Source organism: Henckelia pumila, chromosome 4 (genome assembly GCF_033568475.1).
Source record: "Henckelia pumila isolate YLH828 chromosome 4, ASM3356847v2, whole genome shotgun sequence".
Classification (NCBI taxonomy): domain Eukaryota; kingdom Viridiplantae; phylum Streptophyta; class Magnoliopsida; order Lamiales; family Gesneriaceae; genus Henckelia; species Henckelia pumila.
In genome coordinates this window covers 198,691,913-198,764,001 of record NC_133123.1, presented here as the reverse complement: position 1 = coordinate 198,764,001, position 72,089 = coordinate 198,691,913, and the positions used below count along the sequence as shown (strand labels likewise).

General features: G+C 35.5%; 4 protein-coding genes across 4 annotated transcripts; 3 read left to right on the top strand and 1 right to left on the bottom strand.

Moving 5' to 3' along the window:
* The first annotated feature begins 13,339 nt into the window (after window positions 1–13,339).
* Window positions 13,340–14,764, top strand: LOC140866741 (cyanidin 3-O-galactoside 2''-O-xylosyltransferase FGGT1-like). Its single transcript, XM_073271776.1, has one exon. It carries the CDS (start codon window positions 13,387–13,389, stop codon window positions 14,740–14,742), a length of 1,356 nt encoding a protein of 451 aa, XP_073127877.1. The 5' UTR covers window positions 13,340–13,386; the 3' UTR covers window positions 14,743–14,764.
* A 13,515-nt stretch (window positions 14,765–28,279) lies between these two features.
* Window positions 28,280–29,767, top strand: LOC140866624 (cyanidin 3-O-galactoside 2''-O-xylosyltransferase FGGT1-like). The gene has a single exon (XM_073271654.1). It carries the CDS (start codon window positions 28,290–28,292, stop codon window positions 29,649–29,651), a length of 1,362 nt encoding a protein of 453 aa, XP_073127755.1. The 5' UTR covers window positions 28,280–28,289; the 3' UTR covers window positions 29,652–29,767.
* A 3,228-nt stretch (window positions 29,768–32,995) lies between these two features.
* On the top strand, window positions 32,996–34,584 carry LOC140867312 (cyanidin 3-O-galactoside 2''-O-xylosyltransferase FGGT1-like). Its single transcript, XM_073272388.1, has one exon. It carries the CDS (start codon window positions 33,006–33,008, stop codon window positions 34,368–34,370), a length of 1,365 nt encoding a protein of 454 aa, XP_073128489.1. The 5' UTR covers window positions 32,996–33,005; the 3' UTR covers window positions 34,371–34,584.
* A 35,998-nt stretch (window positions 34,585–70,582) lies between these two features.
* LOC140862576 (uncharacterized) lies at window positions 70,583–71,269 on the bottom strand. Its single transcript, XM_073265603.1, has one exon. The coding sequence runs from the start codon at window positions 71,267–71,269 to the stop codon at window positions 70,583–70,585; it is 687 nt and encodes a 228-aa protein (XP_073121704.1).
* Between the last annotated feature and the right edge of the window lie 820 nt (window positions 71,270–72,089).

Genomic DNA, 72,089 nt, shown 5'->3' with positions numbered 1-72,089 from the left:
ATGGGTTGCCTTCTGGAGTTTGAGGGTAATGTGTTATCGGCTAATTTGATGATATTAGCGATGATGGATTTTGACTGTATCTTGGGAATAGATATGCTGACTTTGTATCACGCTACTGTGGATTGTTATCAGCGTCTGGTACAGTTTCATCCCGTTGAGGGTGATAGTTGGTACTTTTATGGTGAGGGTGCGCGACCTCCGATGCCACTTGTTTCGGCTCTGAAGGCATGTCATGTCTTGGAGTCAGGTGGGGAGGGCTACCTCATCTATGCAGTTGATATGTCCATGAGTAGTACGGGTATTGATCAGCTACCGGTTGTCAGCGAGTTTCCTGACGTATTCCCTAATGAGATTCCTGGTTTTCCTCCGGTTCGAGAGGTTGAATTTGGTATTGATCTAGTACCAGGAACTACGCCTATATCCCGAGCACCTTATCGTCTGGCACCTTTAGAGATGAGGGAATTGAAACAGCAGTTACAGGATCTGCTTGATAAGGGATATATTCGTCCGAGTGTTTCTCCATGGGGAGCACCTGTTTTGTTTGTCAAGAAAAAAGATGGATCGATGCGATTATGTATTGATTACAGGCAGTTGAATCGTGTCACCATCAAGAATAAGTATCCTTTGCCGCGGATTGATGATCTGTTCGATCAACTACAGGGTACTTCTGTTTATTCGAAGATAGATCTAAGATCTGGATACCATCAGATGCGGGTACGAGACTCAGATATATCTACGACTGCTTTCAGGACCAGATACGGGCATTATGAGTTTCTGGTAATGCCATTCGGTTTGACGAATGCACCGGCAGTCTTTATGAATCTGATGAATCAGGTATTTCGAGATTATCTGGATAGATTTGTCATCGTCTTCATAGATGATATTCTTGTCTATTCTCATGACAAGGATGAGCATGCACAGCATTTGAGGATTGTTCTACAGACGTTACGAGATAAGCAGCTATATGCAAAATTGAGCAAGTGTGAATTCTGGCTTGATCGGGTAGTATTTCTCGGTCATGTGATTTCTAATGAAGGGATATCTGTTGATCCTAGTAAGATAGAGGCAGTGCTGAACTGGTCTCGTCCGATGACGGTTGCTGAGATTCGTAGTTTCTTGGGTCTAGCTGGATATTACCGTCGGTTCATCGAGAATTTTGCATAGTTGGCAAGGCCTTTGACTCAGCTTACACGGAAAGATGTTGCCTTCATTTGGTCCTCGGATTGTGAGGAGTCATTTCACGAGCTGCGTAGACGTCTTACTACTGCACCTGTGTTAGCTCTACCTTCTGGATCAGGAGGTTATGTTGTCTATACTGATGCCTCTGGTCAGGGGTTGGGATGTGTGTTGACACAGCATGGACATGTTATTGCCTATGCTTCTCGACAGTTGAAGACGCATGAGAATAACTATCCAGTGCATGATCTCGAGTTAGCCGCCATTGTATTTGCGCTCAAGATTTGGAGACATTATCTTTATGGCGAGAAATTTGAGATATTTACGGATCACAAGAGTTTGAAGTATTTATTCACTCAGGCAGAGTTGAATATGCGACAAAGACGCTGGATGGATCTCCTGAAGGATTATGATTGTGAAATCAAATATCATCCAGGTTCTGCTAATCTTACTGCTGATGCCTTGAGTCGGCAGGTGAGACTGTCTGCACTTCAGACTAATGAAATATGTCATATGATTCAAGAGTGCTGTTCATTGAGTTTTACGCTCAAGCACAAGAAAGGGAGGAATGGGGTTCGTTTGTATACTATTCTATCTGAGCCAGCATTGTATTCTCGAATCAGAGATGCTCAGATATCTGATGTTAAGGCTCAGCGATTGGCACGTCTAGCCAATGGAGTTAATACACCTGGATTCCATTTTCAGGCAGATGGTTTATTGTGCCTATCCAATAGAGTGGTTGTACCTAATGTTGCGGAGCTCAGGAATGATATTCTATCTCAAGCTCACAGGAGTCGATTATCAGTTCATCCTGGAAGTATGAAAATGTATAAGGACTTGCGAACTAGATTCTGGTGGAAGGGAATGAAGCGAAGTGTGTATCAATTTGTTTCGAGATGTTTGGTTTGTCAACAGGTCAAGGCTGAACATCGACGACCAGGTGGATTACTGCAGAATCTTGAGATTCCCGAATGGAAGTGGGAGCACGTGACTATGGATTTTGTTACCCACTTGCCTATGACTTCACGTCAGTGTGATGCTATCTGGGTTGTCGTTGACCATTTGACAAAATCAGCACATTTCATTCCTTATAACCGGGAGTATTCTTATGATCGCATGGCACGCTTATATATCCAGGAGATTGTGCGATTACATGGGATTCCAGTGAGTATCGTCAGTGATAGAGATCCGCGATTTACTTCACGTTTTTGGGGTAGTTTTCAGCAGGCGTTGGGTACCACTCTGAGTTTGAGCACTGCGTATCATCCAGAGACTGACGGGCAGTCAGAGCGCACTATTCGTACGCTGGAGGATATGCTACGTTCTTCTGTCATGGATTTTGGCTTATCTTGGCAGGATCAGTTACCTTTGATTGAATTTGCCTACAATAACAGTTATCATCGTAGTATTGATATGGCACCTTTCGAGGCATTGTATGGTCGACGGTGTCGTACTCCGTTATTCTAGGATGAAGTTGGGGAATGGCAAGTCGAGGGTCCTGAATTGGTGCAGCAGATTGTAGACAAGGTAGATTTGATCAAGCATAGGATCAAAGTTGCTCAAGATAGACAAGCCAGTTATGCGAATATTCGCCGCAGGCCACTTCAGTTTGAGCCTGGTGAATATGTTTTTCTGCGAGTATCACCTTTCAGGAAAGTGATGAGATTTGGTGTGAAAGGCAAGTTGTCTCCTCGTTACATTGGGCCTTTCCATATACTGGAGAAGATCGGAGATGTTGCTTATCGTTTGGCTTTACCGCCATCTCTTTCCAGTATACACAATGTTTTTCATGTGTCGTTTCTTCGACAGTACATAGCTGATGAATCTCATGTGATTCAGTCTACTGATATTCAGCTAGAGCCAGATCTGTCTTTTGTTGAACGACCAATCTGTATCCTAGACAAGAAGAAGAAAGTTCTTCGGAACAAGACTATACCACTTGTGATGGTACAGTGGCAGCGCCGAGGCGTTGAAGAAGCAACTTGGGAAACTGAGAGTCGTATGCGAGCAGAATATCCTGAGTTGTTTGCTTTGTATTTTTGATATAAGATGTAATTACCGTTGTTGTAATAAGACATGGTTTGATGTTTCATATTGTTATCTTGATTTATCTTTAGATGTTATTTCGCGGATGAAATATCTAAAGGTGGGGAGAATGTAGTAACCCAGATACCATTTTAAGATAATAATATGTTAAACATGATTAAGGGTTGGTATTTAACCAATTTCGGAGTGTTATTGGACTTCAGAAGTAAAATTTGGGCTTTTTCATTTTGGGCCGGATAGTAAGTTCCGATCCCGGATAGTAAGCTCCGATCCCGGATAGTAAGCTCCGATCCCGGATAGTAAGCTCCGATCGGAACGGAAGCTCCGATCCTGGAACGGAAGTTCCGATCCCCAGCTGTCAAAAATGATCGATGACTCAGTCGCGAGTTTTGACAAGTGTCGGTCATAAAGCAGATCGGAAGCTCCGATCGTAGATCGGAAGTTCCGATCCTGGCGTGGCAGACATGCACGCAATGAGCTGGATCGGAAGCTCCGATCCCGAAATCGGAAGTTCCGATCCTAGCCGAGAAATTTGGCTATAAATAGGGCCGTTCAGAGTTCATTTCTGAATTACGAATTTCCGAGTTTCCTTCTTCAGTTATATAGTGTGAGTTATACACTTGAGGGCCCTATCGGTTATAATAGAGGTTCTGGAATAACCAAGGTGTGGTTATAGTCATCCGGGACTAGTGACTTCAAAGGGCTATCGACGGACGAAGGTATGGTCCGGGAATCTATTTAAGTTTTGGGAGTACTTATTAGCTTAGTTAAGGCTTATAGAATTTATGTAGTGATACAGTGAACTTTTGAATATAGGCTTGGAACCTAGGATCTACTTTACTTGAACTAGCCTAGAGGTACGTACACATTGACTGAGATTGCCAGCGAGTATACATGTTTATATGTTGCATTTATTTGGCATTATTATATGGCATGATGTATGATTTACCGTTTTCTATACTCATATGTCATGTGCATATACACGTTGAGCCTATTCCCTGTTATACCTGATTATAGAGCCGCTCAGCTCTATACTCGATAGTCTGTCACTGAGAGTACCGCGACGGCGGGGGCATTTATGTCTGTCTACTCTGGTGTACTAGACGAGTGTGGTTGCACCCAGAGGTTGATCCGTGCGGTGGCAGCACTCATATGGCGCCGGTTCTGAGCATGATTTTTCAGATGATCTTTTACCAGTCATCATGCAGCATGCATTATATACATATGTTTACTCATGTCTATGTACTGGGCGTAGCGCTCACGTCCTAGTTGTTATCTTGGACACCCTATTCCATGGGGCAGGTCGCAGGATGGACGGAGCTGGTAGTTCAAGGCAGGACTAGGGAGCAGGAGCCTTGAGGATTTTATTATACAGCAGGATTCGATATAGCTGTATAATGTTTACTGTTTAAGATTTCGATTTGGTTGTATCACTACAGATTTAAGTCTGGATTATATTACTAAGCTGATATGTAAATTATGGATTATGTTTCCGCACGTTTTTACTCTGTTAAGTATTTTGCTGTATTAAGTTTAATGCATGCTATTAGTTGTCAGTTAGTAGGTGATTCCATGCAGGGTCACTACAAACTCCTTGTCTTCTATTTCTGTAGATGTGTTACGTGCTTCAGTTCAGGGGCGGCTCCACATAGGGACACTTCCCCCTTGAATTTTTTTTATAAATTCATTGTTGGCATTGTTTATCCTTCCCTGTGAATAAAGACCCATTTCAATTTTTTGTGTGATCCAAACAATTTTAACTCTCATTTTAGCGATGAAACATAAGGTGGGTTAACAGTCGTACAAAGTAGGATCACATATAAATATGAGTTTCATTCATCTCAGCCCATTATAATTCCTTTATCAACCACTACAACAAAATATGGATTTAAGTTTCAACCACACTCAAAAGACACCGGTTTTTCAAAAAACAGTTGACTTTTTCCTTTTATCTATGGTTTTAGTGAAAACCGTTGTCTTTTATTGGTCTAAGACAATAATTTTTCAAAAATATTGTCTATGAGCAGGTTTTTAGGACTACTACAACGGTTTTAGTAAACCGTTGTAAATGTGAATTTTTTTTAAGGGTGGAAAGATAACAATTTTTGTAAAAACCGCCGTCTTTCCAATTTTTTTTAAAAAAAATTAAAATTGATTTGACATGATAATAATTTGGTCTCTCTCCCCATCCTTATTCACGTTACAGAAACCCTGTTCCACCACCAAAAAAAAAAGTTGTGTATTAAATTTTCTTTTTTTCTGCATTGTCTTTGAACGAAACTTTTAACAATAGGGTCTTCAACAATTTTTAAACCCCCTATGAAAACGGTTAAAAAAAATTTGTTTTTAGCCTTTTTTTCTTGTAGTGAACTCATGTTATTCTAAACTCGCCTAAGCTTGCGAAACTTGAAGTTTTTTTGTAATGCTTCGCCATGCTCCACGGTTTTTGAACATTGCTAATAATCCCTTGTATGTCTTGATTTGTATAGCCCACCGCACCCTATCTCATGATTTCGTCAAATAAAAAATAAAATCACAAAATTGTCAATGACGTGTGACAACTCGACTGACTAAACTCATTTTGACACCTCTAAGTAGACTGAAGCGCTCAATGCATGAAAAAACTTGAATTTAAGTAAAGCTCGTGCACATGGTTTTAATTAGTAAAATGTACATATAGGCTTTAAAAGGATATTAAAAAATAGACACATAAAACCACACACAAGTTGATAAACGGTTTTTTTGAAAAATGATATCTTATTATAATAAACTACCAGCATATAAAAGTATTGTCCTGCTGATTTTAAAAAAGTCTTGATTGAATGTTATCATCTAATCGCAATTTAGAATAATATAATTTTGGGCAATAAGTTAATAATATTTCTCTGAATACTCAATACACCTATTTTAATATCTCATATTAGCTCATAAGCATAATTAGAATAAATTAATTAATTAGTACTGTCATATTGGATATCTGTGGATAATAATATTTTATTCCACCTCTTAGAAAGAAAAGAACTTAAATAAAAATACTTAATAGCAGTAGCATGTCGATACATTTGTACAAAACTTTTACTCCGAGCACACGCAATGAAATAGTAGACAATCAAGTGAAATCCAATCCACGAAATAATTTGATCTATGGATATCATCATTGTGGTAAATGTCGTAATGCCAGAGGAATCATTACCGTAATACATAGAGAGGGAGGTCATAAATTTCTATATCGTAAAATCGATTTTCGACAGAAAAAAAATACATATATGGTAGAACGTAACCACGGAATAAGATCCTAATCAAAATGCATACATTTGTATCATACACTATGAGGATGGTGAGACGAGATATATTTTACATCTCAGAGGGGCTGTAATTGGATATATCATTGTTTCTAGTACATAAGTTTCTATTAAAATGGGAAATGCCCTACCTTGAGTGCAGTAGATCTGACCTATTGATTTACATAATTGGAAATAATCAATTAGATTTACGAAAAAATTAGAAATCGATCACTGATTCAATTTGAGTGCTTCTACAGGATAGATCTCAATAGAAAACTGAAAAGTAACGACAACAAGTAATCAGTTCAGTAGTTCCTCATATCAAATTATTGACTTTAGTGATATAGTAATATGGAGAAAACAAAATTGTTTCAAGAATCGACAGAACCGGAAGCGCCTCTTATTTCAAACAAAGAGACGAGGACGGGTTATTCAAATTTCTTTTGATGGTCATACATTTGATGGTCAGAGGCGAATTGAAAGCAAAACAGAGGACGAGTTGATCACTTATACGAAGTGGGATACTTCTATATATGAATTGTATTTAGCTTAGGCCATTATAATATTTTTATTAACTTATTTTGTCATTTTTTTATTCACTCTATTAATTTTTCAATGGGGCAGTTAACATATGTGGCTATTTAAAATATTAAATTTTGATAATTTTCACCAAATGCGATGAATATATTAAGAAACAAATGTTGTTTGTTCAAAAGAGTACACATTATTATTGTAAAAGAATTTATCTAATTAAATAGAAAATTTTTAACAAATATTGTTAATTAATTAGGAAATTTTCAATGTATCATATTAATTGATATCATTTTTTCCCGCATGAGTTAATGATTGAATCTAGGTGTGGTTCGATACGGTATACCGATTTTTTCAACGAATACCGGCATACCGCATACCGCATACCGCATACCGCATACCGTATCGAAAATTTCGGTACCGAAAAAATTGATACCGATACCGTACCGAAATTTTGGTATGACATAAATCCATACCGTTCTTACCGAAAAATTTCGGTATACTGAAATTCGTTACGATGTCGATATGATACCGTCTATACCGACAATTTTTAAAAAAAATCTATAATTAAAATATATTTTATTATAAATTTTTCTTATATATAATTAAAATATATTTTATTATAATTATTTTTCGGTATTTCGATATATACTAAAATACCAAAATTTTGTAAATCGTATGCCAAGATCGATACCGAGAATGATACCTTACAGGTATTTTTCGCCACCCCATTTGAATCCTCATGCGATATTTGTTGGAAATTTTATATGTTTTTAGTTCCAATAACAGTATTCAATTAATATTTAAAATATCAAACAAAACAAATTATTAAAACAAAACCACTCTAGAAATTTTAAAATATGTGGTAACTGATTTTTTGACCGAGATGTCATTTAGCTTACTGATTTAGTAGATGATGGATCCATAATCGTTGAGTTTGACAAGAATTTATATAGAATATTAAAAATAATTTTAAATAAAATTACTCTGTTGTATTTGTGCTTAAATTTTGTGTATTTTATATATGTATGAAATATTTCACTTATAAGGTCGAATTGTATATGAGGTGTGTAAATTTTTGGAGAAATTTCATATATATCACTCTTATGAAATATCGGGTTTACTGATAACACTTTGTGAAAGTTTGAATAGTCAATTAAAAGTGTTGTCCATTTGCATTTTCTATAAACCTTCGACATGGCATCCTAGCTAGCACCATTGTAAATATTTCGGTAACCGAATACTAATTTAATTAAAAACGATCACTTTTCATTTTGTGTGTGACCTAATATAGTACGAGCATTCATTTTATGCAACGATAAAACATAAGACGTGTTCACAACTTATGCGAAGCGAGATACTCATATTTATGAGTTTCATTCAGCTCAGCTCATTATAATATTTTTAATAACTCATGTTGTTTTAAAGTTGCCTAAGTTTGTGAAGATCCACGGTTTTTTTTTATGCTTCGTCTCGCTTTGCCTTTTTTAGAACATTCCTAAAAACCCTCCATGTTTCTAAATTTGTATAGCAGTCAAATAAAAATAAAATCACGAAATTGTCCCTAGTTAAATAAATAATTAAATTAATTTCATTTTATAATTCTATATTAAATTTTTTAAAAATATATAATATATTGTTAATTAAATACATATGAAAATTATATATGACTATTTTATCTTGATATTAGTCATTATATGTGAAATATAATTTAAAAGCAAATTATATTATTAAAGTCAGTAATAAGTTTAATAATTTATTTTTAAAAATAATATCAAAATTAATTAAAGTAATTATTGTATAAATAGACTTAATTGTAAATATTAGTTAATGCACTGATGTTTAATAAAAAATGTTAAATATTAAAAAAGGTGATAGAAGAGTTCATAGTAGTATTTGAGGTAGTTTAGACAATTTGTATCCAATATCCTGGATATCGATAAGTTAGAGTGCATGCAGAAAAGATCACAATCGAAAGGTTGTATCGCCCGGCCGCATCGTCTTGGACGTCTCGCACCTAACTGTGTGAGTTTGTTTGTTCTCTCCTTTTGCCATAACTCATAACATCAAACATGAAAGTGAATATTAATTCAAAGAGATGATAATTCTTATACGTTGTAACAAACATTTGAATTCTCACATCATTAATAAAGAAGTACTTAAATATAATATCGTGACGACCATATTTTTTTGGAAGGCAAAAACACAATTCAAATTTCAACTTTTTAGGACAATCCGTCTTAAAAATAGGTAGATGTTACGTCTCATAAAAAGTGTATATATTTTGAAAAAATAATATATCGTGAAGTTTATTTAAAAAATTTAGCAACACAACTTATGTGTTAATTATATATATAAAGATATATTTAAAATATTAACTCAAGTAAATTAATAATCTTGACTCTGCTATTTGCGAATAGCAAATCTCAATATATTATTTTTATATTTTTACGATACGATGTATAAACATTATTTGTCTTGTTAATTGTATTTGCATGTGTTTTATAACCACAAGGCAGAATTAAAAATAAAAAAGTAAAACAAAACTTGTCAACTATATAACTAAAGTGACATGCTCACCATTCAAACAGTCTCCAAAAAATGGATATCATCAATTGAATCCACTTAGATATCCCACTATCCCAGAAATCAATCTGCATTCAGGCACCGAAAAGATGCATGTTCTTGGATTTGGAAAAACCTCTGATCCTCCCGTGGATTCGGAAACCACGAAGAGAGTTGTTTTAGAAACCATCCAACTTAGTTATAGGCATTTTTCCACTGCTTCACGTATAATTCAGAGAAACCAGTAGGAGAAGCTGTAGTTGAAGCCGTGAACAGCGGTCTGATCAGGGCGCGGGAAGAGTTATTCATCACTTCGAAGGCATCCAACTCGGTGTAGTGAAATTTGTAGAAATTTGGACACGGGTTACGTTAATTTATATCTGATACATTGGATTTTGCCACAGTTTGGGCAGCCATGAAAAGTGCTGAGCCTAGAAAAGTTCGGTATCCCATTAAATAAGATGACTTCTGATTATTGGTATATGTGTAAGTTTCCAACAATATAGGAATATAGATGGAGGCTTAAATGACATAACAACTTGACCCAATAAAAACCAAAAAATAAGATACAGAAAGACAAAAAAGTATGATAAAATATAAGCCAAATTCAACAATGAGTAAAAACAGTATATGACAACTGTGGCTAGATTAGAACAGTATCAAACAGATATTTGTAAACAACGTTTTTCGTTCGGGCCACCATTGGAAAGATCTGGTTTGATCAGCACTCGAGTATTCTTCATTGAGATCCTCTGGAAAGAGCAACATATATATAGTTGGTCATATGAGAAAACAGGCTTTGGCAAGTAAATCCCAACTACTGGAATCGTCTGACCTTAAGATTTAAAATTTCTGATTCTGTTTGAATTGGAATGGGTACCCTTCGTTTTCAGCTGGAGAGAGAGCTAGATACATAGATGGATGCACAAAAAAACCGGCGTGATAACACACAGTAGCCATGCCCAAGCCCATTGGTCGTGGGACGAATAGAAGTTCGAATCAAACCGTTGAAGGGGAATTGCTGCAGAAAATAGCACAAACGATAGGCGTCCTTAAATATGCAAACGATGAAGATGCGCATGTAACAAATCGGGGAGCAGGAACAATTGTGATGGAAGGAAAAACAATCCATGATGATGATCAGTGACAACGAGAGATAAATGGAGAAATTTATATAGAGGAGCATAGAAGTAGCATTCAAAACGCTTCATTAAAGCAGACATATAGAAGGTCAAGAGACTAACACATGTTATAAGACAAACGGACGGTTAAGGGCAAGCAAGATAGAAAACAATCAAGGAGAATGCAAATAGTGATGACACATCAATAAATTCAATAGGGACAAATAAGACTTTTCACAAATCAAAGCTTCATATTATATATATATATTTAATCGAGTATTCGGTCGGATATGGGTAGGACGTTACCAGATCCACCTCCACCTCCATCTCCAAACCCGAAAATCTCCATATCCAGTTATTCATTTATTTAATCAGGTCCAAAAAAATCCCTTCATTCCCTTCTCTTTTCCGGTTGGATATCGGATTCTCCATCGAGTTCGCTTGTATTTCCCAAACTTTGAGATCGATTTTTTTTTAATGCATCAATCTATTTCCCATCACAAAATATTTTCTTTATTTACACACACACACCCACAAATGATCTTCCAAATTTTTTGCATTATCTATGATTATATATGTTTAAATTATTAATACTTGCTGCAAATTGTATATTGAAGGTAGGCGATGGTTCACGTATATTCGTGTGTGGCAAGACCTGTGGCTATTGGATGACACCAATACACGAGTTACCACACCGATCCTAGAGGGGCTGGAGAACATCAAAGTAAATAATCTCATGGAAACTGGATCCAGATAATGAGAGGGGGATCTTATTGCTGATATATTCAATGCTAAAGATAGACAGCTAATTCTTAACATTGCACTCAGCAATAACAGTGGCGAAGACACATGGGGGTGGGGTGGTGACCGGAGTGGTTTCTATTCGATCAAAAGCTGCTATAATAGCTAGTGCACCATTTGAGGATCAGAATTCGGCTGCGAACTTTGACTGGAAAGGATTCAGGTGCATCAAATCGAAATAGATCGATGCATCCGAGACTTTTTCACAAAGCGAAAAATACGATGTGGAGAGCAGTACATAATTATTTGCCAACGAAGGATGGCGTTGTTTCTAAATGTGTCAACTTGGTCAATATGTGTCCAGTGTGCAATAATGAATCCGAGACAATGGTCCACTGTTTCTTCTCATTCCCTTTTGCGAGAAGATGCTGGTCACCTACATCCATCAACTTCCAAATGGATGAAACACAAGCTTTAATTTGCAGATGTTATCTATAAGTGGTGGCAGAAGTTTAGTTAAGAGGAAAAGAAATTGCTCATTTGGGATATCTGGAAACATCAAAATGATCAGGTGGTTTGGAGGGAAGAAATAAGACAGAAATTCAATGGACAATGAAGCTATCTCCTTTATTCTCCAGTGGAATACGGCCCAAGTTTCGGAAATTCGGGACTGCATGGAGATTGCTAGTACAAGACGGTGCGATTAAATGGACGAAGCCAAGAACTGGAGGGATTAAGTGTAATATCGATGCAGCGATTTTCCAAAACTCAAAGAGGACGGGCTATGGTTGTGTACTCCGTAATTATAATGGCTTCTTTGTGAAGGGCATCTGCGGATAGCTTGTCTAACACTCCCAAACGGTAATGGACGAGGCTATGAGTTTTAGAGAAGCGCTCAGCTAGATCAAAAAATATTTCAAGAATGTTCGTGTTATCCTTGAGTCGGATGCGTTGGTGGTAATTCAAGCAATCACAAGTCGCTTAATGGATAATACATATCTCAAAGATGTGATCAGTGATTGTATCTCTAGCCTTAAAAAATTGTAGAATGTGTCTTGTCTATCTATTAGGAGGTCAACGAATTGTGTTGCCCACGAGCTTGCTCGAACTTCCGGTTCCAAATCTGACGTCGAGGTGTGGGATAATAATCCACCTGATTTTATTTGCTTCTTGTTGCTAGGGGTATTTACGCTTTGGATAATCGCCTGAATCAAATCGAACCGAAAGTTCGATTTGATTTGGTTTTCAGTTCGATTTTCGGATCGGTTTTTGTTCGGTTCGATTTGATTTGGTTTTCAGTTCGGTTTTCGGATCGGTTTTTGTTTTTCGGGTTTTCGGTTCGCTTTTTTCCCACGATTAGCTAACTAAACCGAAAATCCTTTTTTTTTTTTATTTCAATTTCTTTATTAATTAAGCAATATTTGGAATTGATCATTGTTGCATTATACACGTATTTACATTATATATTATATTATTTTTTATAAATTTATAAATTATTATTATTAAAATAAAAAACGTTACCAATTTATTTGTTCCCAGTATATAAATTTTCAAATACATGTTTTGAAACAATAAATCACAAATATTAGATTGAATCCGTTGTTATTAAAAAAAATTATTCATTCATAGAATAAATAAAAAAAATTATTTTTTTTTAAAAAAAAGTTTTTTAAAAATTTTAAAAAGAATTTTTTAATACCTGTTAATTAAATATATGATCAAATAAAGGTAAAATTTGCATTAAATATAATTTTTGACAAGTCTACCCCATACCGACAAATGACAATAAAGCTCTGTTTCTTCTTATATGCATTTATGCAAATCCATAATTTCTTGCACATTCCCCTCCCTCCCTCCCCTATACTACATCTCCCTTCAAAAGAACATTTTCTTGATTTCCACCAAAAAAAAAAAAAAAAGCGATGAGCGAAGAGAAGCTGAAGATAGTGATGTATCCATGGCTGGCGATGGGTCATCTCACAACATTTCTTCACCTCTCCAACAAACTCGCAGAAAGAGGCCACTCCATCTTCTTCATCCTCCCCACAAAAACACAGTCCAAACTCAACCAATTCAATCTCCACCCGCATCTCATCACCTTCATACCCATCAAAATCCCTCACGTCCAAGGCCTCCCCGAAGGTGCCGAAACCACCGCAGACATTCCCTTTCCGATGGGTCCTCTTCTCAGGCACGCCATGGATCTCACACAACCCTTGGTTGATTCTTTGCTCCAAGAAATCAAACCCCATCTCGTCTTCTTCGACTTCACGCATTGGTTGCCGGCTTTGGCGCGGCGATTGGGGATTAAATCCGTTTGTTATGAGAGCGTGAGCCCTGCCTCTCTCGGGTACGTGCTTCACCATGATCCTAACGTTGATGCTTTGTCGGAACCTCCCGCTGATTTCCCTCCGTCGGCAGTCAAGCTTCACCCGCACGAAGTGCGTTCGGGGAGGCAATGGGCGACTATGAAGGAGTATGGATCTGACATGACTATTCTGCAACGCTTCGCTATGTCGGTGGATGAATGTGATGCACTGGCATTCAAATCATGCAGAGAAATGGAAGGGAAATACTGTGTGTTTCTTGAAGAAAAGCACAAGAAACCCGTGATTCTTGCAGGACCCGTGTTACCAGAGCCACCGACCGTAAGTCTAGACGAGACATGGGCGAATTGGCTGAATCAATTCAAAGCCAAATCAGTGATCTTCTGCGCATTCGGCAGTGAAGCCATTATGAAACCGGATCAATTTCAAGAACTGGTTCTGGGTTTAGAAATCACAGGTCTTCCGTTTCTAGCTGCACTGAAACCACCCCAAGGATGTAAAACCGTAGAAGAAGCATTGCCCGAAAGCTTCAAGAACAGAACAGAGAAAAGAGGCGTCATCCATGGAGGTTGGGTACAGCAACAGCTGATCTTATCGCACCCTTCCGTCGGATGCTTCGTCACGCATTGCGGGTCGGGCTCGTTATCGGAGGCGATGGTGAGCGAATGCCAATTGGTGCTGATACCACACGTAGGTGACCAATTCGTCAACGCAAGATTGATGGCGGGAGAGTTAAAGGTGGGGATTGAAGTCAAGAAAGGAGAAGAAGATGGATTGTTTACAAAAGAAGGTGTGATAGAGACGATCAAAATGGTGATGGAAGAAGAGAGTGAGATTGGGAAAGAAATCAGGGCAAATCATGGAAAATGGAGAGATTTCTTGCTCACGGAAGGGCTCGAGGATTCCTACATTGATGAGTTTGTTCAGAAGCTGACAAGTCTTGTGACTTGAAACGAAGTTTAATATTTTCGAAATCGAACGAAGCTCATAAAGTATGTTCCGTGTCACACCCCCCACAAAGCCACAAACATCCACGTTGCTTATACGTGTACTCATTTCAATCATTCAAAGTGATTTTGTCCTCTTTTGAACTTTCGAATTTAGTATTTTCCTTTTCTTTTTTTTTTTTTAAACAAAAATAAAATTCCTAAATTGAGTGATATGGTACAAAAAAACATTAAGATCAGAGTCGAATTTTATCAATTAATTTTTAATTTAAAGAGAATTTTTTTTTTCCAATTCATAAATTTAATTTCATAAAAATTATTATCTATTATATTAATTAAACATGATATATATATATATATATATATATGAGTTTTGATATACTCTCTATCCAAAATATCCATTTTCGTGTCTATTATTGAGGTGACTTCGATATAAATTAATATGACTGCTAGCTAAATTGGTTCATTAATATGACTTCGATATAAATTTATATTTATATTCTTCTAACTTTAACTAAATTAATATAAATATTAACAAAAAAAAGTAATTATCCTACATAAGAGAAAACTTTCCATTAATTTAGTTGGAAATTCAAATTATACAAGTCCGAAAAATCGTTTTTTCCTAAATCCCAAAAAAAAAAATTACATAATACGTGCATCACGTGTCAACTAATGTGTCATACTTTTTGAATTAACTAATATAAATATGAAAAATAAAATAATATATATATATATATATATATATATATACTAGGAACGTGCATGTGTAGAGCACGCGGATAACTAACCGTTGAAAACATGATTACGAAATTTAGATAATGTTTAAATTCGTTTAATAATACTTTTTTAAGGAGTGTTTAGCCACGTATATTATGTAGCATAAACAACTTTATTAATCACAAATAAATAAGAGGGTAAAATTTCTCACAAATCAAACTTATATATTTATATTTATATTATAGATTAGAGCATTAGATTAGATATTAGAGATATATAATAAAAAAATTAAATCAAATAAGAAAAAAACCAAATAATAAATAGTAGATGCACAAAATTTTAATTTTTTTTAATCTAAAAGAGTGCATGTCAAATAAGAACAAAACTAAATAATAAATAGTAGATGCACAAAATTTTATTTTTTTATTTGAAAGAGTACATGATATACTTTTTAAATAAACTACTTAATTGAAGAGTTACATAAATAAATAATTAAAAAAACACATTAATTATATAGTATTAATGAAGAAGGGTAGCCGTATATATATATTATCTTGTAAGATACCAAATTTTTTTATTATTATTATTATTCCTCGTGTTTCTTCATGTGTGAATTATATAATCGAATACGATAAATTAGAAATCAAAGTAAAAAAATGTTTTAAAATTTTATTCGAAAGAGTTCATAGTATAATTTTTAAACAAATAATTTGATTGAAAATTCACATGAATAAATAATTTAATCAAATTGTAGTGCAAATAAACGTTAGAAAAATTTACAAAAGTGCATTTATAATCTACCTTCTCTCAATACCCAGTTTCATTGGAAAAACACTCTAAAAAATAACATTTACTGACATATTTTTAAGGACACTTAAGGATTTTTTATTATATTTTTTAAAGTTTCTAATTTTTTTAATCTCTTTATTCTACTTGTGGCTATTAGCCAAAAATTATATGTAAAATTATTTTTTAAAAAAAGTAAAATATGGAAGCCAAACCAAAAAATGTAGACGTCTTTATACCCTTTATATTGAAATAAAATCATAGCACCGAATTGGAACCTAAATTTTTACCATTATTCGGCTCGATTCGGTTCGTTTGCACCCCTACACTGGACTGATTAAAAACTGGTCTAATTTGTTAAAAATTGTTTTGTTATAAATATATTGTTATTATAGTGATTATCTTTATCTATATAGATTTGGAAGATTTGGAAGCAAGATAAATATGTCAATATAATAAGATATGCAAAGATTTGTATTCTATTATTTTTTCCTATAAATAGAGGTGATTGAGTTCAATAAAAATTTCACCTGAGTATTGACTCATATAATTCTCTCTTCTCTCATCAATTCTATCTACTTATCTCTCTATTTCTATTATAATTTATAACACGTTATCAGCACGATGTTGTAACCAACTGAGAATGAAAATAATTATCGTTTTATTGATGCTATTGAATAGCACAACGTGTTGTCAATACTCAATTTTATGAGAAATATTCATTGGTGCTCTAGAAGTGCACAATGAAAATAATTGATATATTTGTGTATGTGAAATATCATGAATATGTTGTGTCTCTACAATAGCACAACATGATTTTATATTGAGAATTTGAAGAAATTCATGATCATGATATAATTAATATATTGAGAATTTTGAGAGATTCATGACTACGACTATGATATATCGAAAGATATTCATGATTATGATGTAATATATTGAGAATCTGAATAAATTTATGATAAATATATGATTTATGATTTCGTATATCAAGAAATTAAAAAAATCATAATGGATATCTGATATGATATCAAAGATCTATAAATATTGTTGAAAGATATAGATCTATGTCAAACTATATCAATATTTATAAAGAAATATTGATCAAAGATTTAAAATTTGTTGATATTCATGAAGAAAATTTTCCTGCTGCTACCACTTCCTTTCTCAAATCTAGGTGGTGGTGGAATCTGTGGCTAATCCTGGGACGGTTTAATTGGAAGTGGCACAAACTGTGCTCCTCTCTGTCGTAGTATACCAGCTTCCGCTCCCTTTGCACGATTAAGAGCATCGGCAAAGTTGTTTGGTCGTCCAGCATTCACTAACGTGAAGACATCCGGATTCAAGCCATTTATGAACTGATCTGCTTGAGCTTCATCACTGTCTGCTATGTGGGGAGAAAATTTCAGAAGACTCGTGAACTTGGCAACATATTCTTCGATGTTCAACTGCCCTTGTTGCAGACTAGTAAACTCTGCTCCTTTTTTCTTCCTATATGAGATTGGGAGGAATCGTTGATAAAAAGTAGTCTTAAAAATAGACCAAATAATGATCGTACCTCGATTTTCCATTGATCACCTTGCCGCTATCCACCAACCTTTGGCAACGTCATGAATTTGATGAACAACAAGTCTAACTCGGCAATCATCCGCATAATCTAGGGATTCAAATAACTGCTTTATATCTTCTAACCAACTCTCACACTAGATAGAATTCTCAGTTCCTGTAGTGACCCGCACCGTGATCACCTACTAATCAGAAGCTTAAACATGTAATTAATCAATAATAAATCTAAATCAGAGTAACTGCGGAATCTTAAAATAAAATAATACCAGGTAGGAAAAACCTAGTGGTCAACCCTACTATCCAGCCTTGGTCACCACCTAACTTCCCTGTCCCCGGGAGAACTACCTGCAACTGCCCCATGGAATAGGGCATCCAGCCAACATAAAATAACCGAAAGTGAGCCTAACATGCTCAGTACAAGAGTATGATTATACATTATTATATGCGCATGAATGCAAATGAACTGGGTATCAAGACACTCAGGTCAAGAAACAAGCTCATAGACGGGGCCTAAGGTATATAGCACGCTGCGCCGTCGCATTAGGAGGTGGCTCATATACCCAGTGGATAATGGTGACCTGATACTAGTACATGTTTCCAACCATAAAGGTGACCTGACACAATACTTACGTATCCAACCATCCACAAACTCGTAGGGTGAGCACCCTACTACAGGATACCTCTAAGGTAAAGGCTCAATATGCTCATGTATGCAACATACAGTCATGACATGTTGTATATAAAGGCATATAAAAACATGCAATCACATAATCCATGCAAACACATAATACATGCATACTCAATCTGGATATCTCGAATAATACTTCTGTACCTTACTAAGGAAGATCCTAGAAGCTTCCCTCCTAGGTCCAAGCCTACCATGCATCACTACAACATAAATAACTCATGCATTACCTAGCATGCCAAACATCACCTACTAGGCTCTAAAAACCTTAATTAAACTATAGCCTACTCCCTATTTACTATAGGGAACCAAATCCATACCTTCGTCCGTCGTCAGCACGCTGATGTCGCATGCCCCAGAGCCTGGGCATAGCCTAGCTACGACCCCTAGACGCCTCGCCAGAGCTCCGCCGCCTGGCTGCTACTGCGGACACTGTCTGCTACTATGTCAGATACTGTCTGACTATACTAAAATACAAACTTCCTACTCCAACTCTAAAATAAGAGTACCCAAAAGGCCCTAAAATAGAGCCATATGGTCTTGTTGCGTAAGACCTTATCCTTATAACTTATGATACACAAAGGTCTCTCCACGTATGTCAAATCCGAGTCCAACTGTACCTCAGATGGCTGTAAGATATGAGACTCATCTACCACATATCGTCGTAACAGTGAAACATGGAACACGTCATGGATACTTGACAAATACGGCGGTAACGCTAACATGTAAGCTAGATCTCCAACACTTTCCAGTAATATTACAAATGGACCAATGAACCCAGGAGATAGTTTACCTTTGAGACCGAATCTCAAAATCCTGCGAAATGGTGAGACCTTTAGGAATACTTTCTCACTCACCTCAAACTGCAAAGGTCTGCGCTTGACATTCGCATAGCTAGCCTGTCGATCTTGCGCAATCTTAATTCTCTTCTTGATCTGTCCAACAATATCAACAGCCTGCTGGACTAACTCTGGTCCCTTAAACTGTCGCTCCCCCACTTCCTACCAGAATAGTGGAGTACGACACCGTCGCCAGTACAACACCTAAAACGGAGCCATCCCAATATTGCAATGGTAACTGTTGTTGTACGCAAACTCAATCAATGGCAACTGATCTTGCCAAGCTGGATCAAAATCCATAGAACATGCTAGCAACATGTCTTCAAAAGTACGAGTCGTGTGCTTTGACTGTCCGTCAGTCTCTGGGTGATAAGCTGTACTCAAGCTAAGAGTAGTACCCATAGCGCGCTGAAGACTCCCTCAGAACCTGGAAGTAAACCTTGGGTCTCGATCACGGACAATGATCACAGGCACTCCGTGCAATCGAACAATCTCTTGGATGTACAAACATGTCATCCTGTCAAAACCATAGTCCTGGTTATAAGGAATGAAATGTGCTGACTTGGTGAGTCGATCCACCACAACCCAGATAGCATCACAATTCCTCGAGCTCACCGGTAAATGGGTCACGAAATTCATCATGATCAACTCCCATTTCCACTCAGGAATGGATAAACTGTGAAGCAATCCTCCAGGTTGTCGGTGTTCTGTCTTGACCTACTGATACACCAAATATCTAGAAACATACTGATACACATTTTTCTTCATTCCTTTCCACTAGAAAGAACCTCGTACGCAAATCTTTGTACACCGAAAGGATTCTCATACCTTATGACTAACACTTGTCATAACATCTGAGAAAACGTTGTTGTACACAATTCTTGATTTCCTGAACCCATCAGGTTCTTCTCTTGGAAATATCAATACAAATATTCTTATTGACCCAAAATTCGATTAGTACAATATCTAGTACTAATATAATGACATCTATCTCATAACTTGAGATAACATCTGAAAATGAGAATGCTGATTATCCTGCCACGGATAACAATTCTTTGCTGAATTCTGACTTACGTTATTAGATGAACAAAACTGTTTCATCCTTATTTGGAAAAGACCTTAAATCAAAACAATATAGCTAACCCCTGATTCGATCTCATAGAATCAGACTTATCAATGGTCTAACGCATCCATTAGACATCCCAAAAAAAAATCAGTGGCAACAATCCTGCTAGATTTGGTAACTTTAGTTCTCAGCTGCTGTCCATGTCTAAAAACTTGATGTTATCCTGTTAGTATCCATTAACATTCAAACGCTTGCTAGATCAATTCCTAACACTGAAGTCCCAGAATTACTGCAAATCATTCCTGAGAACTGAATATCTGAGTACTGTACTCATCTTATCAGTCTACCAAAAAGTGAACAATTAATCCAATCGTTCCTTATGCAAAAGAATATTTAGCTCCCCCATCACGGGGTTATAACATTTGTACCTACCTCAGACAAATAGTTGCAAATAGTCATTGGGCAATAAACTTGCACCAATTTAACTGACCATTTCAAAACATACATGAACACCTAAGTGCTCAACTTTCACTATCCAAGTGAATTCTCATACTGACGAATCCATGTTGTAACTTAGCAGGCTCATGAAATCTGTCAATAAAATTGAGTATCTTTTCAAGGTTATCAAACTGACACCAAATTATATTTTAACGTAAGTGTTGCAATGATCTCTAGAATGAGTAGATTTTCCATCCCCTTCTGAAGTACAAAAGACTTCCAGAATATCAATGGAAATATACTCTCCCATGTCTATCGTTGATCACAGTTCACGTCTCCCAGTATAAGTCATCACAGTGCCCTGATAAAATTCTTCTTTGCTTGATAACCCATCAATAAAATTCCAATTCTTACAGGGAAAACTTACCTAAGTAAACTCGTCACTTGAATTTTTTGTTCATCTCGTAATCAAGATCCTGATCACTAATATACCTCTGATAGAATCAGACAATACTGGTAAAACCTCCTGGTTCTCCCCCAGTATCACGTGCGAGAACTACCCGTCCAGAATATTTACTTGTCAAGGAATCCTTTCCAAGACTATTCTATCCACGAAAACCAAAGTCTGTATCTCTGATGAAGTCAGACGATAACTCAAATCCCTTGGAACTAATCCAATACCAAGTATAATTCCAGAAGACTCAAATAAATTCTGAATATTCTTGTGATAGTTATACCCATTGCTATGATTGTACATACAACGAGACTGGGGTAAGTTTTCCTATAATGCCAAACTGGAACAAAAGAATCCTTTCAGAGTACACCGGCATAATGTCGCACTTACTATACCATCTCGAAACCCTACAGTCAAGAGCATCTTGGCATAACTCTTCTCTGAGTCTCTGATATTATGAAATATTCGTATCTGGACCAAAATCATTGGTCAAGGAAAATTCTCTGCAGAGGCACAACTCAAATCTTGAGTTTGCAAGAATCTGATAATTAAATCCTGTTGAATATCAATTCAACTAATCTCTTGGATTAAATCCTGAAATCACAAATCAAGATCAAAACTTATCTACTTAGAACAATTACTTGTCAGGAAAATCTATTCCAAGACTGTTTTGACAACAGGACATCTGTATCCTTAATAGACTATAACAAAATCCTGATACCACAGCTGGTATCTATCCAATTTTTAAAACTATACCTTGTTGTGACTGTTGCCAAAATCCCCAGACTGATTAGCCTTCCCTAAATAGTTCCTGGAGCACAAAGGCCTCCAAAACAACCTCTGAAGTATGAAAACTTCCAGAGTAATATCGACTAAGGGTCGCGCCTCCTCATGTCTAGTACTGGTCACAATCCACAACTCTTGGTATTACTTAGTCTGTCATCTTGATGAAAATCCATCATCACTGGCAAACATTTGGATTACTAGAATATTCTAGGTAAAACATCTAGAATTATTTATTGAAAACATGAAAAATCCCAAGTACTCATTAAAACAATGATCAATTTTTTTTATTCAAAATAACCAAGTTAATCTCAAGATTACAACACTTGAATCACCAATCCAGGTTCTAATACAATCTTTATTACAATCCCATGTAATACATAACTTAATCAAAAGATTACACTGAAAGATGTACAATACAATAATAACTGAGTACATCAAATACTAAAATCTTTAATGCATCTGATTACAACTGAAATACTGTTTACAATCAAGATATAGTATTTAAATTCCTGCCCAAGTCTTTCATTCTATCTACTGATCTTGAACATGAAATTTTCTGTCTGCCACTCATGTCAGCAGAACTTCTACCTCGCAAGATCTAAAAGAATAAAATCTTGCTAATCTACTGGATCCTTCCAATATTGTTGGGTTCCTTATCTGTTAGATGAGACAAGATTTTCCCATCAATCTCTCCAACTACTAGTGGAGAGTCTTCCGAGGTGGCTTCCTTGGTCGACTTAGAATGGATGACTACATGTCACAGATTCCTTTCAACCTGGAGAAGTTCCTGGCGTTGAAAACTGGATCTTCTCTTCCAGCTTCATCCTGCTGGGATCCACATAATACGAAACTCTGATGTCGACCTTGGCAATGACGATCTTGGAAAAGCCTAGATATCCTACTATTCCAATTTCTGATACTGCTATCGTCATCGAATCCAACTTGAAATCCTACAAAGGATAACCCAATATCAATACTATGTCCCAAAGAATCTTATTGCATGCTCTGATATCAAAAATGTAGTGACCAGCACCGTGATCACTTACTAATTAAAAGCTTAAGCATGTAATTAATCAATAATAAATCTAAATCAGAGTAACTGCGGAATCTTAAAATAAAATAATATCAGGTAGGCAAAACCTAATGGTCAACCCTGCTATCCAGCCTTGGTCACCACCTAACTTCCCTGTCCCCGGGAGAACTACCTGCAACTGCCCCATGGAATAGGGCATCCAGCCAACATAAAATAACCAGAAGTGAGACTAACATGCTCAGCACGAGAGTATGAGTATACATTATTATATGCGCATGAATGCAAATGAACTGGGTACCAAGACACTCAGGTCAAGAAACAAGCTCATAGATCGGGCCCAGGGTATATAGCACACTGCGCCATCGCATCAGGAGGTGGCTCATATACCCAGTGGATAATGGTGACCTGATACTAGTACATGTGTCCAACCATAAAGGTGACCTGACACAAGACTTACGTATCCAACCATCCACAAACTCGTAGGGTGAGCACCCTACTACAGGATACCTCTAAGGTAAAGGCTCAATATGCTCATGTATGCAACATACAATCATGACATGCTGTATATAAAGGCTTATAAAACATGCAATCACATAATCGATGCAAACACATAATACATGCATACTCAATCTGAATATCTCGAATAATACTTCTGTACCTTACTAAGGAAGATCCTAGAAGCTTCCCTCTTAGGTCCAAGCCTACCATGCATCACTACAATATAAATAACCCATGCATTACCTAACATGCCAAACATCACCTACAAGGCTCTAAAAGCCTTAATTAAACTATAGCCTACTCCCTATTTACTATAGGAAACCAAAGTCATACCTTCGTCCGTCGTCAGCCCGCTGATGTCGCATGCCCCAGAGCCTGGGCATAGCCTAGCTATGACCCCTAGACGCCTCGCCAGAGCTTCGCCACCTGGCTGCTACTGCGGACACTATCCGCTACTATGTCAGACACTGTCTGGCTATACTAAAATATAAACTTCCTACTCCAACTCTAAAATAAGAGTACCCAAAAGGCCCTAAAATATAGCCATATGGGTGAAGGAGAGGATTCTGAACGGCTGAAAATGAGCAAATCTCGCCCATATTTATAGACGGAGAATAGACGCAATGTTCTGCACCGTCCAGCCACGTGTAATGATCTTGTTGACATCTGTCCTGCCAGCAGAATGAACGCAACGTTCTGGTCCGGAACGTTGCCGCCGTTTGGGTTCGGACGTAACGTTCGGGTCTGGTCCTTCCGAACTCGTTTGGCTGTTTTTGGTCTGTTTTGAGACCTCCAGGACCCTTCCTACCATTTTTGGACGTTTAGGATCTGATTATCCACTTATTTTCATCAAATAATGACTCCTTAAACATGTTTTGACACTTTTAAAATTATATGTCATTTTCTAACATGTTTAAAATCACTTAATCTTGTAAAATGGAACCGGGCTGCTACAGTTCCCTTCAATGTTGGCGGTTTAAAGGATTGAAATCTCTTCAACAGAGTTTCCATCGGAGTAGCAGTCATATCACTCATATCTCTAGAAGTACTACCCCGTTCAGTTCTAGGAGTTTCTTTTGTCGGTGGCACTATCGGTTCTACAACTGCCTGTTCTGGCTGAGGAATTGTGCTTGGCTGTCTTGTCATCGGTCTTCAAGGCATATCTGATTATCAAATAGATTAGTGCACAAGAAAATCTCAAGTAGAACAAGTTTGTTTCAGTCCTCCTCTGATTATCATTTTCATGCGTCTTCAAGAGATCGAGTTCTTATTCATTCTCAATCAAAACATGCTTCCAATCAATTCAGATAACCAGGTAAGCATGTAATTCTGAAAGCTTTAAAGCAATTACATTCATAAACATGCTTTAAAAATAAATCAATCAATAAAAAAGACTCGATCTATCCCGCTCATCTAACTCAGTCCAAGAACTAACTTCGCTCTGATACCGCCTGTTGTGGGGCCTCGGGTTGCTAATCTCAATCTTAGGGCAATTAGTAATTACACATGATTAAATGACCAAGGATTAGAAGCAATCAAAACACAAAATTTTTTTTATAGGGGGGTGCGCTCGAGCGGCACTTTTTTTCCGCTCGGCCGCCCCAAAATCTCCAACCTTCGGGTTGGATGAAATGGGGCTGCGCTCGGTCTGCTCTTTTTAGCAGATTGGGCGCTGCCCTGGGCAGATACAGGCCCTGTTTTTCTGCAGCATAATCTTGATCCTTTGATCCCTTCAAATCCTTGATAATCAAATCCAAAACACATCTATATACATAGAACAAGATCTAATCATGATTACAAGTGTTTAATACATAACACTAGAAGATTAAAATTCAACAAAAGTAAAGAACTACACATGATGTTCATAGAGTTACAACCAAGTCCAAGATTCTAACAAATTGTTCAAAGTATAAAGTTCTTTCTTTCAGCTACAAACCCGAGTCCACACTTTTATCACGATCATCGTCGCTCAAGGTTGTCTTTGACTCGTTCCAGCCCTTCCTATCGTCATGCACACATACAAACAAGTCAATAGCCGGAAACATCCGGTGAGAATATGATTCTCAGTATAAAATACATAAACATGCAATATCACATATATCAACTTCGAGATATAAATAATAAATTGCATAACCCGTAAACTAATTTTGTCGTTGAGATTTACAGCCGCTCCAGGCCTCAATATTCGTGCACAATCTTGGGTTTTGAGATTTAAAGCCTCTCCAGGCGCTCAAGACTCGTATCAATCTTGGATAGAGGTTTTAAGACACTCAAGGCCTCAAGATTTATCTATAAACCTTGGATGGATCCACATTCGATAGTTCATCTCCGATACGACATCGATATATCATCAGTTATAATTTAAAGATCCACTACCTGTGTTGGATCAACAATTCAATATCAAAAGCAAGAACATACAAACAACAAGTATGTGATTTCTGTCGGGATAACTCAAGAATCACCGTTCTTGAGTTTCATAGCCCTTTTCAATCGATGTTCGTTTATACCTTCTCGTTTCTTCTTGGTTCTTGAAGACTTCAAATCTGAAATATATTGTCAAGAATACATATATCATAATCTATTCAACCTCACAATTCAATCTTCCATATCAAAGCAACTTCAAACCTAGCTCAACTTCTTCTTCGGTTCGAAGGCAAACTTTTCGAGTTGATCAAGATCTTAACTAATCTGAAATGAAGTGTTTGAAATCAAGGAATATCAGATATGAACTCTTATAAGCTTCAGCTCAATCACAAGGACTCAAAACTACTTCAAATCATAAGCCGATGGCGTAACGACGGAAATTCGATAACCGAAACGATATCGAATTAATAACTAATCTCATATCCATGATATATCAGCAAAATATCATCATAAACTATCATATCAGCAACTATAAAGCTCGAACTAAGGCTGGAAATCATATCGAGTACAAACAACGCTCATTCTTCGAACCGGTTTCGAGCATACAAGATATAAAAGCTCAAGAACATGGATATGTAAATGAATACTGATTCCTTTCATTTCTGGACTTTCAAACATGCTGGAAATATCATAATACTTACATCAAATCTAAGCTCTCGTCGCAAGGATTCCAGAACTATGCTCGAAATTAAATTCGAACAATCGGATCAAAAGATACAAAGGTTTGAAGATCAAATTCAAAGAATAAAATGGAGGGTCTCGGTTTTTGCTCTGAAATCTGAATGAATCATCTCAATTACACGTATTAAAGCTGACTCCTCAATTGAAATTCTGATATGTATAACCATATTTTTAATTTAGTCCCTAAAAACTTTAAAAATTGCAAAACAGCCCTCGACCCTCTTTTTATTTCATTTTTAATCCTAAATAATTTAAGAATATTAGAATTTCAATCTAAACTCTAAAAATTATCAAATTAAATATTCTCGAATTAAAATAAAATAATCTCGAATTAAATCAAATAATTCCGAGCCTTACAGGGCGATATTGAACACTTATTTGAGACGAAAATAGGGCTTTTTGAGGGAAAGAATAAAAAAAAAGAGGGCCCTACTTTGAAAGGACTTTTGAATTTTGCCAGATTTTGGAAAGACAGCTAGAGAACTTGGAAGAGAAGACACGAAGAACACAAGCAAGACCACCATCGCTGAGAATTTATTTATTCTTCTTCTTCTAATTTATTTATGATGAATTCAAACATTAGGATTTTGTTTGATTTTGATATTATGGAGTAGTCATTCTTTGATTGGGGTCACGATAGGGCCAGACTATTGATTTTTGTTCATGGAATGGATTGATTGATGTTTTGATTTATTTTATGTTTATTGATTAATATTTATGCATATTTCTTGCTTTTAATTTGGCCAATTAATTGCATGTTTGTTGTTCGATCTGGACTTGAAATAGAAAATATTGAAATTAGCTTCAAAAATATTAATCAGCACATGGTTAAAATGACTAGAAATAGTATTTGGTTTCAGTATACGATTTTAGGCGAAAGCTGAGATTCCATAGTTGCGAATGCGTTTTTGTTTAATTCAATTCAATTAGAAATAATTGGACGGTTAAATAAAAATAGAATTGTTAATTCTAGAAATAGATTAATAGTTATTATAGGGAATTTCATCAATATGAATAATTCTTGCTTTATTAAATCCAATACGTGGAAATAATTGATGTCTGGTACCGTTGTGTGTTTCTGATCATTTTTTTGAAATTTAAATTCGTCTAGAATCTATTTTGCAATTAAATTTAATTAAAATTTTTGCTTTATAATAATTTATTTTATTTTAATTAGTAGTTAATTCATAAAAATCTCTCATTTTATTTAGCCTAGATTAAATTAAATAATTTATATCTTAATATTTTAACAATAGTATGTGTGAGATCGACTTAAGTTCTATCCAATTATATTATAACTTGACCTAATTGACTTGCTAAAAATTCACAACCGAAATGATCAGTCAACGATCAAAACATAACATAAAAATAGACAAATTTATAGAAGAAGAAAAAAATCATTTTCCAAACGTGGTTGAGTTCCATAATGTCCAACTCTACAATTATTGACGTGGGGCTACACCCCAACTTGTCGGCGGGGACAATTATTGATTGAATGTTGCAATCTGGTAATGTACTAAAGCTCCATTTCCCTTGAAAATATATATCTTGATTTACACCAAAAACGAAAGAGAGATGAGTGAAGAGAAGTTGAAGATAGTGATGTATCCATGGCTGGCAATGGCGCATCTCACAGGATTTCTTCACCTCTCCAACAAACTCGCCGAAAGAGGCCACTCCATCTTCTTCATCCTCCCCACAAAAACACAGTCCAAACTCAACCAATTCAATCTCCACCCGCATCTCATCACCTTCATACCCATCACAATCCCTCACGTCCAAGGCCTCCCCGAAGGTGCCGAAACCACCGCAGACATTCGTTTTCCGATGGGTCCGCTTCTCAGGCACGCCATGGATCTCACACGGCCCTTTGTCCATTCTTTGCTCCAAGAAGTCAAACCCCATTTCGTGTTGTACGATTTCACGCATTGGTTGCCAGCTTTGGCGAGGGGACTAGGCGTTAAATCCGTTTGTTATTGGATCGTAAGCCCTGCATCTGTAGGCTACCTCCTCCGCGACGACCCTGACACCGACGCTTTGCTGGAACCTCCCACTGGTTTCCCTCCATCGGTAATCAAGCTTTACCCGCACGAAGTGCGTTCGTGGAGGCCGAGGTGCACTTTGAAAGAATATGGATGTGACGACATGAACTTCGTGCAGCGCTTAATTGTTTCGGTTGAGGAATGTGATGCGCTTGGATTCAAATCGTGCAGAGAAATGGAAGGTCCATATTGTGTGTTTCTTGAAAAAAAGTACAAGAAACCGGTGATTCTAGCAGGACCCGTGTTACCGGAGCCCCCCACTGTAGGTCTAGACGAGAAATGGCGGAATTGGCTTGATCAGTTCGAAGCCAAAACAGTAATCTTCTGCGCATTCGGCAGTGAAGCCATACTGAAACTGGACCAATTTCAAGAACTGGTTCTGGGCTTAGAAATCACAGGTCTTCCGTTTCTAGCTGTACTGAAACCACCCGAAGGATGTAAAACAGTGGTAGAAGCATTGCCCGAAGGCTTCAAGAACAGAACAGAGAAAAGAGGCGTCATCCATGGAGGTTGGGTGCAACAACAGCTGATCTTATCCCACCCTTCCATCGGATGCTTCGTCACGCATTGCGGGTCGGGCTCGTTATCGGAGGCGATGGTGAACGAATGCCAGTTGGTGCTGATACCATATCTGGGTGACCATTTCCTCAATGCAAGATTGATGGAGGGAGATTGGAGGGTCGGAGTGGAGGTTAAGAGAAGAGAAGAAGATGGATTTTTCACAAAAGAGGGTGTGATGGAGAGCATCAGATTGGTGATGGAAGAAGAGAGTGAGATTGGGAAAGAGATCAGGGCAAATCATGGAAAGTGGAGGGATTTCTTGTTGACCAAAGGACTCGAGGATTCTTACATGGATGAGTTTGTTCAAAAGCTGGGAACCCTCCTCGTGGACTGACTTCAAATTCTTGGTTAAGACTTTGCACTTGTCGCATTGTTTTCCCTTTGAATAATATTGTGGTGTTTGAATGTCTAATGCCAAGGAATAAAATGAAGGGAAAATGTTAAATTTACATAACAATAATATATTGGGTTATATACTACACATAAATTATAAAATTATTTTTCTACTTTATTTGAAAAAATTCTTTTCAAATTATATTAAGGATGTTTAAGTAATTTCAAATGACCCATGTAACCATTCGTGTGCATGTAACATTATTCATTAAGTAAACAGAGTTAGACAATTATTAGGTAGCGTCTGTAAGTTTTTTTAAAAAAATGATAATGGATTATTTCTTAGGGAGTGTTTGCAATAGATTGTGCTTTTGTAGAAGTGATTAATTTATAAATTATAAAAAAGTTAAGAAAAATCAAAAGTTGGTAGTGTTTGAAAACAAATGTGAAAATTTAAAAATCAATGTTGGGTAGTGTTTGATAAATAAGTGATTAGAGTGATTTTAACAATGACCTTCTTATTAGAATCACTTTTGGAGAATCATAATTACCACATGACTAGCTTTTGGATTTCAATTAATTTAAGCATAAGCTAACACATAATCTAGGTTTAAGAAACACATAAAAATGATTTTTTAAGTTAAAAGCTAACAATCACTTTTTTAGTGATTGCAAACACTCCATTAGGTAGCGTTTGCAACCTCTAAAAATAAGTGATTATGGAGATTAATATTTGAAGATTAAGATTACGATTTGCCTTAGTTCTAAATTTGTATGGCATAGTTCTAAATTTGTAATTGATGTGCTTATTCTACCTTGCTATGTATTTATGAATTATGAGCTTTTGAATTTTCATTGTGTATGTGAATTTAAATGTCAAGAATGAAATATTCTCTTATGTGTTTTTTATCCAAAAAACTAGTGAACGTACAACTATAAACTCACCGAAAAGTTACAACTGCATTTTCCTATATTATTTTTTAAAAAATAAAACGCTCAAAATGATCATCTTTCGACGAGTTCAAGATCTTCATCAGAGACGAAATGGAGCATGAATATTTAATTAACACAATGGTTTTGTAAATCAAATATCGTTCATCTTATTGATTTATATTATATAACTTGATTGTTATTATGAAAAATCTAGGTTTTATATTTGAGATAGTATCTGTTTCATTTCATTTTTGATGTCAAAACTGGTCAGCAAACCCAAGCACCGTCATAAACCTCAAATGGGTCGGTACAGGCTGACCAATCAATTGACGGAATTGAAAAAATCAACTCAATCCAACTCGACCAAATCCATTTTGGTTTGTGAGTTCGGCATACCAATCCTACAAAAAAAAAAAAATTACAAAACTAATGACAAAAAAACCAACAAAAACCATATTTTATAATATATTATCTATACCATATAATAATATGAACTCTTAGAATTACCACTTTCATCAAATTAATGAATGAAAAATATTTCATTTACTACTTATAAGTTATAACTACCATTTTTCAACAATATTTTCTCAATTTAAAAATTAAAAAAAATTAAATATAATATAAATTATTTATGCACTTTAATTTTGTAGCGACCCGTCCTCGATCACATACTAAACAATTCTAATAACATGCAATTAACTTAAGATAAATATATACAGTTAAACAAAAAGAAAACTAATTATTACAACCCAATTGAACAGATTGAAAATAACCAAAATGTTATCCAATCAAATCGAAAACATACGATAAACCAACTGAACTGAAACAAGATCACCACTCTCCGGTAAGTTACAATGGTTGCCACAATGACTACTTCTGTGGGTTCGTTCTTCCTAAGACTTGAGACTTGGAATGGGGTGTCCAAGAGAAAATCGAGGACATGAGCGATGAAAGCTCTCATTATGAAAGTACGAGTCAAGAACGGAACCAGAATTATTTAGTAGAGAGGGCTAATTAATGTTTTATGTTTTCATAATTAAATAGGTTAACAAATTCTTTACACTGCACTAATATTTAATACTATTAAATTATATATATTATATTTCATAATCAGATTTTCAAAAAAATAATTTTTTTTAAATATTTAACTGTGTGATTAAGAAATTTATTTTTATTCTTAACTTGCTTGAATATTTAATTATATTATCCAAATGTACCATTTAAATCTTTTTCTCTCTCACACCATCAATTCCTTACTAATTGCCTTGCAATTTTTTATTAGTATTTATCAAAGAAGAAAATTGAAAAATAAACAAACTCCCCCTCCAAATTAATCCACAAGTTTTTTAACGGAAACTAAAAAACTAAATTTTGAACTAAAAAGGTTTCATTTCGATATCCAAAATATTTCAAAAACATGCTAAAAACCACAAAGTCCAATAAATGTAGAGAAGAATTGGGTATATATATATAGCCGCGGGAAGTTAATCCACATCACCGTATATATATATATATATATATATATATATATATATATATATATATATATATATATATATTCCATGAAATATATATATTTCATGGAATATATATATTATTAGTCAATTTTATTGTAAAATACATTAAAAAAAATTGGTGTACAAAATTTTGATTGTAAAATTAAAATTTAACATATAACTTTAGTTAAAAATATTCCTGTCAATCAAAATAATTTTTAAGTGGATGAAGATTGTTCTTTTAAAATAATACAAACTAATAAATAATATTATTTTTAATTTTAAGTGGATAACATCTCCATACCCGCCCCAATATGATTCGAGGATTTTTAAAAATCTACGAACCCAAACCCATACCCAAAAATTCTCCCCCATACCCGCCCTGTTTTGGATTTTCCTCGAATATCCAAACCCGTGGAAAAAATTGTCATCTGTATCCATAATCGACTTGGTAGATATTTTGATAATGCATCCAACTCTACCATTATTACTAATGTGGGGCTAGAATAGAAGAACTTGTCGCGGAGAAACAATTATATATTGATTTTTTTTAAAGGTTAACCCGACGGAAACCTCATTTCATATGAGTTAGAAGTTCATTGGCTCATGTGAAAATTAAATCGATGGATAATGTAAAAACACTTTGTTATCCCTTCACACATGCAATATAATGTGAAGTAGTTTAACGATCGACAGGGAAAATAATCGTGTTTTTCATTAGATACAGACATACAGTACATTGGCAACGGGAAACATGTCGTTAGTAATCTAAAGTAAATCGTGACGCTATTACTAGAAGACAAGATTCCAAAGGCAAGAAAAATGCATGTCATCCCCTAACTTATCTTCTATAAGATGGAACCTCGTCTTTTCCGAATCTATTAATTTCCCTTCAAAATATATTTCTTGGCAAAAACAGAAGAGAGATGAGTGAAGAGAAGTTGAAGATTGTGATGTATCCATGGCTGGCCATGGCGCATCTCACAGGATTTCTTCATCTCTCCAACAAACTCGCAGAAAAAGGCCACGAAATCTTCTTCATCCTCCCCACAAATACACAATTCAAATTGAACCAATTCAATCTCCACACCGATCTCATCAGCTTCATACCCATCCAAATCCCTCACGTCGATGGCCTCCCGGACGGCGCCGAAACCACCGCAGACATTACCTTTCAGATGGGTCCATTTCTCAGGCACGCCATGGATCTCACACAGCCCTTGCTTCATTCTTTACTCCAAGAAATCAAACCCCATTTCGTTTTCTACGATTTCACACATTGGTTGCCAGCTTTGGCGAGGGGACTAGGCGTTAAATCCGTTTGGTATAGTATCGTAAGCCCTGCCGCCGTAGGGTACCTCCTCCGCGACGAGCCTAACGCCGATGCTATGTTGGAACCTCCCTCGGGTTTCCCTCCGTCAGGGATCAAGCTCAGCCCACAGGAAGTGCGTTCGCGGAGGCAATGGTGCAATTTGATAGAATACGGGAGTGGCATGAAATTCGTGCAACGCTTGCTTATGTCAATGGAAGAATGTGATGCGCTTGGATTCAAATCCTGCAGAGAAATGGAAGGGCCGTACTGTGATTTTCTTGGGAAAAAGCACAAGAAACCGGTGATTCTAGCAGGCCCTGTGTTGCCAGAGCCACCGACCGTAAGTCTAGACGAGACATGGGCGAATTGGCTGGATCAATTCAAAGCCAAATCAGTGATCTTCTGCGCATTCGGCACTGAAGCCATACTGAAACTGGATCAATTTCAACAACTGGTTATGGGTTTAGAAATCACAGGTCTTCCGTTTCTAGCTGCACTGAAACCACCCCAAGGATGTAAAACAGTGGAAGAAGCATTGCCCGAAGGCTTCAAGAACAGAACAGAGAAAAGAGGCGTCATCCATGGAGGTTGGGTGCAACAACAGCTGATCTTATCCCACCCTTCCGTGGGATGCTTAGTCACGCATTGCGGGTGGGTTTCGATATCGGAGGCGATGGTTAGCGACAGCTGCCAGACGTTGGTGCTGATACCACACAAGGGGGACAATTTCATCAATGCAAGATTCTTGGAGGGAGAGTTGAGGGTCGGGGTCGAGGTTAGGAGAGGAGAAGAAGATGGGTTGTTCACAAAAGAGGGTGTGATGGAGACCATCAAAATGGTGATGGAAGAAAAGAGTGAGATTGGGAAAGAAATCAGGGCAAATCATAGAAAATGGAGGGATTTCTTGCTCACCAAAGGGCTCGAGGATTCTTACATGGATGACTTTGTTCAGAAGCTTAGAAGCCTCCTTGTGGACTGACTTCAAACTATATATCAGTCCTTTTATTCAGTGTTAAATCTACATGATTGAATAAACGATCGAAAATGATGATGGCATATTTTACCATCAATACTGTTAATCGTTCATATGTCACTCACTTAAAAAAATTAAAAAACTTGTCTGATTTTTTCTTTACAATGCATAGTACTCTAAAGATGGGGTGAATAAATCGTGAAGATTATTTAAATGTAAAGCGGAGGCCGGACGATTCTTTACAATGTATAGTACTCATAAGTCTTTCATAAGGTTTCAATGCAATTATTCAATACTTTTTCTCTTGATCATGAATATTATACTGATAATTTGTTTAGAAGTCATCTACCCTTAATTTTCTTTGATGGTTCAGTTCGGGAAGAGAAATGGTTCGAGGTATTTTATTAGATGCGATTTTTTTAATCACATCAAAGTCAATTGATCAAGGAAAGTTTGGAAATCCGTGGTTGGATTACAATATCTCAAACATATTTAATTGTTTTAATTAAACTTACTGAAGCACATCGGAGTACCTTTAGATAGAAAAAGGGATGGTAAACAACACCTAGCTATATCAAAGTTTATATGGTATAGGAGTATTTAATTGTTATAGATGATGTCTGGAACACACGGGCTTGGGATGACATAAGAAGACTATTAATTTCAGACAACAATAATGGTAGAACAAGATTGACTAGTTACGTGGGTCGCCGAGGGATTTGTAAAACCAAGAAGATCGAATAGCATGGAAGGGTTGCATGCAGAAAGAGTTCTTGAGAGACATTTTTGCGAGAAATAATCTTGTCTTTGTGTATAAATATGATTCATTTGGGAAACCGAAAAGATGTGGCATCCACGACCTATCTATTTCTACTATAAATAAATAAATCTATCTACTATATAAATAATAATAAAAAAAAGGGTAAAAGGGTGAATAAAGGCCAAAGTTTTTTTATTGTGAATTGTCATAATTGACCAAATTTTGTTCATTGGAGTGTTAAATGCAAGGGGTATTTTTGAGAACTGCATGAAAATTATAAGGACATTTGAAAAAGCACAATAATTCTTCTCTCTCCTTACATAGATTAATGGGTTAATATTAATTGAGTTTGTATTTATTGTTAATAATTGAGTTTGTTTTTATTAATTGGGTCAGTTTGTTTGTTTTATTGCGTCTTATTTTTATTGAGTTTTTAATTAACTCTTAATATCTGAGTTTTTTTAATGAGTTTTTTTTTGGGTTTTAATTGGGTTAGCTCTTGTGAATTATGTTCTAAGTGAATTATTTTTATTTTTATTTTTATTTTTAATATTAATATTTATGGGTAATAATGATTTTTTATCTTGAAAAATATAGAATTATGAGATAAATTAAGAGAAAAAACTGTTATGATTATAATAATATAATAGTAAGATACTAATAAAAATGACGAATTAATCATATTGAAATAGATAATGAATGACATAAGGATTGTAACAAATATAGCAATAGAAAAATTCACATACTTTTTGTACTATGATAATAAAATAACTGATCATTTAAAGTATTTGAGCAATATTTACACTTCTACAAAATTTGTGTTTAATATAATATATAGATATATAACATCACCAAAAAATTTATGAAGAGTAAGTTTCATTATGTGATAATATGTTAATAAAATCATGCTATATTAGAAAGAAAATAAAAAATAATATAAAATTTTTTGAACTCTTTAAACACAACATTTTAATTGGGTTTTATAAAATATCATATTGCATTTGTAAAATTAATCATATACTACAGCAATATAAGTGAAATCAAAAAATAAATTATTTCATATAGTTTCTTTGTTATTACAAATAAATTGTGTATATTCACCTCTTCTTTAATTATAAAAATTCACCTTCAATGAATTGGTTTGAATTATTTTCTATAAATTTAAGATACAAAATTTTAAACACATTTTTTTAAAAAAATCTAAAAAATATATAAAATTTGGTTACGACATATTTATAAAAATATTTGAAAATAATGATACATCATAATTCAATAGATATATGATCATAAAAATAAATAAGAGAAATAAAATTTTATCGAAACATAATTCTTAGGAAAATCTAAAAACAATTAACATAAAAATGATTCAGATGTTATGCATGAATTATTTAAAATTATTAAAGATAATATATATTTATTTTATTATGACTTAAAAGTGTAAATAGAATGACTAAGTTTTTCACTGTGGATTTTTTATTTTGCCTTTAGGTTGTATATTCATTCGATTAATTGTATTGATATGAGATTTTCTACACAGTGTTTTAAAATAGTAAGATACTAATAAAAATGATGAATTAATCATATTGAAATAGATAATGAATTACATAAGGATTGTAACAAATATAGCAATAGAAGAATTCACATATTTTTTGTTCTATGATAATAAAATAACTGATCATTTAAAATATTTAAGCAATATTTACACTTTTACAAAATTTATGTTTAATATAATATATAGATATATAACATCACCATAAATTTTATGAAAATAAGTTTCATAATGCGATAATCTGTTAATAAACGCATGCTATATTAGAAAAAAAAAATAAAAAAAAATTGAACTCTTTAAACACAATATTTTAATTGGTTTTTAAAATATCATATTGCATTTGTAAAGTTAATCATATACTATAGCAATATAAATAAAATCAAATATAAATTATTAATTTCATATAGTTTCTTTGTTATTACAAATACATTGTGTTTATTCACCTCTTATTTAATTATAAAAATTCACTTTCAATAAATTGGTTTGAATTATTTTCTATCAATTTAAGATACAAAATTTAAAACACATTTTTTTTAAAAAAAATCTAAAAAATATATAAAATTTTGTTACGACATACTTATAAAAATATTTGAAAATAATGATACGTCATAATTCAATAGATATATGATCATAAAAATAAATAAGAGAAATAAAATTTTATCGAAACATAATTCTTAGAAAAATCTAAAAACAATTAACATAAAAATGATTCAGATGTTATGCATGAATTATTTAAAATTATTAAAGATAATATATATTTATTTTATTATGACTTAAAAGTGTAAATAAAATGACTAAGTTTTTCACTGTGAATTTTTTATTTTGCCTTTAGGTTGTATATTCATTCGATTAATTGTATTGATATGAGATTTTCTACACAGTGTTTTAAAATAGTAAGATACTAATAAAAATGATGAATTAATCATATTGAAATAGATAATGAATTACATAAGGATTGCAACAAATATAGCAATAGAAGAATTCACATACTTTTTGTTCTATGACAATAAAATAACTGATCATCTAAAATATTTAAGCAATATTTACACTTCTACAAAATTTGTGTTTAATATAATATATAGATCTATAACATCACCATAAATTTTATGAAGAATAAGTTTCATAATGTGATAATTTGTTAATAAACGCATGCTATATTAGATAAAAATAAAAAAAAAATTGAACTCTTTAAACACAACATTTTAATTGGTTTTTAAAATATCATATTGCATTTGTAAAGTTAATCATATACTATAGCAATATAAATAAAATCAAATATAAATTATTAATTTCATATAGTTTCTTTGTTATTACAAATACATTGTGTCTATTCACCTCTTATTTAATTATAAAAATTCACCTTCAGTGAATTGGTTTGAAATATTTTCTATCAATTTAAGAGTACAAAATTTAAAACACATTTTTTTTAAAAAAAAATCTAATAAAAAAATAAAATTTAGTTACGACATACTTATAAAAATATTTGAAACTAATGATACGTCATAATTCATTAATAGATATATGATCATAAAAATAAATTAGAGAAATAAAATTTTATCGAAACATAATTTTTAGGAAAATCTAAAAACAATTAACATATAAAAATTCAGATGTTGGAAAATAAAAATATGCATAAATTCTTTAAAATTATTAAAGATAATATATATTTATTTTATTATGACTATAAAAGTGTAAATAGAATGACTAAGTTTTTCACTGTGAATTTTTTATTTTGCCTTTAGATTGTATATTCATTCGATTAATTGTATTGATATGAGATTTTCTACACAGTGTGTTAAAAATATAAAAATTGAAGTATAAAGTTAATATATGTTTGAAAAATAAAATATATTTTTACTGAAATTATTTTAAAAAAATCATGTATATTTAATACTTTTATCTTTAAAAGTGTGAATAGAAATAAAAAAAATTCATTAGAGAATTTTCGATAGATAATTGCATGAACATTTGGTGGAAAATGAATGTAAAAAAATAAAGAAAAATATAATATAAAATTTATGGATAATTTGGAATTTAAATAAAATTAAATATTATAAATTTCATTCATAAATATTAATAAATCAAAGATAATTATGGAAAAATAAAGAAAACATTGTAATTTTGGTCCGCTAATATTTGCAAATTATGATTTTGGGTGTATATTTTCATATCAGATAATTACCCCTATGAAATCTCAAGATTCTAAAAGACCCATTATGAAAAATAAATTATCTATTAACTCTTTGTGTTTTCAAATCTTGAGCACTTATATCATCATGTTTTCAAGTTTGAGCGCATGCCCTTATCTATACGTGTTTTTGTAGGCGTTTATATCCAAAATTTGAAACACATGAACTTAATAGATATAGATTGTGGGGACCTCGGATTGCTAATCACATCTTAGGGCAAATAATGATTAATAAAACAATTAATCAAACAATAAAGAAATAATAAAACCAAGAGCTAAATTTTTATTTTTTTTTAAATTCAAGAACCTCGCTCGATCGGATGAACTCGTCCGATCGAGAGAGCCCAAGTCCTCAGCTCTCGGATTTCAGGACTTTTCGGGCTGCAGTCGATCCCATGTACTCACCCGGTCGAGCGACCTCCAATTGCTCAATTCTCTATTTTGAAAATTCACGGGCCGCACTCAATCCTACGAGTTCACAGGATCGAGTGTGCACCCTGTCCAGAAAATCTGCAGATTGTATTTTGCTGTCAAATCTTGATCATTCAATCCAAATCAGTCAAATACCAACTCAAATCCTGGTTTATCACTTCTAAAACATGCATATATACATGTAATAGGTTTCAAACATCAAATCATGTGTTTATTACATCAAACGAATAGCAAAAAAATCACGAAACTACAAGCTACACCAAATCTCAAAAGTGAGCTTCTAAAACAAAGTTTCATATAAAGTTCGATGCTATCGAAATACCATTCTTCAGCTTAAACCAGAGTCCACACTTGCTAAGTCTCGCTCCCGAGCTGTCAATGTCCTATCAGACTAGCTCATACCCCATCTGTTGCAATGCACACATACAAAACAAAGCAACAACCAGATAAACTCCGGTGAGAAATCATTCTCAGTATAAAAAACATATAAATGCGTTAAATAAATCATATCAAATCTAATCGTAATCGACTCAACAATAGAGTAAATAACGCATATATCGATCAAGAATTGATTTATATCTCGTCGTTGCCATCAAGATTCGTAACCGATCTTGATATGGATATCCATATATTGTATTCGTCTCAGACTAGAAAATAAAATCGCCTCAGATCTTGTCATAGAATCAATTTAATATAATATCATATCATCATCGTAATCATATCGACTCAAAGATCCACTACCTGAGATGGATCGACAACATAAAAATCAAATTGAAAAGATAAACAAGTATGTGATTTTGGCGGGACAACTCAAGAAACTTCATTCTCGAGTTTCAAATCCCTGACTCGCGATGTCGTCTTATGCCTTCGTATTTTTTATGTTTTGAACGCTTCAAATCTAAAACATAGCATCAAAACATTCATATCAAACTTCATTCAATCTTATCATTTCATAATCGATTCAAAATCATCATTCATCTTCAACCAAATTCAATTCAAACCTCAACTTCTTTTTCGTCGGTTTGAATTCAAAGTTCTTGATTCGTTAGCCTTCAAAATTAATCTGAAATGGAAGAATAAAATTACTACAACATCAATAAAATCTCAAATAACATCTTAGCTCAATCATCGACTATCAAAACGGCTTCAAATCTTGAATCAACGGCGTAGCGATTGAAAATCGGTAACGGACAAAATATTGAAACCATTTCCAACTTCAAAACAATTCAAACGTATATTCAAATCAGTAAAACATCATCATACTCCTCATATCAGCAGCTATAATCATCAAATATAATCTGAAATTCATAACAAACACAAACAATAGTCGTTCGTCGATTCAATTTTGAATATACGAAGTATAAACATTCAAGAACACAAATATACCATCAAATTCTGATCTCTACCAGATTTCAATGTACAAAAAATGCCAAAATAAATCAAAACTTACATCAAATCGAAGTTCTCGTCGCAAGGATTTCAGAACAATTTTCAGAATCGAAATCGGACGAGCGGATCAAAAGTTACGATGATTTGAAAATCGGAAATCAAAAGAAAACAAAGGTCTCGGCTTCCTCTGTTCTTCAAGGTTTCTGAATGCAAACTGAAATAACACGTATCAAGGTTGACTCTTTATTCAAAAATCGGATATGTATTGACATAATTGCACTTTAGTCCCTGAAAATTCATAAATTGCAATTCAGTCCTCGACCCTCTTTTTAATTCAATTTCAATCCTAATTTAAGAATATTAGAATTTAAATTAAAACTCCAAATATTCCCAAATTAAATATTCTCGAATTAAAATTAAATGATTTCGGACATTCTTGCAGTTTAGTCCTTGAACTTCTCTATATTTGCAAATTGATCCTTGCTCGGATTTCACCGTCGAATTAAATCTTTTTTCATTCTCGGAACTTGGAAATTAAATCCCATAAATATTCAACTCGAATATTTAATATTTTAATTTAAGAATTCCCGGAATTTAAATCTCAAAAACCGTAAATTCTCAAATTAAATATTTTCGGCTCGAAAATTAAATCTGTAATTTTCATACCTTCTCAAATCAATAAATTAATAACTTAATATTTTCGGGCCTTACAATTTCTCCCCTCTGAGGAATGATTTCGTCCTCAAAATCGCATTCAATCGAAATATCAATACTGATAAATTGAATGATTATCTGAAGTAATTCTCACTTCAATCATATAACTCTGATCTTCGTATCTCATCTCTTCATCTCTTATCAGATTATCTCTTCTAATCTGCGTCTATTCTCTTGTATTCTGTATCTATTCCTTCTTACTTTAATTAACTGAAAAAAATTCTTTCTGAGCTGTTTCTCTCCTTAATCAAGGATCTATCGAATATTTGACTTAACTCAGAATCTCTTCAATATCTATTTCATCTGATTAAAGCACATAGGAAGAATCTATTGATACTTCCTTAACTTAGATATGTGGAACAAATCTGATCCATCATATCAAGTTGGAAAGAATAATTCTTTCAATAAAATCATCAATTCTGTCTGAAATCTCATTCAGTGAAATTCAGTTTCAGTGACGACTTGTTTCTTTCTCTATATCATTCTATGCTCTGCATAGAAAATATATCAAGTCTACAATGTCATTCTGTTCATCGCTTCAAGATCAATATCTACTATTCATATTCTGAATATGTACTTCATATACTGCTCTTTCTCTATTCTGAATCGAAAGATGTTTCACGAATAACTTTTTCGCTGACCAATCAGTTCCAGCTTTTAAAAGTTATATCTATCATTCACTTACTAACTCTGTTTCTTCTTCTCTGTTCTCATTTCGTACAGATTCATATTTATATTCTCTGTGTATTTCCAATCACATCTGATCCGATGTCGGATACTTCTGAAATATCATTTCCACACAAAGAAATCTAGTTTCCTTCTTATCGTATAATCAAAGAACTATCTCAATATCGACTCGATAGCTTTTACAGGAATCATATAATCAAGTGGCAATACATCAAGTCAATTAATACCGAATCAGGTATTAAAGTTCTGAGAATATTCTCAAAATTTGGAAAATCAACTCAGATAATCCATCAATTGGAGAATGGTATAATGCAATCACATATAACCAAACACTCAGAACATCAATCCATCGATGCCACAATCTATCAAAGAAATCTAAATTCTCTATCTTTACAATAGATTTCAATAATTCCTGTAATCTCATCATATCATTAACTTCTTAACAGCTATCTATTCATATATGTATCACATCTCATACAGCGTATTCTTAAAAATTTGATTAGTCTGTTCGGACTATCCATTAATCAGAGAATAATATACTGTATTCACAGATTTCAAAGTACTCAGAGCTTTTGATAATCTATATCATGTCCGATATAGTTTATTCTTGAAATTCGATTCATCTGCCCTGACTATCCTTCAATTCAAGGAAAATATGTTGTACTTTCACATCAAAGAGTACTCCGAGTTTTAGATACTCTGAATCATAATTCAATAGTAAACCTACTGTCTCAATATGAAACAATAATCCTTGGATTTCTGTGGAATCTCACAACAATTTTGATCACAAATCAGTGATCTGATCATGATTATAGATCATCTTATTCAGTAATTTCAATCAATCTGATCATAAGTCATATCATATTATTCAGTAATTCAAATCAATTCAATCATCACTACCAAAGTTTACATCATGCATACTGCTTCATCTTGGTAGTTTAGTAAAGTAATCTATCAAATCATGACTTCATTCCAATTCTGGAGTCTCTAAACTGTCACTGAACCCATCTGGTCAATACTTTTCAACTTCAATTGAAACTATCTCTATACATTTAGCTTCTAAAACGTACAAATTCTATTACAATTGTTTACTTTATCAGAGGATAAAAAAATTATTGGATGAATATTGAATTCATTGTTGTGCATTTCTTTCAGAATCTGATATCTCTTTTCGGAAATATCAAGCACAATCATATAATCAATCACAATATAATTCATCCATTCTAATCTGTGATATCTCAATCTGGCATTCTTTACCGAATTCTAATCACTTTGATTTACTTTTTGTGTTTCTTTCATCTTCTGAACAAATATGGTTCATTTCCAATCGAAATCATTCTGATTGGTTATGCATTCGTCTGCATATATTCAAACCAGAATACACAGAAATCTAAAATCAATCGATCGAATGCCTATTTCATTTATCACTTCTATTTCCAAAGTACTGACAAATCATACAATCAATCCAAAATCTGGATAGTAATCTAATTTTTCTAGCAGTTACGAGCCAAAAATCTCAAAATATACTGAAATATCCATCAAAGGATCAATAATTCTCAAAATCAAAAGAATAAATCAAGATTGAGAAAATCTCTCAATCAAGGTCATCCAAAATCAAATTTTCTGGATAACAAACTCTGTTAAGTGAAACAACTCACTTGCCTCTCATAACTCATAATGTATAAATCAACTCAGGCTTAATGAACAAAACAAGGAGAGCCACTTAAAATCAAACATTTCAAGAATCATATCTCCAATTGATGTAATCGATTCAGCATGATCAAAGAAAAGATTCAATTGTAACTGATTTTCATATCGTCATCTATTCTATAAAAACCACAAAAGCAGTATTCAATTCATAAACTCATCGATTCGCTATTGAATTCCAGTTCACAACTTAAACTAAAGTTGAAATCATATTGGAACATATCTGCAATCTCTACTCATTGGAATATCTACCAATGCTGGTTTAGATCTTGAACATATCTAGTGTATAGAAGATACTTATTTCGGAACATTTCTGTAATCAACATAATATACACGGAACTGAAATCAAAGAATCTTAATTCTAGATCTCATATCATACCATCATAGTCATATGCACATTATGTTTGTACTAATCTAAGTTAATCGTTTTTTATCATCAATCTTCTGATAATCTGTATTTGGTTATTGCATTATCATCTATCATGCAACATACACATATATCTCAAATACGAACAAAATCATGTTCAATTTCATTTCATCGAAGCAGTAGTTCAATTCTTCAGTTCAATTCACAAATTCTCTTTTCTGATACAGAGGTGGAAATTTAATAAGCTTTCAGCTATCATATATCTCTTGCACCAATAACATAAACAGGGTAAAACAAAATAAATCTGTTACCTTCAATCTCATTTCCAGGGGAACTTTAATTCTGATCCTCTGTATATTTCTGGGACTGTTCTTTATTCAAATTTTCTCAGAATCTGATTTACTTCGAACATATTCTAGCACATCTGCTTGAAATGTATTTGTACTGATTGCTAGGATATTTCCCTCCACAATAAGTGCAATAATCTCTAACATACTCTTCATTCAGACCCAGACCAATCTGTCTCGGTTCATTAGAGTTAAAGAACTACTCTCATAAAATGTTTCAGTCGTCAATATTTACTCAGACATAATCTCAGAATTCAAGCCATGAATAAACAACTCAATCTTGAGCTTCTTCATCATCTACAAATCAAAGAATCATAGTAGGCTTGAAAATCTAATAAAATAATATTCTTCAGTATTCGAATTGTTCTGCTTCTGATTGGTATATTCTGTTTTCTGGCTATTTTTCTTTCTTGGCACAATCTTCTTTTTCTTATCATTTCTATCTGTTATAGCAAAGAACCGCTAATAAATCTCTGTTCTAAGCACTTGCCAAGAAATTAATATACCTATTCTCTTTCCGAATTTCTTCATCAAAATCTACCATTGCTAGGTCTTGAAGTTGGTACACAATCAATCTGATACGACATTCATCTGTAACTTTCAAGTATTTGAACAACTAATTAAGTTCTTCAAGTCAACTTCTACCTGCAATAGCATCTATTCATTTGCTGGTATACTGTTCTGTTCAATCGGAAATACTTCTTTCAGCTGAGCCATACAGTTTTGTTCGGTCTGGGGGTGCTTACGTCACCCAAATAACACTGTTCTATACAATTCTGGGTGCTTACATCACCCGGGGAAATCTTATAACAAAATCAGTAAGAAATTCAAAAATTTACAAATCAGCAAATCAGGCAGTTTAGTTTCAAGAGTAGATCATACTCACATGCTGTAAGGCCCGAAAATATTAAGTTCTTAATGACGGGATTTAAGATTTAAATTTCGGATATGAGAAGGTATTTATTTGAAGAAGTTACGAAATTAGAAATTTCAATTTCGGGTCTGAAATATTTAATTTGAGGATTTTCGGATTTTAAGATTTTATTATTCGGAATTCTTAAATTAAAAGATTAAAAATATTTGCAATTGATATTTATGGAATTTAAGATGTGAATTACAAGATGATAAATATCAAGAATGAATTTGGAGGATGAAATCTGAGAAGGGGCCAATTTGCAAATATTGAGCAATTCAGGGACTAAAATGCGATAATGTCTGAAATGATTTAATTTTAATCCAAGAATATTTAATTTGAGAATATTTAGAGTTTAGACTTGAATTCTAATATTCTTAAATTATTTAGGATTGAAATTGATTGAAATTGAATTAAATCGCTTGTCCGGGGACTGAATTGCAATTAGGCCAAAGTTCAGGGGCCAAAATGCAAATAAGGCTATATATATCACAATTCCCACTTGTTTTTCATCAGATTAACGTGAGGAATCAGGGAAAAGATCAGAAAACCCTTCACGCCATTTTTGACTTCTTTTAAGCTCCGATATCTTTCAATCCGCCCGGTAGAATTTTCGATTGATCGTATATTTGCGATCACAGTTCCGAGTGCTACTTTTTGACATTTGAATTGAAGCTTATCGAAGTTGAATTGATGAGTTCGAGTTTGTATGACTTGAAGTGTTTGAAGTTGAATCAAGAATACCTTCAAGTAGCACTGATTGAAATGAGCAGAATTTGATGACAGAGTGTCAGCTATTTGAATCAGAAATGCAGGTATGAATAGACATTAATAAGATGGGCAGAATAACTCGAGATTTTTTTGCTTATCGAGTTTCCTAAAATCACATATTTTCCTGTTTTTATATATGTTATGGTTTACGTTTACATAAATGGGATAGATTATTCAGGATAGCTATTTTCTTGAATTTCCCAGAACATTTATGTAAATGTTTACCTGTGTAAGCTGATTTGTATTATTTGCTGTATTGAACATGTTTTACATTGTTTTATGAGATGCTTGCAGATTTATTGCTATCTTTATGTGATTAGCTGCTTTGTTTTGCTTAGTTGGTTATTGAGCAAGTGTTCAAGGTGTTTTATATCTTTTAATGCATACAGCTTATGTTGCATTCATCTTGAACTCCAGCCTAAATTAGCACAGAGGGCAGCCATCGCCTAGAGTGCATATGACGTTTGGAGAGCTGTAGTGAGTGGCATGGAATGTAGATTTATTTCCAGAGTCAGCTTGACTCATGGCACGGATTATGGATTTATGTTCAGAGCCAGAAGACTCACTATAGTTGCACCAAAGTCAGAGGAGTAAAATACTTGATGCTGCCTCGAATGGGAGTGTCGGTAGTTTGAGAGCTATTTTATTCCTCGGGATCCCAAAGAACCAAGCTTTATTGGTATCAGTTTTGCTAGCCTATTCCTTGGCACATGCATTGCATTTATGCATTAACCTAGAGACTTCTATGGTTTAGATTATGCGTTTATAAATGCTAGCATGTTATGTTAATTCAAGATGTGAATTAGTTATATGTTTAAATGATGTATATGCATGCTATTTATACTGAGATTTATTCTCACCGGAGCTATCCGGCTGTTGCTTTGTTTGTATGTGTGCATTGCATCAGGTTGGGGGCATGATCAAGCTAGAGTTGGCTTGGATAGCAGCAAGAACAGTTTTAGCAAGTGAGGACTCGGGTTTTAAGTAGATGAAATGTATTGTATGCCAACATGTTAGAAAACAGAGATCTTGTACATGTTGTTAGTTGATAAATCCTAGTTTATATTCTCTTGAATTGATGTATTTATGAGATAGGATTTATTTGCCAATGCATGTATATTAATTGACAGCCTTTTTGATGCAGCAGATTTCCAGTATTTTGGAGCCCTCTCGATCGGTTAATATTGACGGATCGAGCGAGGCCATTTTTGTTCAGACCCGAGAGCAGAATATTTTGGCTCGCTCGATCGGGCAAGTTTTACCGATCGAGCGAGAGGCTCATTTTAAAAAAAATAAAAAAAAAATTTTAGCTCTTGGTTTGAATATTCTTTTATGCTATGATTAATTTTTTATTAATCGTTTATTACCCTAAGATGAGATTAGCAACCCGAGGTCCCCACAACAGGTGGTATCAGAGCGTAAAGTCTTGGACTAAGATAGAAGTTGAGCGGGGTAGATTGAGTCGCTTGTATTTATAGTATTGCATGAGTATGCTTTACTTGCTTTACAGAATTGTATGCGACTATGACTGCTTGATTGAACACTACTTACTTTATTGAGATAAGAATTACATGGTTATATGCTGATATGTATGCCTGATTTCTTGAATTCATTAGCATAAATTAATTCGTTGCAAGCATGTATTATTTGATAAAGCATGATACTTTGCAAGTATGTGTTCTAGTCAGAAGCATGAGATTATATGTATGTTATACTGCAATTGTATTTTATAATCTCTGCTATATATATATATTTCTTCTGTTATCGAATAAGACAGGTTGTGCATATAGCATAAGAACCTCAGATAGAACAAAATAGCAGACATCACAAAACAATGTTGAGGTAAGTTGAGCCAATTGTACTGAGGAGTATGTTAGTTGAACAACTCCAAAGCTATTGATCACCAACTCAGAAAGATACAGCATATGCTATGTCTAGAAAGGGGTTGATTTGAAAAGCTGGATCAGCTGTTCAAGAGAAGCATATTCAGATGAACATAGAATCAGCTTAATTTTATATCAACTCCAGGACTTAGCAAGAAGTTGGTGAAGCCAGAAAAAGTACTGAAATTGTTTGACAGGTAAGTAAACAGAATTGCTTCTTTTTGTATATGCTAAAGAAGATAGAACAGTAGACTTTGCAGAATAGAAGTATAAGTTGATTTCAAGCCAGAGAAGAACAAAATCATGAACCGATAGTACGAGGCAGAGTTGAATGTTTATTCATGCCTCACAATTATGATCATCACCTTCACTACAACTTCCATAGCAGTATAGCTATGAAGCAAGAGATATCAGTAAAAATCGATTCAGCTTAAACACCAGCAGATAAAGAAATATAAGCATAAGTCCCCTAGCTAAAATAGATCAAGAGAACAGTTGAATGACAGATAATGTCATAGGCTAAGCAAGTACAGAAAATGAGGCTCAAGTTGTATCAGATAAGAATATTACAGGTAAGTGAGTTAATTTTAGTTAACCACTTATGTATTGATAGCATAGCATATATTCATAGATCAGTGATTTGTTATGCTATAATATGTATCTGACGAGCCTTTATTCCTCGTATTTGCTGAGATTTTGTCTTTAATTAAATGGGATGCATGTACAAGATTAGTCATAGACGATGAAATACAAAATTGAGGAAATAAGATTGAATGTACTGATATCAGATATGGGATATTAAGCTAGAAATTTGTGCAATGCTAAAGAAATAGAAATGCATAGAAATGTATGATATGAGTTTCAGACATTAGATTTTGTTATTTCGGTACTGATTATATCACGATGACTATAAAAGAATGTCAGTAGAAGTCTAGTTGATATATTGAACTAGTACAGAAGTAACCTAGAATTGACAGCTATGTCAGTGGTTAGAATGTACAGAAATAGTTCAATGACATATTTCGACTTTTCTACGACATGAATGCAATTCTTTATAGATTGGTGTCTAGTAGGAAAGTATTATGACAACTCGTATAGAAGAGCATTACTTGAACTGAAGAACTTCAGAAACAGCTAGCAGATTGAGTAGAAAAGAAGTAAGTAGTACCGAAATGAAAATTATTTCTATGACAATAAGTTATGTCGAAAAGATTCTATTCGACTATTGTCAGCTAAGAATTAATAAATGAACTCATATCATTAGAGAATAAGAAAAATCAGTTACAGTTGAGATTTTTCTTCAATTTTGCTGAAGCTATTACATCATAGAAATCATGATTCTTGAATTTCTTGCTATCGATTTTGAGGTTTTTGCACTCGACCTCGATCGAATTTGATGGACTCTTATTCCTTTGCTAGAGTCTGATTTGATTCATTCTTCTTGATTGTTGCTGCAAGTGATATGGTGTCACTTAGCAGATCTTTTCATTCAGAATATGTAATTTTGGATGATCTTGACTTGAGCAAGTTTCTTTGAGCTGAGATTTGAGAATATTTGATTATTTGATGTATTTATTCAGTTTATCTTGAAGTATTTGGCTCGTAACTGATAGAAATTCTGATTCCAACCATCAGCAAGATTTATGGGTTTTAGCTAATTGCTGAATTTATTGGGTTTTAGAAAATTAATAGATTTATGGGATACAGATCTGTATTGGTTGAATATTTGTGCTTGACAGATACTTAAAAGATCAGAATTGTTGCGATCCAAGCTAAATGTGAATTGTTTGGAAAGATAAAAGCAACAGTGATCTTAGATGAAGCACTAGACTATTGATTCAGAATGCAAGATTAAGATATGAGATAAGACAGCATAGCAGAACAGATGAAATTTTTGCAGTGAATAATCGTTTGTTTATGCCAAATATTCTAGATATGGAATATCAGATTCTAACAATGGCATATGACAGCAGATTAATATCCATTCAGTTGTTTAAACATGTTTACATGTAGTCTTTACTTGGAAAAGAGTATTGGTGAAAGAAATGAAAGCAGATACGACAGAATTGACGTTACCAATATTAGAATTCCAGTAAAAGAAGCAGAAAAGAAGAACTCAAGTGATTTATGCAACAGATTAGTTACATAAGAGTTGAAAGAAGATCAACTTTATGAAAAATTTTAGTTCGAAGCTACTTGAATCTTCATGATGTTACGATTTAGAGTGTAGTAGATTTCGACAGATTCAAGAATATGGTGTATTAGATATGATACAACCATAAAAGATACTGGTTATGCATTAGCAAGATGATCAGATTACAGGAATTATTGAAATCTATTGTCGAGATAGAGACTTTAGATTGGTTTTCGAGATTGTGGCAATGATTGTCAGATGTTCTGAGTGTTTGGTTGTATGAGATTTCAGTATACCATCCTCCGATTAGTGGATTATCAGCTGTGATTATCCAGATTTCCGAGGATATACTCAGAATTATAGTACTAGATTCAGTACTAGTTGATTGATTATTTGCCACTTGATTACTATGATTCCTGTAAGAGCTCTTGAATAGCTATAAAGACAGTATTTTGATGATTGATTGATCAGAAACACAAAAATGTCTTTATATTGAAACGATCTTTCAGAACTATCAGCTATCAGACCAGCTATGAGTCAAGAAACGATAGAGAATGGGAAGATTACTTTGAACAGAATAAGAATAGAACAGCAATGACAGAGCTAGCAAATAAGCAACAGATATAGAGATTTGAAGTCTGAACAGAATGATCAATTCAGAAAATTTTTTTCCAAGCATCATTAGGTTCAGAAAGAGATATCAGAATTGATTCCTGTGAGTATTTGATCTAGCTTATTGATTAATACTCAAAGTATCAGATAGATGAATTGTTATCCATATGCATTGGCTGAAGAATATCAGCTAGAATATGTATGTGCATTCAATTCAGATACAACCGAAGTCGATAAGATTGTAAGCAAGACAGACTAACTGATACAGAGTTAGATCACGAGAAAGAGCAACTTAGATATAAGTTGACTCAGTGATTATATGTGAATGCGAATTGATAGGATTGCAGAAGCAATCAGAAAGAAGATTAAGATACGATAGAAGAGAAGATATCAGAATAGATATCGAGAGTTTAGAAAATTGAAGTCAGTATTACTTCAGTCAGCTACACAGCTTATGAGAATCAGCAGTAAGATCGAATGCGATTTCGAGGACGAAATCATTCCTTAGAGGGGAGGAAATGTAAGGCCCGAAAATATTAAGTTCTTAATGACGGGATTTAAGATTTAAATTTTGGATATGAGAAGGTATTTATTTGAAGAAGTTACGAAATTAGAAATTTCAATTTCGGGTCTGAAATATTTAATTTGAGGATTTTCGGATTTTAAGATTTTATTATTTGGAATTCTTAAATTAAAAGATTAAAAATATTTGCAATTGATATTTATGGAATTTAAGATGTGAATTCCAAGATGATAAATATCAAGAATGAATTTGGAGGATGAAATCTGAGAAGGGGCCAATTTTCAAATATTGAGCAATTCAGGGACTAAAATGCGATAATGTCTGAAATGATTTAATTTTAATCCAAGAATATTTAATTTGAGAATATTTAGAGTTTAGACTTGAATTCTAATATTCTTAAATTATTTAGGATTGAAATTGATTGAAATTGAATTAAATCGCTTGTCCGGGGACTGAATTGCAATTAGGCCAAAGTTCAGGGGCCAAAATGCAATGATCCACCAACTCTTAGCAACCCCACGAAGCTGATGAATGACTAACCTGATTCGACGGTCATCTGTGTAATCGATGGAATTGAACAACTGATCGATATCATCCAACCAACTCTCACAGTCAACTGGATTTTCTGAACCCATCAACAACGGCAGATTGAACGACTGAAACCTTTTTAGCAAGGTTTCCATAGGCGTCGCTAAAGCATCCATCTCAACCGTTTCAGTACTAGCTTGCTCAGTTGTAGGAATAACTGGCGGTGGATTCCTATTAATAACTCGTCGAGGACCCATCTGATAATCAAAGGTTAGGACACAAGATATCTCAATCGCTGCAATTCGGTGCCCTTGCAACCTCTCAGAATTTCGGATACAGGTGAAATACAGTTCATATCTCAAATAATTCATGCTTCATATTTCAAATCACAAAATCATGTAAATCAAATAATTCTCAACAACAAAGCATGCTCGCATGGTATTTAAATAAATCAATTTAAATAACTCAATCACATGCGAGAATCAATTCATGCGGACTCGATCTACCCCGCTCACTTCTAAATTCGGTCCAAGAATCTTATCTCTCTAATACCACTTAATGTGAGACCTCGATTCTAATCATCTAATCTCGGAATAAACAATAATTAAGCATACAAAATCTAAGATTAAAAACAAAGGATTTTTTTTTTTAACAGGTGACGCGCGGGCGCGCCACCCGAGGCGCGAGCGTACCTAAAGCCCTGTCCGGGCCTCCGAAAAAATAGAGCAGGACGCGCATGGCCTGCTGATTCTGCTCAAAATAAGGCTCCAAAAGTGCAATCCAACACCCGGAAAGGCTCCGACATAATTCAACTAACACTTTTCCAACAACGAAGTATTCAATTACACGAAAGAGTAGAACATGCATCAATTCTAAGTTCCAAAATCCAAATACAAATCGAGTTCAAATACAATCTAAGTTCGATTACAAATTCGACTTCTACAATAACAAGGCCTCACTCTATCAACTCATCCACCTAGCCATGTGATCTCTGACTCGGTCCTGCCCCACCTGTTGCCAAGCACACATACAAAGACAAGACAACAGCCGGATAATCCGGTGAGAATAATATTCCCAGTAAAAGAGACAAACATGCAATATCAGATAAGCATTTCAAACGAAATACATCAACTTCTAGATATTCAAATATAAATCATGCAATTCCCAAGACAATTCCAAATGCAATGCATGTCTTTAAAATCTGGGATTATCAAGTCGGATAATTGAAAGAGTTGCTGCTTTGCTTTTGGGATCCCGAGGACGAGCTCTCCCGATCGAGGTGGTGCTACGTATCTCCATCCTCTAGACTTTGGTGCGACTATAAGGAGTATGCTAGCACTAGGTGAAACGGCTACACCCAGGCCACTCACAATATAATCCCCAAAACGTCTATCATCAAAAGGGTCGTCCTGCCCGCTGCTCAAATCAAGGATTTTGGCTCAAGATGAATGCAATGCAAACATAATTCAATCAACTAAATTCAAGTAAAAGCAAATAACATGCAAGTATGTGATTCTTCGGAACACTCGAATCAAGTCGGATTCGAGTCATTCGTTCCATTCCAGTCTAAGTCATCTTATACCTCTTTCAACAACGTAGATGCTCCAAACCTGGAAACAACAACGATTCCTCAATTCAAGATTCATTCTAACATTCTAATGATAATAAGCAAGTCGATACTATACCAGCTACAATCTTCAAAGCGATACAACTCTTGAAATCTCGAAACCCAACGGCCTGCAAACGAATCTGTAAAAGAAGTAATAAAGGCTCGAGATCAATATCGACAATCCAACTCGACTGAAAATGGTTCGATTCAATTCAAACCAAACTATAGCCCAAAAATTCAAATCGACGGCATAACGGCTATAATCTGATAAACCGAAAACGCAGACAGCATCATAACAACGATATCAACTCAATACAATGCCCAAACAAACAACGAAAGCTCAAACTCAACAAATCTAAAAATCCTTATTTTCGAAAAAAGCTTCCAAAAATCATAACAAATCCGAATGTCGCTCTATTTCAAAACCGACAGATAATAAACGATCAGAACTCTGCCAAGAACAACATACTCGAATATCGAACGATTCTAAAGACATCCAAAAACCAGAATGTATCTGATCGTAGAAAAACTTACGACAGAACGAAGCTCTCTCAGCCGTGATCGCTAATATGCCTTCAGAAATAATTTCCAACGGACGGATCGAGCTCGAACTGAAATCTGGAAGCTCAAGAACACGCTTGGTTGCCTTCAATGGAGTCTAGGCGTGAGGAGGAAGGAGATGGGATGAAATAATGAGTCAAATCCCTCTTAAATATCTAACAAAACTTATATTTGCATTTTAGTCCCTGAAAAATCCAAATTTTGCAAAAAGGACCCTGATCTAAATCAAGTCGGCTCTTGAACTCTGGAATCTCCGATTATCTCAAATAAAGTCGATTAAGATAAAATCGGGGCGTTACAGAATACATGACAGGTGCATTCGTTAGCGGGAATTCAAGGAAGGAGATGCTGTCTTGCTATTCAACTCCCGGTTGAGGGTGTTTCCCGGGAAACTGAAGTCTAGGTGGTCAGGCCCCTATAAAATCACCAGAGTGTATCCATCGGGGGCCATTGCAATCAAAGATGCCCGAAACGAGTCTTTTACGGTCAATGCTCAAAGGCTTAAGCACTACGTGGGGGGTGACATTGATTACATGCCGGTCATCACCACATTGACTGACCAAGACTAGTTTGGGGAGGAAGAAAATTCAAGCTCTCGACTTTAAATTGAGAACTACATTCTACTTTCTCTTTTATTTAATTTTGTTTTTGTTCGTTTTAGTTTTAGTTTTAAAGTTATAACTTTTTAAGTTAGTTTTTTTTTTTTCCGAGTTGAGTACTGTTTTTTTTTTAAAAGTTTTTAAAAAAATTTTGGATGCGCTAGGACGGTTGTTTTTCGCCACCTGGGCGCATCCCTTCTGTTTTCATGTTTTTTTCAAAAAAGGGGGGTGCACCCGAGCGGCTATTTTCTACCGCCCAGGCGCATGCCCACTGTCCATTGTTTTAAAAAAAAGGGGGGGTGCGCCCGAGCGGCTGTTTTCTACCGCTCAGGCGCATCGCGCAGACTCAGAAAAAATAAAACCCGATCCCCCTTTCATTCTTTTACAATTCCCTTTCTAATTCCTCTTCCTAACCCTAATCTCTCTCGCCGTCTCTCTCTCTCACTCCATACTTCTCTTTGTTCTCTTCAATTCACAGGTCCATCAATTGATTCTTCAAGTTTCGTACACCATGGCGCCAAAGAAACAAAAGATTGACACTTCTAGGGCTACCCCATCCAACATCATAGATGGGAAATTCATCTCGGAAGAAGCTAAGGCGAGGTATGAGGCGGCCAAATCTAATAGGAATCCAATTGCAGAGAGGGGATTCAATCTCTCCAAAGAACGCACCGCCTCCCTTGGCATCGTGGCTCGAGGATGGACCAAATTTTGCCGACAACCTCTAGAGGCGATTGTCCCCTTGGTACGAGAGTTCTACGCCAATGCCGTCGAGTGTACAGATAGCACGGTTTTCGTGCGGGGTAAGATGGTTTCTTTCACTCCTGCCGCTATTAATGATTTTTTGGAAACTCCGGATGTGGATGATAGCCAATTTCAAGCATTTAAGGCTAACCTGGATTATAATGAAATTACTAATGTTCTGTGCTATGATGGAAACGTTTGGAAAGACTCAGTGAAATTTGTGTCTTTTAAAGAAAAATATTTGCGGCTGGAACCAGCCTTGTGGTATGCTTTTCTGACTCACAGATTAATGCCGGTATCCCACACCAATGAGGTGGTGATGAGCAGGGCGGTGCTGCTGTATGCCCTGCACAAGCAATGGCCGCTCAATGTCAGACGGATTATCAACCGAGAGTTGTACACGTCCATTCGCACTTTCAACATTGCGATATTCTTTCCGACCATTGTTTCTGCACTTTGTGTGCGAGCTGGTGTCCCAACCAGGGACGACGAAGAATGGTTGCACCCAACGCGGGAGGTGGATGACACTATTTTGAGGGTGAAAAAGTCGTTCCGACTCAGGGAGTTTACATATGATGGTCGGGCACGTTCTGGACCCGGTCAATCATCGAGGAATGTGCTTAAGCCACCCTCTGCTCGACGCACCATGAATGAGACACTGAGAGAAATTTCTGCCTGGGTGCAACACATGGATAAATGCCAGGAGGTGAATGCAGCCCAAAACAAATCTACCAATACCATGATGCGAGGGCTGCTCGCAAATGCTGGGATGGACCCTGCAGCTTATCCAGTTCCACCGTCGTATCCTCCGCCTTTCCCATTCCAATATGCTCCGCCGCTTCGGGATCTGCACGAAGACCTCGATGGGGAGGATTCTGATTCAGACCAGGGGAGTGATTAGTGCTTTTTGTTTTTATGTTTCTTTTGTGTTTTTAGATTTGGTGGTGTCAAGTAGCATTGGGGACAATGCTCGTCTTTAGTTTGGGGAGGTTGTGTCTTTTGTGTTTTCATTCTGTTTTCATGCTTTTTGTTCGTTCGAGTCGTTTGTACTGTTGTTGCAAGTGTTGTGAATGAAACCAAAAAGCCAATGATGAAAAAAAAAATAGTTTTGAATCCATGATCATCTTCTTTGCTTGACAAATAGTTTTGAACTAGTACAACCAAGTCGATGAATAGATCTCTAAACACTCTATGAGGTATACTTGAATCTGAAGTTGAAACATACAAACTTGGATATGATTGAGGCAATTTGTTTGATCTTTGGGCTTAAAATTTTTTGTGAATTATCCTTAGATGCCCAGTTGAGCCTTCACGTTTATATGAGCACGAGAGGTGCATAATCTGAAGCTTGTTTTGGTGTAATCATCGCTTACTACTGATGATTCTCTGTTCTGCACTGATTGATATCTGTATGAGTTAACTGTGAATTGAAATTTGTCTAGAACAAGTTCAAACATCCCTTGAGGTGCAATACGGGTATACTGTGATTTAGGAGTGATATAGGCAATTCTTTCTGAATTATGTTTGTGCCTTTCAAACCACCCTTGACTTAATGTGTCCCTAGTGCCTAATTTGAGCTTAATAGAAAACGAATGGCATGCGTGAAAACGTGTGGTAAACCCCCATTCGAATTTGTTCAATATCCTATAACTTCTACCCATAGCTTAAACACTCATTCCTACCTTGTGGCGAGTAAATTGAATGTATTTTATTTTTGTTTATGCTCCGAATGAAAAATTGAGATTGGAATGGTGTGTTGGTTGTGTTCAGTACAAAAGAAAGAAAAAAAAGTGGTGGAAAATAAAGAAAGAAAAGAATGTTGGCAGAAGGCAAGTGAAAGAAAAGAAAAATTTGGAAATCAATGAATGAGAAAAGGTGCGAATTTGTGAGTCAAAAGGAGTAGACTGTAGAGAATGATCATCATTTACTCCCTCTTTGAATTCTTGTCCTTCATTTGGAGCCATTAACCTAGCCTGGCATTATAAGCCGAATAAGACCTATTGACCGAGTCACAGTTGCCCAATATACTAGTGGAGAGGGGTTGTAGGAATTTTGCTGATGGACTGTTGATAGACACGGTTAATGAATGTGGATTCTTGACCAAACCACGCACACACTATTTTTCGTTGAGTTATACCAGTCGTGAGTGTGTGTATCATTGAATGTTTCTAAATCTTGATCCCAGTATAACTGAAAAAGTCCTTATGATCTTAGAATGTGTGAATTGAATTCGGAGTAGAGTATTCCAAAAATGGAGTTGTGAGATTCTTAAGTTTGCAAGGTTTGCTAGTTATTGTTAAATTTTTTTTGTTTTAAAAGGTCAGCATGTTGATATGATTGGATTGGTTTCTGTTGAAAAAAGTTTTGAGGCTTGAGAAGGTTGATTTTACCTACTTGTGTCGTCTTTTTGTTGTTTATACATGTTAGAATTGTCACCTATTTTGCTCGAGGGCGAGCAAAAGGTTAGTTTGGGGAGGTTGATAGGAGTCGTTTTTGTGCGTTATTTTGCATGTTTTGTGTTTGTTTTGCATTCGTTTTGGTTACGTTGTGTCTGTTCCTTACCATTCTTGTTCTGTTTTTTTTTTTTTGTTTTATTGTGTTTGTAGTCACTCCTCTGGTTTATTTATTTGTACTGCAGAAAATCACTAGGAAATGCTGATTTATAGTGAGAAGGCGTTGCACGCATGCAACCGTGAGGAAAGCAAGAGAAGGACTTTATATTTTTGGAAAAAGACAAGGCGCTCGGGCGGCACTTTTCTACCACCCGCGTGCACTCCTGTTTGAAGAAAAACCCTCGAGGCAGAGCTCAACCGCTCGGGCGGTATGGGCGGCACTTTTCTACCGCCCGCGTGCACTCCCGTTTGAAGAAAAACCCTCGAGGCAGAGCTCAGGCGCCCGGGCGGCTCTTTTCTACCACTCGGGCGCCTGCACGTAATTTTTGGAAATATTTTATTTTGGGTAATTGGTTTGACGAGGACTCTTGGGTCATATAAATAGGATGTTATTAAACGGTTTTGTTGGACACACTCACAGACAGGAGGAGGCGGCTCTGAATATTGAAGATTTCTCATCTCCGTTGGGAGTTTTTCTCTTCATCTTTTCTGAATTTTTATGTTAAGCATTGTTTTTAGATTGAATTTTGTAATGACGTTCAGTAGCTAAACTTTTATTTTGTTGGAATCAAGGGGATCTGAACCCCGAAACACTGTAGTGTGATTAAATCACCGGACGTATTGAGATTTGATTTATGTTTATAATTGATTTTATCATGTGTTTTTCTCTATGTTGATGATTAGCTACCCTTAACATAGATTCGTAAATTGTGAATTGCTGTCGAGAGATAGGTTCATAATTAGGACGAATGATAGAATCCATGGACTTAAAATATGCATAGAGATATGGTATTTAGTACATGTTGATAGCCATAGACCACCAGGTTGAAAGCTGTAGAATTCATAGAATGCAAAGCAATCGGTCGTGATAAATAATTAGAGAGATTTAATTGTTTCACTGATTTGATTAGTTTGGCATAACCTCGAGAGAGAGTGTCAATGTTACAGGGATTTTTGTCAAACTTATGCGCATTAATTAAGTTCCAATCGTTCAGTTCAATTAGGGGGAAGGTGAACCAAAATTCCAACAAAAATCTTTTCAAATTGTTATTTCTTTTAGTGGTGCAAATTGGTTTCGTGGTTGTGAAATTTAGATTTATTTACATTGAGTTCTTAGTGTTAAATGTTAGATAGAATCCAAAATCAAATTTTCGATACTTTGTGTAGTTAAAAATCAAAGAAACAAATTATTATTGTTTGATCTCTGAGGACGATACTCGTACTCAGTACATCTTATTATAACTTAAATCGTGCACTTGCGATTATTTCGACTGGAATTGAGAGATTTTTAGAGCAAATTTAAGTGTTAGTATTCCGTCGATCAATGTTCTTGCTTTGAATATGATTTTTTGGTCCATCACAGGTAGTTGATCTTTAAATAATAACTGATGTTATATTGCTATCGTATCGGAGATAAACTATCGAATATGGATCCATCCAAGGTTTATAGATAAATATTGAGGCCTTGAGCGGCTTTAAACCTCTATCCAAGATTGATACGAGTATTGAGCGCCTGGAGAGGCTTTAAATCTCAAAACCAAGATTGTGCACGAATCTTGAGGCCTTGAGCGGCTGTAAATCTCATCAAAGAAAGTAGTTTACAAGTTATTCAAGTTATTCTTTATATATCGAATTTGATATATGTGTTATTGCATATTTATGTCTTTTATACTGAGAATTATATTCTCACCGGATGTTTCTGGCTATTGTCTTGTTTGTATGTGCTCATGAGGATAGGAAGGGCTGGATCGAGTCAAAGACAACCTTGAGAGACGATGATCGAGATAGAAGTGTGGACTCGGGTTTATAGTTGAAAGAAAGAAATGTAGATTTTGAACAAGCGTTAGAATCGTGAACTTGGTTGTAACTATATGAACATCATGTATAGTTCATTACTTTTGTTGGATTCTAAATTTCTAGTGTTATGTATTAAACTCTTGTACACATGATTAGATCTTGTTCTATGTATGTATTCATGTTTTTGGACTTGAATATAATGGAGTGGAGAGGTTGAGAGGATCAAAATTTGCTGCTGAAAAATAGAGCAAATGACTGCCCAGAGTTGTGCTCTGTCTGCTCTTTTTAGCATACTGAGCGCAGCCCATTTTTCCCCAAACCGAGAGTTGGGTTGGGGGGGGGGGGGAGGGGGCTAAAAGAGTTGATGCCCCGTTAGCCAACTTGTGGCTAAGGGCTTTGAGAGTCTCTTTTTGTAAATAATCTTTGTTTAATATAATATACGTTCTTTAAATGGCGTTCACTTTATCTTATAATTATATAATGATATATTGTTGCTATTTTGATAAAGACCTTGAATATACTAAAGTAAGATGAGATAGTGAATATAGAGAGATCACTGTCATGAAACACATCTTATGTTCACTTTATATTCTAAATAGTTCCTAGTCAATTGAGCCATCCACAAATAAGGATAAGGATCGCTCGAGATTGAGACTAGCATTTGCGATGCCGAGTACCGTGTTTCATTGGTATGGAACATAGAGATGTTAGAAGCATGCAAATGGATATTCATATGATGAATGATCGAACTACCCTATTCGGACTTTCCAAGTGGTTATCACTTATCGAGTAGATATAGTCCGCGGTTTTGGTTGTACACCATTAGTCCTTATTACTTGAAACATCATTGAGACTCTATATGCTAGTACTGTGCTTTGACTCGTTTACCGACTCTATTAGGGTCATCAGGTGTTGGGATTGGGTACAGTTATGACACATATAGGAGTCGATGTTTTGTTGTCAAGGATTCACCGCACACTTTTGAGTGTGGATATCCTATGCAATCTGAGGAGATATTAGTGTGACGAATCTCTGGCCAGAGTACATGATGTGTTTTAGGTTACTTGGTTTCCTAGTAGCACATGCGATGTCACTATTTGATCTTCAAGATGCATTGCATAGTTATCGAATCTCAAACGACTCTCGATGTACCAATGGTTGTTGATTTGATCGGGATATATGGATGAAGGGACCGTACTGTATGCTAACCAAAATCTACTGGTTCTTGCAGGCACTATCAGTGATACCTAGGGAATCATGGGGGGATGTTGCTAGACGCTCTTACCATGATTCGATTGGCAAGTCGGAAATTGTTGTTCCGAGTCACAAGGAGTTGTGAGCCCACGGCTAGCTGTATCCCTGAACCATTGAGGGTCACACAAGTAATGGATTTCTAATTCCCGTTGAGATATTAAATTTAAAGAGTTAAATTTAGTGGATAAAGAAGTAGGACTTCTTATTTAAAAGTAGAGGGAGTAAGATTTCCTAAAATGACATATTGATGGATATTTTTGGAAACCACTGAATTCGGATTCAGAAAATTTTTCTTGACTTTAAAAGATGCAGAAATGGTTTCTGTGCACATTGGTGAAATTGGTTTATCAATCTGAGTCACGATGAATTTTATATTAATTTCTGAACATGCGGGCTTTGCTTGTCAGGCTTGAACTTATGACTAATGGGCCCTAAGCTGTTAGCAGCCCACATTATAAATAAGTTATTGCAGTACAGAAATTGAGACAATCACAGGCATAATTTTCGAAAACCTAGAGCCTCCTCTCTTAGGGTTTTCGGCCGCCCTTCTCCCCTACTGTGTTCGAAAATTCAGTCTGCAAATTTCTGAATTTGCAGTCTGATTTAACAGATCAAATCTGTTATTTATCTTCGTAGAAACTTCTGATAGACTTTCTAGTGCAGTCTATCAGAGGGATTAAACTTCTGTTCGTGGACCTGATTGAAGAAACGTTCGTTCATCAGTTCCTGGGATATACAACAAGAGCAGTTTAATCTGTTGGTGTCCATAATCTCGTTTCGAGATTTTAAGATAAAATTTACATTGTTTAAATTTTATGTTATCAATTTTAATCGTAGGAATTTGATACCCATATGGAATCGTTCCATATAAAAAATTTTAAAACTTCCGCTGCACCGGGTATCAATTTCTTTTTCGATCCGGAGAACGACCGTGTTCCAATAGTGGTATCAGAGCCAGGTTGTTCTCGGATTTTACGATTAAAATTTATTCGATTGTACCAGCCTCGATTTTTCAGAAAAAAATAAAACGAAAATTTTAAATTAAATTCCAGGGCAATTGGGCAGCCCTGTCCCACGTGGAGTCCGGGCTGCCCGGGATTGTCCCGGGCAGTCCGAAAATTTTAAAATTTAATTTTTTGATTTTTTGAAATTTTTGAAATTTCAGTTTTTGGTCCGATTGAAAATTGTTTTTGATTGGCCCACGAGTCATCGGATCAAATTGTTTGAGTCCGAAATTTTAAAAATTGATTTTTGGATAAATTTGAATTTTTGGAAAATTTATAAATTTTATCCATTAAATTAGATTTTATAAAATTAATAATTTTGGTACAATTGATAATAAAATATGATTTTATGTATAAAATTAGATTTTATATGTAAAATATGATTTTATGGATAAACTAGATAAAATATGATTTTATATATAAAATAAGATTTTATGTATGAAATATGATTTTATCTATTTATATTTATTGCCATTGCATGATATCCAATAAATTAATTTTTGAATTAAATATTATTGGATAAGGATGATTTGCCATGATCAATATTATAGGTGTATGTTAGGTTGTTTACATTTGGTTTTAATTATTATTGTTGGATTTATTAATGGGCCTGGTTTATGGCCCAATATGAATTGTCATATGTAATAAAAGTGGGCCTGGTTTATGGCCTGTTCCCACCCCTTAAATATGTATCCCCTGCTTGTCATCGAAATTTATTGTAAATTTTAGACTTAGTGGGAGATGAATATTTGAAGACAAAGGTGGGCCCAGCAGACAATAAAGACCGAAAAAAAGTAAATTGGAAGCTCAATGTAATAGGATTGCATTGCATACTTGCATATTACCTAGGATTGGACTTAGACTCGTGATTGGCAACCACGGGTCGATTAGTAATGGAATCGATCATCCTAAAATAATATATGATATTATTGTTGTATGCATGTTTAGACTAAATTATATGAATCCCGCAAGCATACAAATTTTAAATGATGAGACAAATTTTTGAAATTAAAATCCCTCATTTTAAATATGATTTAAATTTGATATCAAGATAAACAAAAGGGCATTTAAATATTATTTAAATGTTCCTACCTTCCATCAATGATCAATGTATGAGATGCTACCCGCGGATATGGTCCGGCTCATATTATTAGGGGGGCCCGTTCGTCGAAAAATTGTACATTGGATCGACACATGTTGTAAGTTGAATGGAACTCCCATGGGATTGGCTCATATTATTGGGGATCCACATGGCGACCGTCCATCACAACTTAATATTGATGGGTCATCTTGACATGTCACAATAAACGGCGCCATATTATTGGGCCCTTACTAGACATGAGGTAAATAACATGGGGATTGTTTTGGAAACAATTGGGCTCTACCTTTTGAAGAGCATGGTTGGCTGATATTATTCGGGACCATGTTTTGTCAATTGGACTCCATGTTCCCACGAAAGAAAATAATTCTCTCGTTTTCACTAGAGGGTGATGGAATCGTTAAAATAGTGGGAGTGTAATTCATAAAATTAAACTCGCCTTATTTTATGTCTTAGTAAATTAATTAAACAATCACTGATTATTGTCTGTTTCTTTTCAGTATTTCATTAAGATGAATTCGCGCAATCCACTATTCTCTATTCTCGAACAAAACAAACTGACTGGCGCAAACTATACGGAATGGTTCCGTAAGTTGAAAATTGTCTTGACCTTGGAGAAGATGTTCTACGTGTTAGAAAAATCTCCTCCGAAGGAAGCACCAGCTGATATAAGTCCAGAAGAGTTGGCCAAACTTGATAAATGGTGGGACCATGATATCAAGGCCAAATGCTATATGCAAGCTTCGATGTCTGATGAACTCCAGAGGCGATTTGAGGATACTGTGAATGCTGCTGACATTCACGTACAACTCAAGGAACTTTTTGGGGCTCAATCGAGAGCTGAAAGGTTCGCTACTGTAAAATAGTTAATGACGTTTCGCATGCGTGAAGGGACTTCGGTCCGTGATCATGGGGTACACGTGATTTGGCTCATTCAGAAGTTGGTAACGCTTGAATTGGTATTGGAGCATAAACTCAATGTGAACTTATTACTTCTCTCTCTTCCTTCATCGTTTGACGGTTTTGTGGTGAATTTCAATATGAACAAGATAGAGGCCTCCCTTGAAGAGATGGTCAATATGCTTGTAACTTATGAAGCCACTTTAAAGAAGGATAAACTGGTTCTCTTGGTGGGCTCCTCTTCTTCTGCTAAGAAGGGGCCAAGTACAAAGGGTAAGAAACGTTCTGCCCCATCCAAGAAAACCGGACCCGAGAAGAAGAACAAGACAAAGGCTTCAAACGTGGAAAAATCCAAGGATGTTTGCCATCACTGCAAGAAACCCGGTCATTGGAAACGTAACTGCAAGGAATATCTCGAGCAGTTGCGAACTGCGAAGGGTATGTTTTATATTGAAATAAATGTTTCACTTAATACTACTTCTTGGATATTGGATACCGGATGTGGATCTCACATTTGCAATTATTTGCAGGTGATGACAAGAAGTCGCAAGCTTAGGATGGGTGAGACCCAGCTGAGGCTCGGAAATGGTTCTCGAGTTGAAGCAAAAGCTGTGGGAGACATTTGTTTAATTTTGCAGAATGATTTTAAGTTATTTTTTAGAGATTTTTTATATGTGCCAGATTTGGTTAAAAACATTATTTTTATTTCTATGCTTGATAGAGATGGTTTTTCTTGCAATTTTGTGAATGGAATTTGCAATATTTACAAGAATGAATGTTTAATTGGATGTGGACAACTTGAAAACGATCTATATAACTTAAAATTAAAAGACGTTCCAATTAATTATGTTGATAAACCGGTAACAACAAATAAAAGGAAAATTGATAATCAAAATCCGGCAAACCTTTGGCATGCTAGGCTAGGTCATGTTTCCTCAATGAGGATGAACAAGCTAATGGGAGAGGGCATGTTTGATATGTCTGATATTAACTCTCTACATACTTGTGAGTCCTGTCTGAAAGGAAAAATGACTAAATCTCCTTTCAAAGGAAAACCTGAGCGTAGTCAAAATCTATTGGATTTGATCCATACAGATGTTTGCGGACCATTTAGTATTGGTACAAAATTTGGTCACACCTACTTCATTACTTTTACTGATGATTATTCTAGGTATGGGTACTTATATTTGATGAAATATAAGTATGAATCATTTGAAAAGTTCAAAGAATTCAAGGCTGAAGTAGAAAACAAACTAGGTAAGAGTATTAAAGCACTTTGATCAGATCGAGGTGGAGAATACTTAAGTATCGAGTTCTTGGATTATCTAAAAGAGAATGGGATTCTCTCTCAGTGGACTCCTCCTATGACACCTCAGCTGAATGGTGTTTTGGAGCATCGCAATCGAACCTTGTTGGACATGGTTCGATCTATTATGAGCTTCACTGAGCTCCCACCTTTGTTTTGGGGCTATTCTCTTGAAACGGCGGTATTGTTGTTGAACAACGTCCACACTAATGCAGTGGAAAAAACACCATACGAGTTATGGAATGGCAAAGCTCCTAAGTATTCGTACTTGAGGATTTGGGGATGTCCTGCTTACGTAATGCAGACAGTGGAAGATAAGTTGGATAGTCGATCCACCTTATGTTATTTTGTAGGGTATCCAAATAATTCAATCAGATATTATTTCTATCATCCTACTGAAACAAAAGTGTTTGTTTCAAGGAATGCCACCTTCTTGGAGAAGGAGTTCTTATTGGATAAGAAAGGCAAGATGATGGAACTCGAAGAAATTCAAGAAGAACCCGAGATAAAAAATAACGATCCTATACCTCAAGAATCATCACAAGACACGCTTATTACTAGAAGATCCGAGAGGACTTCTAGGCCTCCTATTAGATATGGTCTTCTTCTTGAAGGGGATCAAAGTGAACCCGACATTGGATGTGATCTGAGAAACTTCAAGGAAGCAATTTCTGATGCTGATTCGAACTTATGGCTTGAAGCTATGCAGTCGAAAATAGACTCGATGCATGCAAACCAAGTTTGGTCTTTAGTAGATCCTCCCGATGAAATAGTTCCAATAGGGTGTAAATGGATCTACAAGAGAAATCTTGGGCCTGATGGTAAGGTACTGACCTACAAGGCACGATTGGTTGCAAAAGGTTACACTCAAAGACAAGGTGTTGACTATGATAAAACTTTTTCACCAGTCGCAATGTTCAAGTCCATAAGAATCCTTATTGCCATTGCTGCATGGTATGACTATGAGATATGGCAAATGGATATGAAGACTGCATTCCTTAATGTTCCATTAAGGAAGAGATCTATATGATGCAGCCCGAGGGATTCACATCCATGGGAAGCGAGCATAAGGTATGTAAGCTTCAGAGATCGATCTATGGTCTCAAACAGGCATCAAGAAGTTGGAACCAGAAATTTGATGAAACAATAAAGGACTTTGATTTCATCAAGAACCCGGAGGAACCGTGCGTGTACAAGAAAGTAGTTAAGGATGCTGTGACATTCTTAGTACTTTATGTTGATGACATCTTACTCATTGGGAATGATATAGGGATGTTGCAGTCAACAAAGATATGATTGTCAGGTAAATTCTCGATGAAAGATTTGGGTGAGGCGTCTTATATTCTAGGGATACAGATCTATAGAGATAGATCTAACAGAATGATAGGACTTACTCAAGCTACCTACATCGACACTATATTGAAAAGGTTTTCAATGGATGAGTCCAAGAGAGGACATCTACCTATGTGTCATGGAGTCTCTCTATCCAAGTCTATGTGTCCCAAGACTGACGAAGAGATAGAGAAAATGGCACACATACCATATGCGTCAGCCATAGGGAGTATCATGTATGGGATGATATCTACCAGACCGGATGTGGCATTTGATCTGAGTGTCACGAGCAGATATCAAGCCAATCCCGGTTAAATGCATTGGAAAGCCGTGAAGGATATTCTTAAGTACTTGAGAAGAACTAAGAATGTATTCATGGTTTATGGAGGAAGAGATCTGAAATTGGAAGGCTATACCGACTCTAGCTTCCAAAGTGACGTGGATGACTCGAAGTCAACCTCTGGATTTGTGTTTATGCTCAATGGCGGTGCTGTCTCTTGGAAGAGTTCTAAGCAGGACACCACAGCGGATTCCACCACTGAGGCAGAATACATTGCGGCATCATCTGCTGCTAAAGAGGCCGTTTGGATGAGGAATTTCGTCCAAGAATTGGGCGTTATTCCTGAAGCTGTTGGTCCAGTCCCGGTGTACTGTGACAACACGGGTGCCATTGCTCAGGAAAAGGAACCAAGGTCTCATCAAAGATCCAAACACGTACTGAGGAAATACCACATCATCCGGGAGATCGTGGAAAGAGGAGACATCACTATCGAGAGAGTGGCCTCTGCAGACAATATCGCTGATCCACTTACTAAGACCTTGCCAGGACCATTATTTGACAAACATCGCAAAGCAATGGGACTACGTAGTATGACTAGTTGGCTTTAAGGCAAGTGGGAGATTGAAAGAGTTGATGCCCCGTTAGCCAACTTGTGGCTAAGGGCTTTGAGAGTCTCTTTTTGTAAACAATCTTTGTTTAATATAATATACGTTCTTTAAATGGCATTCACTTTATCTTATTATTATATAATGATATATTGTTGCTATTTTGATAAAGACCTTGAATATACTAAAGTAAGATGAGATAGTGAATATAGAGAGATCACTGTCATGAAACACATCTTATGTTCACTGTATATTCTAAATAGTTCCTAGCCAATTGAGCCGTCCACAAATAAGGATAAGGATCGCTCGAGATTGAGACTAGCATTTGCGATGCCGAGTACCGTGTTTCATTGGTATGAAACATAGAGATGTTCGAAGCATGCAAATGGATATTCATATGATGAATGATTGAACTACCCTATTTGGACTTTCCAAGTGGTTATCACTTATCGAGTGGATATAGTCCGCGGTTTTGGTTGTACACCATTAGTCCTTATTACTTGAAACATCATTGAGACTCTATATGCTAGTACTGTGCTTTGACTCGTTTACCGACTCTATTAGGGTCATCAGGTGTCGGGATTGGGTACAGTTACGACACATATAGGAGTCGATGCTTTGTTGTCAAGGATTCACCGCACACTTTCGAGTGTGGATATCCTATGCAATCTGAGGAGATATTAGTGTGACGAATCTCTGGCCAGAGTACATGATGTGTTTTAGGTTACTTGGTTTCCTAGTAGCACATGCGATGTCACTATTTGATCTTCAAGATGCATTGCATAGTTATCGAATCTCGAACGGCTCTCGATGTACCAATGGTTGTTGATTCGATCGGGATATATGGATGAAGGGACCGTACTGTACGCTAACCAAAGTCTTCTGGTTCTTGCAGGCACTATCAGTGATACCTAGGGAATCATGGGGCGATGTTGCTAGACGCTCTTACCATGATTCAATGGGCAAGTCGGAAATTGTTGTTCCGAGTCACAAGGAGTTGTGAGCCCACGGCTAGCTGTATCTCTGAACCATTGAGGGTCACACAAGTAATGGATTTCTAATCCCCATTGAGATAATTAAATTTAAAGAGTTAAATTTAGTGGCTAAAGAAGTAGGACTTTTTATTTAAAAGTAGAGGGAGTAAGATTTCCTAAAATGATATATTGATGGACATTTTTGGAAACCACTGAATTCGGATTCAGAAAATTTGTCTTGACTTTAAAAGATGCAGAAATGGTTTCTGTGCACATTGGTGAAATTGGTTTATCAATCTGAGTCACGATGAATTTTATATTAATTTCTGAACATGCGGGCTTTGCTTGTCAGGCTTGAACTTATGACTAATGGGCCCTAAGCTGTTAGCAGCCCACATTATAAATAAGTTATTGTAGTACAGAAATTGAGACAATCATAGGCATAATTTTCGAAAACCTAGAGCCTCCTCTCTTAGGGTTTTCGGCCGCCCCTCTCCCCTACTGTGTTCGAAAATTCAGTCTGCAAATTTTTGAATTTTCAGTCTGATTTAACAGATCAAATCTGTTATTTCTCTTCGTAGAAACTTCTGATAGACTTTCTAGTGCAGTCTATCAGAGGGATTAAACTTCTGTTCGTGGACCTGATTTAAGAAACGTTCGTTCATCAGTTCCTGGGATATACAACAAGAGCAGTTTAATCTGTTGGTGTCCATAATCTCGTTTCGAGATTTTAAGGTAAAATTTACATTGTTTAAATTTTATGTTATCAATTTTAATCGTAGAAATTTGATACCCATATGGAATCGTTCCATATAAAAAATTTTAAAACTTCCGCTGCACCGGGTATCACTTTCTTTTTCGATCCGGAGAACGACCATGTTCCAATAGGGGCGAACGGTCCACTATTTTTGACGGACCCCGCGCACCCCCCTTTAAAAAAAAATTTTTTTGTTTGATCTTCTTCCTTCCTTTGTTTATTAATGAATTTTAATTCCTAATAGCCCTAAGAATGAGATTAGCAACCCGAGGCCCCACAACAAGTGGTATCAGAGCGAAGTTAGTTCTTGGATTGAGTTAGATGAGCGGGGTAGATCGAGTCCTTTTGATTGATTTATTGATTCTTAAAGCATGCTGATGATTTGAACTTCTTTATTGATTTAAGAACTATATGCTTATCTGATTCTTTAAATTGATTGGAAGCTTATATTGACTAATAATGAATCAGAACTCGATCTCGTGAGAAGGCATGAAAATGCTAATCTGAGGAGGACTGCAATAGACTTGTTATACTTGAGATTGTATTATGTACTAATCTGTTTGATAATTATATATGCCTCGAAGACCGATTACGAGACAGACAGGCACAGTTCCTCAGCCAGAACAGGCAGTTGTAGAACCGATAGTGCCACCGACTGCAAAAATTCCTAGAACTGAATCGGGTAGTACTTCTAGAGATATGAGTGATATGACTGTTACTCCGATGGAAACTCTGTTGAAGAGATTTCAGTCCTTTAAACCGCCAACATTGAAGGGAACGGAGAATTCTGTCGAGTGTGAGAGTTGGTTAGAAGATATTGAGCAGTTATTTGAATCCTTCGATTATGCAGATGACTGCCGAGTCAGACTTTTTGTTCATCAACTAATGATATTGCCAAAGATTGGAGGATAGCAACAAGGAGAACTTTGGAAAATCGAGGTACGATCATTACTTGGTCTGAATTTAAAACTGCTTTTTATCAACGATTCTTCCCAGTCTCATATAGGAAGGAAAAAGGAGCCGAGTTTGCTAGTTTGCAACAATGGCAATTGAACATCGAAGAATATGTTGCCAAGTTCACAAGTCTGCTGAAATTTGCTCCCCACATAGCAGACAGTGATGAAGCTCAAGCAGATCAGTTTATAAACGGCTTGAATTCGGATGTCTTCACGTTAGTGAATGCTGGACAACCAAACAACTTTTCCGATGCACTTAATCGTGCAAAGGGAGCAGAAGCTGGTATACTACGACAGAGAGGAGCACAGTTTGTACCACTTCCAGTCATACCGATCCACTGGCAGCTCCCATACGACTAGGACAATCTCTCCGCAGATGCCCTTGTTGGCCGCAAATATAACAAGCACCAGATGCTCTCCGACATGTTGTAGTAGAATGCTTCCCAACATAGTGAGTACAACGATCATATTTCTTATTTTTCCCAAACCGAAACATACCTCGTGAACCACGAGTACTGGAAAAAGTAGTATTAGAAGCAGAAGTAGATCCAGAATGCACAAAATATTGAGCTCTAGGCCCAAGAAATCCACCAGGATGTCCTGACATCATCAGCTGTGCCCGCCTATTATTTTTATCCACTTGACGGAACCGATTAACCAGAGTTTCATATGATGTCGGATCATCACAAACAACAACCTGTGAATAGATATCCTGATTAAGACCTTGCAGAAATAGATCATACTTGGACGCATCACTTTCATTGATATAGGGACTGTAAGGTAGCAGATTAATGAATCGTTGCTGATACTCATCAATAGTCATAGCTCCCTGCCTCAGCATAAGAAACTCCATAGATCGTGTCTGGCGAACTGCTTGTGGAAAATATAATTTCTGAAACTGCTGGCAAAAATCTTCCCACGTCACACAACCCTTCTCAGTACGAGCATGTGCTGCTTTTGCGTCCCACCATAATCGTGCACGTCCATCTAGAACAAACTCTAGAATCTCCATCTTCTGCTCTTCAAAACACTCGAAATCACGAAAAACACTTTAGATTTTGGCCATCCAATTTCTCGCTTCTTCAAGATTCTCGCCTCCCAACAAGGGTTTTGGTCCTACTTGCATGAATTTATTGATCGAGTAGCAACGTCTACCCTTATGATGATAGCGATGATGATGACCACCTGCGTGGCCAACACTGCTCTCTCATCACCTCTTTCGGCCATATCCTAAAAAGATTTGCACATTTAAAATCCCAAATGCGCAATTATTATTCAAGACTAGACTAAATCCCAAGTACTAATTCCAAAATCTATGCATGGCTCTGATACCAAAAATGTAGTGACCCTGCATTGAATCACCCACTAACTGGAAAATAATAACATGCATTAAACTTAATTAAAACATGGTTATTTAACAAAGTAAAACATGCGAAAACATAACTCAAAGCTTAGTTGAACAAGTCCAATTTTATTATAGTAGTGATACAACCATATCGAAGTACTGAAAAATAAAACTATCTAATACGTCATACAGCTAAACAAATCATGTTGTATAATAACCCCTGACAGTTTTGGCTCCCCTAATCGTGCCTTGAGCCACCAGCTCCATCCATCTTATGACCTGCCCCGTGGAATGGAGTGTTCAAGATAAAAACTAGGACGTGAGCGCTAACGCCCAGTACATAAACATGAGTAAACATATGTATATGATGCATGCAATCGTGATGACTGGTAGCGGGTCATCTGATAAGTCATGCTCAGTACAGGCGCCAAAAGAGTTTTGTAACCTCATGGATCAACCTCTGGGTACAACCACACTCGTCTAGAAC

Bases quoted from the DNA above. Each gene is read 5' to 3' on its own strand.
- LOC140862576 (XM_073265603.1), bottom strand. From the start codon at position 71,269: ATGGAGATTCTAGAGTTTGTTCTAGATGGACGTGCACGATTATGGTGG.
- LOC140867312 (XM_073272388.1), top strand. From the start codon at position 33,006: ATGAGTGAAGAGAAGTTGAAGATTGTGATGTATCCATGGCTGGCCATG.
- LOC140866624 (XM_073271654.1), top strand. From the start codon at position 28,290: ATGAGTGAAGAGAAGTTGAAGATAGTGATGTATCCATGGCTGGCAATG.
- LOC140866741 (XM_073271776.1), top strand. From the start codon at position 13,387: ATGAGCGAAGAGAAGCTGAAGATAGTGATGTATCCATGGCTGGCGATG.